This window comes from Miscanthus floridulus, chromosome 9 (assembly GCF_019320115.1).
Source record: "Miscanthus floridulus cultivar M001 chromosome 9, ASM1932011v1, whole genome shotgun sequence".
NCBI lineage: Eukaryota > Viridiplantae > Streptophyta > Magnoliopsida > Poales > Poaceae > Miscanthus > Miscanthus floridulus.
Window position 1 is genome coordinate 141,204,195 of NC_089588.1, and position 72,089 is coordinate 141,276,283.

General features: G+C 46.0%; 1 long non-coding RNA gene and 1 pseudogene across 1 annotated transcript; one reads left to right on the forward strand and one right to left on the reverse strand.

Moving 5' to 3' along the window:
* Positions 1-5,482: 5,482 nt before the first annotated feature.
* LOC136481128 (disease resistance protein Pik-1-like) lies at positions 5,483-48,581 on the reverse strand (annotated as a pseudogene).
* Positions 48,582-55,394: 6,813 nt separating this feature from the next.
* Positions 55,395-57,186, forward strand: LOC136483132 (uncharacterized). Its single transcript, XR_010765319.1, has 3 exons — positions 55,395-55,566; positions 56,144-56,241; positions 57,146-57,186. It is a non-coding gene; the product is annotated as an uncharacterized lncRNA (long non-coding RNA).
* Positions 57,187-72,089: the final 14,903 nt, after the last annotated feature.

Consider the following 72,089-nt stretch of genomic DNA (forward strand, 5'->3'; position numbering starts at 1 on the left):
CAAAACATAGTATTTCATGTATTAGAAATAATCTTCATGATTGGGATTAGCTAGATCATAGGTCTCTTCATCACTATCAACATTGTCATTGCCCAAATAATCAACACTATCCGAAGGAGGAATGTTGTCTTCATTGTCTTTGCCTAAACGTAATCGCTCAAGCATTTCGAAGTCCTTCACATTTTGCACCTCATCTCCAGCGTCCTCGTCATCAACCCTTTCATTGTCTAGTTCCATTCTGATGGCCTCGGTTAAGTCTATCTCAAACCTCCCTTCTAGCCCCTCTTCTTGAAAGAACTCTCCGTCATATGTGTGTGGGTTGAAGTTGTAATCTTCATCGTTTGGGACAGGTAGTTTACCGTGTGGCGAGACCTTGTGCACGATATCCCAACCCTTGAGATGCCCTTTGGTTTGGCACGCATATGACGTATAATAAACCTGCATGGCCTGTTGAGCCACAATATAGACATCGTATCCTGGATAGATGGAATCCTGTCGAATTTTGACTAGCCCAAGATTAGGGGTCCGTCTCGTTACTCGAGTATCAAACCAATGGCATTTGAATATGACAGGATTAAAAGGTTTGGCACCATAGAATGAAAGTTTGTATATTTCTTCAATTCTTCGATAATAGTCGAGGCCATCAGTGTCGGGCGTAAAAACTCCACTATTTGTGGATTTTTTATTAGGCCGACTCTGCTCGTAGCTTGCTGTGCGAAAGCGATATCCATTCACGTCATAACTGGTAAATGACCTGACCCTTAAGGCACAGCCGTTTGCAACCTGTTTCAACTCATCACTTATGGACGCATCGGTTTGGGCTTGCAAGCTCAAGCAGGATAGATCGTTATATTATTCCAACATACGAGCAACTTGGAATGTCGAACTAAGTACGAGCTAAATTGGACGGTACCATATTTTTGAACCAAGAAATGAAACCAGGCCTCCCTGGTCCCACACCCTGTGAAAGAAGGGTGTCATTTTCTTGCGGGGTAGGATCCCTTGATTGATGCCAGGATTCACGAAGAAATTCCCTGTACCAACGAGAAACAAGGGAGTTGGATGCAGAATAGTGACGGCATATTAAAACAAGTTCGTTGAGAACTTACCTCACATATGGCTGCACCTCAACAAGGTTGGTCAACACATATAGCATGATACTGCGCCACTCTTCAATACTCAAGTGCTTAGTGGTCGATGCACTTGCGCTTCTGAGTTGCCCTTGGAAAAGGCTGAGGTTCGATTCATTTTTGCCAGCATTATAACGACGGGGTAGATTATGCATGCTAGGAAGGTTCTCAGTGTAGTATTTTTCTGTGAAGTTTGACAGCTCCTCCAGAATGTATGCCTTTGCAATTGAAGCCTCAATTTTGGCTTTATTTCTAAATTTTTTGCGAAGAGTCTTTAGACATCTCTTGATTGGATAGCACCAGCGGGCCTGCATGGGCCCCCCATTCGTGCCTCATACAGGAGGTGCACAATCAAATGCTGCATTGACAAGAAGAAGCCAGGTGGAAAGATCTTCTGCAACTTACAGAGCAACATAGGTGCCCCTTTTTCCAAGTCATCAATGACGGTCTGAGATAGCTCATTGGCACAAAGCTGGCGCAAGAAATAGCTCATCTCTGCCAGCACTAGCCAGACATGCTCAGGGACATAGCCTCAAACCATCGACGGCACAAGCCGCTCAATCCATATGTGGTAGTCATGACTCTTCATCCCGTTGACTCGCAGAGTAGATAAGTTCACTCCACTCTTTAGATTCGTTGCATACCTATCAGGGAACATTAGCGTCTAGATCCATTCAAGTACTTCCCTCCTTTGTTTGCTGGTCAAGACGAAATCAGCCTGAGGCCTTCTCCAATTCTTGCCGTCTCTAGGAGGCTGCATCTCTTGATTTGGTCTATCGCATAACGTTGCCAGGTCCACTCTAGCCTTAGGGTTGTCCTTAGACTTTTCAGTGTCCATGAGTGTTGCCCAAAGTGCCTCGACGACATTCTTTTCAGTGTGCATTACATCAATGTTATGTGGCAGAAGAAGGTCGTCAAAACAGGGGAGCCTCGTCAAGCCTGACTTATGAGTGCACATATGTTGCTCACCATATCCCAAAAACCACCTTCTTGATTGGCCACGAGAGCATCTATCTGAGCATGAACCTCGGCACCAGTCATCATCCACGGTGCAGGGTCTGACACTACGACACCTTTCATAAAGTTCTTGATGTCTTGTCTGAATGGATGGTCAAGAGGTAGGAATTGACGATGTCTGTCAAACGACGAATACTTGCCATCCTTCTGCAACCAAACGAACCTAACACCTTCCTTGCATATTGGGCATGGGAACTTTCCGTGAACACACCAGGCGCAGAATATCCGTTCAAGTTGCGTTAGGTTCATAGCGACGTAATCTATGTACGAGTAGCATTGTTTAGCATGTTTTGTACTTTCAAATTAAATATTAATCTGATCAATTTTTATGCAATTAGTTTTCAATTAAAAGCAACCTAATAGGCTTCCACTTTTATAAATAAAATATAATTGATTTTTTTACTTTGGTTTTCTAAACTCAAATATAATTTGACTCAACACAATTAAGATATTTCTCTAAAATATCTTATATATGTTTTATATAATTATTAAAATAGATGAAGCTTATTTTCTTTTTAAAGAAAATCCTTCGGTAGCCGTTTCTTTCCAAACGTAGCTCCGATTAGTGTGCTTTTCATGCCTGTATGTTCATAGCAACATACAGAACCTCTTTAGAACCTTTTCACTTGCTAATTCATATGTTTGGTGTATTGTTCTAATTTGGCTCTATTGCTTGCTTCATGTATGATTGCATGGATGCTTGTTTGGTGTTCTATGATCATGTCCAGTCAGTGAGCTTTACGTGTTGATCAAGGAGTTTCTTGGAAGCTTTGGACTAGAAGAAGGATCAGAGTTTAAGGCAAGTATAGCATGGGATCATCCTTGTTGTCCTATTCACCTTAATATCATTTTAATCATATGCATGTGTCTACCTTGACAACCGTAGTAATTTTCCTAGCTATTTGATATCCTGAATTCCTTGTCACCTATGGGTTATTGCATTGGGTAGTATTATGCTAGTGCTCATACTAAAGCCATGATCTTGTAACTTGACTAATGGATTATGCAATAAACATTACAAGATGCTTTTTAGCAACATGGAACAAGGGGGCTAGAGCATTGGGCTATTTTATGGTGCTCTAGATTCCTCTCCCTAAGGACTTATCTGTAAGTGATCATCCAGGACTTCCAGTACAGCTGTGAGGACTACATGGCTCTGGCTTTAGTCAAGTATGAGGACATTTTCTAGCTTGTTAGTGGTTACCTTTATGGTGCAAGAGGGGCTCTGATAGGTATGATCTCGGCCTACCAAGAGGTGCACTTTGATTTTTTGGTATTTTGTTAGTCACTCCTTGGAGGGGGGGTTCATGCTTATTGATGGGGAAACATTAGCGGCCCTAACTTGTTAGACGAACCTTTGAAAGTCTTCATAGTAAACCATGCCGACCTTCCTTGGTAGTGGGTTAAGAGGCTCGCGACCATGGGCGAAAGGGTAAATCACGACTCACAGTGAAAGTATACAACCTCTGCAGAGTGTAAAACTATTATAACAGCCATGCTCATGGTCACGAGCGGCCTTGGAACCCTTACGGAATAGATGATGAACACTGATGATACTGATGATAAAGATGCTCACTAATGATTACTGTTTATGCTATTCATTATTCATGTTTACCTGATCATATGTTTACATGGGCTTGTGAATAAACTTGTTGCCACCCAATTGCTAAAATTGTGACTCATTACAAGCTAATCGCAGTTAACTAGTGTCAGCCTTTTGAGCCTCATGAACCCCATGTTATATTTGTTGAGTACGACATGTATTTACGCTTGCTTTATTTTTTTCCAATTATTTGGATAAAAATCCTGGATGGGTACCAGATTGTTAGTCTGGAGGAGTTAGGCTTGTGATCAACCAGTCAGTTGTCCCTGTGAAATTGGAGTCTTCACCCGAAGATCGGAGTTGTCTTTCCGCTGTTTGATATCTAAGGTTGTATTCTATATACTAAGTACGTTGTATATTGAGGATTGTCTATTGATATTACCCTTATTTGTAGCTATATATGAGATTTGACATCCTGGGCTCACATATGGTGCGTATCTGGTTTTGTTCCTAAAACCGGGCGCTACATTATCATTAAGTCCTATGGGGCTACTGTTGGATATATGGGCCCAAGGTACTTCACTGCCAATATACTCGATCCATGCTTGTCTGCAGAGCCAAGACGACGAGGAATGAGGCCCGCATATACCAGGCACATCTGCAAGCTTGGAGATCAAGTCATTCCAAGGATATCCGGTGCCATCGTATCTAGGCGATAGGATAGAATCATCATGTTAGGCTTTTCATGTAACAAACTACGAAACCCATCAGTTAGCCGATCGGATCTACTGTAACCCTATCCCCCAAGACTACATAAGGACGGGTAGGGGCCTCCCAATCGGGATCCGACCTTCTACATTCTAGTGCATAGCTACAAACAGCTGCCCCTGTAACCGAGCATACGAATATAGAGAGAAGCTACTTCAAACTGTACGTAGGGCACCATGTGCCTGAACCAGTATAATCCATGTGTCTTGTGTGCTACCCATTTGATTCCCTGTACGCAAATACGCTGCTAGGTATTGCTGGAGCTAATTATTCTGACGGTCTTGATCTTGCGTGTTTTTTTACTAATGAGTGGTTTCCATTTTAGCTATCTGAATTTTTAGAAAAAAACGAGTGACTGAACCGATCGATTTGATCTAACCGGATGCCAAACCCTACATTTGAGGTGAGGAAGAGATGTACAAGGCATCATTGTAAATGTAAGAGATCACAAGATATGTCAAAGTGAAACGGGAAAAAAAAAACTGAGAACCAAGTGTGTACAGATATTGACCAAAGTTTGAATGATGTTTTTGTATGCCACATGTATAACATACCAACGCTTAAAACAAACAACCACATACATCAGTTATTTATTACATATTATCGTGTTCTTTTCTCCAATGCAGGAGGTATGTAAATTTCTCAGTAACAAACTGGCACGCGGCATGGAGAAGAAGCACCGACACACATAACAAGCATCACATCTTGGCAAGGGGGCCAAGTGTCATTTAGCAAGTCCACTTCTTTGTAGTAGTGAAACACTACATCTTTATTGACTGAAGAACGCAAACCAGAGATATATATAATAATCCACGAGCAACAGCGATCAGTGAAAGGTGCATAATTGTCAAAGACCTGAAACAGTAAACAAAAATGGACGAAGAAACAAATGCATCAGGCATCAGAAATTTCTGGTTTTTTCTTGAAATGGAGAGTTGAACTAAGCTACCGCTATTGCTTCTGTTCTAAGATATATCACCCACATATACCTGTGATTTCATTCGGCAAGGCAGAATGAGCGCAGTTATTCCTGGGCTTCTCTGATCTCCTCAATCTCCAGATTCTCCTCAATACCTGGGATTCGCATAAGTGCTGCCCTCAATACTTGTCCTATTCTTTCAATGATGGTCTTAACCACGAGGCTTGCGCCACTGCTGCCACCTGCGCCGCCACTGGTAACAATGTTTCCTTCAGAAATCTTGTCTGATGCAGATGTCGTTGTCGTCGTCGTCGTGACCTCCCCCTTCTCCTGGATTACCTCTTCATCCTTGCCATTGATGGAAATAGTGATCTTGGTGGGGTGCTCCTTGGCTTCTTCTCTTACTTTATTAATCACCACGCTGATACCCGGAGCGTCGCTTTTATACCTCGGGGAACTTTGGAAGACAACCCTTTTGAGGCTCAGGAGGTGCCTGATCCCCACAGGGTCTTCACTTGTTAATGCTCGGCTGGTGTAGAACTTGAACTCAAGATGCTCCAGCTTGGGCATTGCACCTTGTTGGAAAGTCACCATGGGCAAGCGGCAATCTAGGCAGAAGCTCATCAGCCTTGAGAACCCAGCGCCTGTGATGACTATAGCCTTCCGTGGGGACTTCAAGTCTCAGTGTAAGGTCGTGCAGGTTTGGCATTTTCTTACACAGGAATTCAAGGTCGTCGTCCTCCAGTTTGCAGAGCCTGATATCCAAGGTGGAAACACTGGCCATGTGTTGTTTGAACCACCCTGGGACTCTCATATGACCACGGTGGACGTTCAAGCAGAAGCTCTGCAGCCTTGAGAACCCTGCGCCTGTGCTGACTGTAGCCTTCCTTTGGAGGACTTCAAGTCTCAGTGTAAGGTGCTGCAGGTTTGGCATTCTATTACACAGGTATAAAAGGTCGTCGTCCTCCAGTTTGCAGAGACTGATATCCAATGTGGAAACACTGGCCATGTGTTGTTTGACCCACTCCGGGACTCTCATGTGTCTGCGGACTATCTTGAGTCCTACGACAAGGAGAAGCTGATACGAATAATCATATAACATGATGGTTAGGTCCTCTCCAGGTTTTACTAGTGAAGACAAAATAGTTTCCTCATCCAGATGTCGCAAGACAGCCAAGTCATTGTTAGAAAGCTTCCCCGCCTTAGCAGGATACTTGTTACCAGCAAGCACACTGAACGAGTTTGTGAGCAACCAAGGCAGCTCCCTGACACTGGTGTGGCTCACATTCAGAGTCTTCATGTGCTGCAGTTTCCCAATTTCTCTCGGAAGCTCCCTGACCCTGGAGTGACTTACATCCAGAGTTTCTAAGCGCTGCAGCTTTCCAATTTCTCTCGGCAGCTCCCTAACCCTGGTGTAGCTCACATTCAGAGTCTTCAACTGTTGCAGTTTTCCAATCTCTCTCGGTAGCTCCTTCGCGCTTGTGTTGCTCAAGTCCAGCGTCTCCAAACCACACAATTCCTGGATTTCCTTGGGTATCTCACTTACGTGGGTGCTGCTTACGTCCAGGGTCTCCAGACTCCGCAGTCTCCCTATTTGCGGCGGAAGTCCACTGATGGGCGTGGCCCTGAGACCCAGGTACCTCAACCGGAGCAGCCTACTGCAAATATCTGCCAGATCAATATCAGATAGAGGAAACCCGGTGCTTTCAATGCTCAGCACTCGCACATCTTCCAACTTTTCCCAGCGGACTAGACAACCACCAGCGTGCGGCCAGGGGTAAGAAAAAACCACAAGGGAGCGTGTACGCAGTGCTCCATCCATTACTGAAACAACGCCATCCGGCCTTCCCAGGAAACCGACAGACAACCGACGGATCCGACGAGCATCCAAGATCGACGGACGACTGTCCTCCTCATGATATGCAGCAAAAGTAGCCTGTTTTGATTTGCATACTAGGAAGGCTCGCATCATGGGGTGCACACTGTAGTATTGCTTATTCTCTTCTGATGATTCTGGCTGCAAGAGACCCCTGGAGACAAGCTCGTCAAGGCAACCTTCTGCTGCTGCTGCTGCTGCTTCCTCCTCCCCTGCTTGGTGGTAAAGAAATCCTTTGTAACACTCCAAAAATTTCAGTCTTTTGAAATAAGAAAAAATTATTTAAGCAATTATGTGTGCATTCAAATATATGAAAAATAATAATTTTAGGTGAAATTAAAAACCATCATAAGGATAGATAATGTTGATAATGTTGATGCACTCATGCTGGAGCATTTTTTTTAAATATTTGAGTGGTTTTGATTTAAACTTAAAACGAATAAAAAATCATTTAGAAATGGAATTGGAAATTTCATTGGAAAAAGGAAAAAGGCTTTTCTTCTTTTCTCCCCCTCCTTTCTTCATTTCGGCCTGCTGGCCATTCTTGCCCGCCGGCCCGGCCCGGCCTGCTGGCCAATTCCCGCACCTCCCGCAACCGCCCGCGCCCTGTCTCGCGCGGCCCAACATGAAGCCGGCCAAGCACTGCAGCAACTACCGCCGCGCCTCCCTTCCCTCTCAGCCGCTGACGACCCGGCCTCACCCGTCACTGCCGTCCCCCTCCTCGCCCGCTCGCCCCGCGCTTGGTCCAACGGGTCAAGCCGCAACCGCCGCTCCACTTCGCGTCCTCCCGAGCGCCCGGCCTCTACAAAAGGGAGCCGAGACCCCCCGTCACCGCTCCCTCTGTTGCCCCTGCTCCTTTTCTTCGCGCTCGCCGTGCACGGAAGCCGCAACAGCGCCGGATCCGCCGAGCTCAGAACCTCCGTGCGGACCACCGTCCCCGAGCCGCCTCCGCCTTCGTCTTTCCCCGCGGTGAGAATCCCCTTGCTCCCCTCTCTCTCCCCAACCCGGCCCCACCCGTCAGTGCCGTCCCCCTCCTCCCGGTCGGCCATGGCAGCGGCGCCGCCGGAGCTACTGTTCCTGGCCGGCACCCCTTTCTCTCTCCCTTCCATCTGTTCTGAGCCCTCCATCGTTTGATCAACGGCTTACGGAGGCCGATACCCCTTCGCAGGTCAAATTTCTAAAGAGACCCTCGGCTCTCAGCAAATTGCGCCCGCCGTCCTCCATCAGACTCAAATCTAAATTTCTTTTTAAATTTATTAAATCGAAAACGAGTTCTAACTATTTATATAATTGCCACCGCACTGTTTTGTTCATAAAATCGTCGTTTTAGCTCCGAATCGACCCGTTCAAATCACGTTAGCTTTGTAATTTCATAATCTACGTGTTAGTACCACTGTTAATCAAGTTTGCAACTTTTAAATTTCATGGTTAGGTTTAATTAAATAAGGCGCTATAGGAAACCCCGTTTAATTCATAACTTTCGCGTTTTAGCTCCGATTTTCGTGAACTTCGCGTTGACGTGATCGTAGCGAGACGTAGGTTCCTTTCATAAACATCTTATCTTATTTCTATACTATTGGTGTACTGTTCTAACTGTAGGATTGTTTGCTTTGCATGAATGTTCCTGGAATGTTGTATGTTGTCGTGTTGGTCGTGTTCAGACGGTGAGGAGAACGTTGGAGATCAAGAGTTCTTCGACGACCAGCAGGACCAGCAGGAGTTTGCTAACCAAGGCAAGTATAGCATGGGATCTACCTTGATGCCTATTCACCATTTATTAATTACTCATTTGCATGTGTCTAATTTTGATACCCGTAAGGACATCCTAGTGCCTCCTAAGAAATCGGGCCCACGTGCACCTATCGTTGTCTCAACAGACCTTTGATAGCGTACACAAGTTCCCAACAACTTAACAGGTCTGTCGAGTGTCCTCGGGAAACCCGAATCATCCACGAATCTTTTCCGAACAGGATCCCAATCACAGACATTGCAGATTACAATAGTTTTTCAATATACATTCCAGAGATTGTAAAGCGAAAGACTTAAGTTTTAATATTACAAACCAGTTGTTTAAAACTTACAATACCATAAGTGTCATACAACCATAGTAGCGGGATAATATTACATTAACATTATTTATTTCACACAAACTAGTGCCTTGTCCAAAGGCCATTCATCATTCCTCATTGTCATTGACTTCAAACACTATCATGCAGCAGGGACCAAAACAAGCCTGCGCATGCGACTCACCTGCAACAAGGGTTAACAAACCCTGAGTACAAAAGTACTCAACAAGACTGACCCGACGTAAAAAGGGGTGAAGGACTTTAGAGATGCAGGTGCTGGGGCAAAGTAAGGATGTAGCAAGATTCAAAAGTTCTTTGCCAAAAGCTTACTATTATTGATCTTATTTTCAAGTTTTACCCCTAAGTCCTTTTAGTTCAATATCTCAAACTAAGTGTTCATATCCCATATTCCAATCCTTCTCATTCCATTCTTTTTCTCATGTTTTAGTAATTCACCAATCCTGCATTGCTTCTGTAACGAATCGAGTCTCCATATCCGCGGAGCACCGGCAATTCGAATTGATTCAAGTCCCAGCTGGGGATTCCCTATCACACGACATATGTAGAACTTAATCTTGCATATATCAACCTCGCTACCAGATCCTCCTATACTAAGCCAACTCCACGCCACCCGAGAGCACAGCACACCTCAAATCCGGCCACATTCCAGCTACGAGGGTACACGCTACTCCCTCCATCTCTCCACTCCCAGTGCGTGGGCATTCGTCTTAATATCGGATTAGCCGAAGTAGGCTTATCGGAGTATGTGACCAGTACTACAAAGTGTCTCGTTCAGAAGATCCACAATGAGTGGCCTTTAAGCGACATAGTCGGCAACATTACCCAACATTCAAGATAAGTCACCCGACTAGTCTCTAGTTCATTCTATCTTCTTTCTTTCTTTGGCCAGTATGCCATCTTTGATCGTATCGAAACTTTTACTTTGAAAACCTACCATAAAGCATACTAAGCATTCTACGCCTTTGTAAATGAAATCATCTTCAAGGATGGTACACAATTAACAAGGTAGGCAATGCATCAAGTAGGTAACATTTGAATTAATCAACTTAATGCAATAAGTAACATAGGTGATAAACTTTTCAAAGTAAACAAGGTAATGGTTTAATGCATAAACCGGGGCTTGCCTTCGTTGACGATCTCAAGTTCCGGATCAGTACCACAATTATCGAATCCCGTGACAACCGGGGATTCTTCCACAACTTGCTCAACTAAAATCGGTTCACTCTCGGATTCTACATGAAATAATAGCATATGCTTCAACATAATGATAATGTAAACATGATGCTTTCATGGTGCATGAAATATAACAACACCTTGAATACAACTTTCCTTCACGGTACAGTTGCAAGCCAACAAAACCAACTTGCTATTCTACCATTGAGAACCACACAAGTGACTTGACCAAACTGATCTTGAAACCCTACTGGTCTCAAAACATGACCAAAACAAGATCAAACCCTAAACTAACACTTAGGGTTTGCTTTCATCCATTTTTGAATTAATTTGGAAATAAGCCCAAAAATGAACTTGTTCCAAATGACCTCAAAATTTTATGTAAGCTTCCTCATGACAAATTAGTGTACCAAAACAAATTTTACAATTTTTGGAGTTATACAGTGGCCTACAAAAATCATGGAAATTACATTTATCAATTAATTGACTGAATTATTAAACATTAAAAATTTATTCAAATTTCAAGTTTCATATTTTTAAACCATAATAGAACATGTGCTGAAGCTACACATAAATTATTAGAATTTCTAGAGCTGTAATTATTTTCCTATAAATTCCCAAAGTTGCTGCACTATTCATTATTTAGAAAATATCAAAACCTCACTGTTCTCTCTCTCTCACTGACGACCCGGCCCCGCTGTCAGTGACACAGACAAGGCACACGGCGGCGCTACCATCACCGGTCGGCCAAAACGTGCCGGCGGTGATGCTCCGGCGAGACGGACTGCACCAGCACGACCTATGCCACCCCGCGAATCCATCCCAGCCCTCAGAACGGCAGCAGGCGCACCGGAGGGAGCTCCACGTCGGCCATGGCGGCGCGGGCACGTCGGCGCACGGCGTATCCACGGCTACGATGCAGTAGAGGCTAAAGCGAAGCGAACATCACGCTCAGGAGCTCACCATGATCACGCCGGTGTACTTGGTGAAGGCGGAGACGGGCTGGAACGACGTGGCCACGGTGAAGTCGATGGTGGCGGAGCTCCGACCGGTCACGGGGAAGAACGTGTTGCGCCGGGCGATTCCGGCCAACCCAAGCGACGCGAGCAAGCCGAAGAGGAGTGCAAGGTCGAGGCGATCACACTGGTGTAGCTAGGCCCGACGGACGCGGTTCGACAGCGGCTACGGCGAGCGGCGGAGCTGATCGGTGGCGGAGCAGAGCAGAGAGGAAAACAGAGGACGACGGCGGTGCTCCTATTTATAGACGGGAAGGATGCGTCCGGTGTCTACAGCTCACGCACGAGCTCGCCACGGAGCCTGCTGCGTGTCACCGCATGAGAAAGCGGCAAAAATCGATCGGCGGCGGCTGCTGCGTGGCGCCGGCAGCAAGCAGGGAGGTGGCGCTCGGCTTGATTTTGATTTTTTGAAGTATTTATAGAATTGCCACTGCGTTTATTTTGCAAATTACTCACAAATTTTCTAAAGAAGTTGAAAATCTCCAAAAATGAAAGTTGCTCAACTTTTCAAACTCTACAACTTTGCTTCAAGGAATATTTTCAAATTCTGCCTCCATTTTGAAATTTGAATTTGGGGTGCATTTGAGCATTTGAATCATTTCAAAATTACTCCAAATTTTATATGTAAACCTTAGAAACTTTGAATACCAAAGTTGATCCTTATTAAATAAGCTTCAACTTTGCTTTTTGTCACAACCCCAAATTCCAAATGGATTTTGAATTAGGCAAAATGGGCAAAAAGGACTTTTATGGTTTGAATTTGAATTCAAATTTGATTTGTATACCTTTTAACTTAACTTTGATTTTTGACCAGTAACTTGGCCCATTAGGGTTATTTGAGTCAATTGACACATGGTCTCACATGATCACATGAAATTTGACCCTTGTGGTCATGATCTTTATTTAGAGTTTTGAATCACATCACATAAAATAACAATCATTATGAAATAAAGCCTATTTAGTGAATGCATTCAAAATTTTCTACTTTATGAATGCTTTGCAATGCACATGATGACATGTCAAGTTTTAAATGCTAGGTCAAAACACCGGAGGTGTTACAACCCTTCCCCCTTAAAGAAATCTTGTCCCGAGATTTAAAACCTAAGGCTAAGTAATGGAAAAGGAAATGTGTCAAGCTAACACATCATAACTTTATTCAAAAAGGCTAGTGAGGGGGCTTTCCATTCTGTTGACAAACGAAACAAGTTACAATATAGACAAGGTATTGCAACTAGATAGAAGCGAAGAAGTCAGGAAAGTTTTCTTCTAAGTAATCCTCGGACTCCCAAGTAGCTTCATCTTCAGTGTGTTGATTCCATTGTACTTTGTAGAACTTGATTATACGTCTTCGAGTGACTCGATCTTTCTGATCTAAGACTCTAATGGGGTACTCGGCATAAGTCAAATTATGTTCTTGTTCTACATCACCAAAGTCAATCACTTGGTCAGGTACTTGAAGACACTTCTTTAACTGGGATACATGAAAGATATCATGCACCGCTGACATGTGATCTGGTAGCTTGATGCGATAGGCGACCGGTCCACGTCGTTGTTGGATTTGAAAAGGACTGACATAACGGGGTGCCAACTTTCCCCGAATCTCAAAATGATGAACTCCTTTCATCCACGATACCTTGAGGTAGACATGATCTACCACTTCAAATTCTAGCGGTCGTCTCCTCTTATCAGCATAGCTTTTCTGTCAGGATTGAGCTACCTTCATATTAGCTTTTATGAGTTTAACTTTCTCTTCAGCTTCCTTGACCACATCCGGTCCAAAGAACCAACGTTCTCCTTCTGGAATAGATTCCACCTGAGTATAGAAGACCCTTCTAGTTTTCTTCTCAGCTGACCCTTCTGACTGTTCTGAGCATTGCCCTTGTACTGATTCTGAGCTTGAGGAACAGGGGCTTTAGGTGCATCAGGATTATTCTTCCTGGGATACGGACATTCTTGGGAAAAGTGTCCAGGTTTACCACAATTATAACATGGATAATTGTGATTCTGGGGAGTAGCATTGCGGTTTGCGTTATTTGTATTATTTTGCTGCTGCGGTGCTTGATGAGCATTAGGCGTATTAGTTGCAGGGCGAATAAAGAACTGCTGCCTGCTTTGGCTTTGTTGTGGGTGGAATGGCGCACGGCCATGATTCTGAGGATGGCAGACTATCTTTTGATGCTTTCCACTCGACAATCCGGAAGCAGATACTCTCTTTTTCTTCGCCTCCTTGTGTCGGCGGTAATTCTCTTCCGAAGCTATAGCAATGTTGACCGTCTCATGATAAGTTGCGTTGCCACAAGTTGCCATCATGGTCTGAAGTTTGGTGTTCAGGCCTCTCATGAAATGATTCTTCTTCTTCCTATTAGTATTCACATACTCTATAGCATACTGTGATAGGTGATTGAAGCACCCAACATAGTGCATCACCGGGTGCTCCCCTTGCTTAAGAGCCAAAAACTCTTCTAACTTCATGGTCATCACACCATCTGGAATATAGTGTGCCCTGAAGGCATCCTTAAACTCCATCCAGGTGATTTGGTGACCAGCGGGCTGTATTGCTACCAAATTTGCCCACCAGGCACCAGCAGCTCCTCGGAGTTGCTGTGCCGCAAACCTCGGTTTCTGAATTTCGGTACAGTGAATCAGCTCAAACTTTTGCTCTATTGTCCTAAGCCAATCGTCAGCTTCTAAAGGCTCTTCTGCCTTAGAGAACACAGGCGGACGTGTGTCAGTAAAATCAATATAGGTTGACTCGTCATTTCCATTATTACGGCGGCCACGATTAGGTTGTGGTGCCTGTCGGTTCTGAGCCAATTCCCTTAACAACCTAGCATTCTCTGCTGTTGCATAGACGAGTGCAGTTATGGCATCTGCCATAGTCGGAGGCATTGGTGGAGGATTTGGGATATCATCATTGTCTTGCGAGGTACCTGCACCAGTTTGGGTGTTAGGACGAGGCATCTGTTATAGAGACACGTTGATTTACATTATTCTTTATTGAAAGCAGTTAAAAGGTTTCATGCTACAAAGGGTTGCTTATTTATATTGCATGTCTTGTATCCCACAAGACAACCCTGGTTTACTAGAAAAGCAGTAAAGGAACTATTACTACTCCGAGCTCTCAGTCATCGGCATCCGTGTCCATATCGGACGAAACCTCATCTTCATCTGAGAAGTACACTAACTCCTCAGGATCCTCCTCCTCTTCTTCATTCTCGACTTCTCCTGGATCTACAATCATTTCTTCATCTGTAACTTCACCATCCCCATGAGGAGGATGAAGTTGAGCGTACAGCATGTGGACATTCTCATGAAGAATGGCATTGTCCATCTCTAGGTCTTCTACGTAGAACTCCAACTCATGGATGTGTTCATTGGCTGCATCCTCTCGTGTCCAGGCTTCATTCCGCAGCTCCATGGTCATGGTGATGCGCCTTTGCATTTCCGCCAACTCCTCTTGATCTTTGGCATGAGCTCGACGAAGGGTGTTGAGCTCCTTGGTAAGGTTCTTGATGTTGGCGGGATTGCTTGAAGATCCTTCATCTCCTAGGGTCTTGGGACTTCCTTCACCAAGCTCATGGTTTCGTGGTGCCAACTGGTGACGAGGAACTCCATGAGGTCTAGTGGACTTGCGTACGGTTATCTTGGTCTTTGCCATAGCCTGTAGAAGTTAGGGTAGGACTATAAGAATGGCTCGAGGATAATGGAGGTTAGCAAGAATGGGATTGACATTACTTACCCAACCACTTTTAAGGGGAATTATTATGCAAGGTGTTCAAACATGATGCATGAATCGATCTTACGAATCTAAGTACAAAAGATTTATATAATCAAAAGTACTAGATTTTTAATACATAGGACAAACCTAATCATATTATCCGCTATGAACGTTCAAATAAGATAGGATTGAGGCTAGATCTGAGGTAAGAAGAAAGAAATTGAACTCTAAAATATCAACTTTACTTTCTTTGATCCAAATCAATTTGAAGGTTTTCCAAAGTAACCTACAATGATCTTAGATAGGAACTCGACCTTGCGCTCCTCTTCGGCTTGCTCACGTCGCTTGGGTTGGCCAGAATCGCCCGGCGCAACACATTCTTCCCCGTGACCGGCCGGAGCTCCGCCACCATCGACCTCACCATGGCCACGTCGTTCTAGCCTGTCTCTGCCTTCACCAAGCACACCGGCGTGATCGTGGTGAGCTCCTGAGCGTGATGCTCGCTTCGCTTTAGCCTCTACTGCATCGTAGCCGTGGATACACCGTGCGTCGACGTGCCCGCGCCGCCATGGCTGGCGTGGAGCTCCCTCCGGTGTGCCTGCTGCCGTTCTGAGGGCTGGGATGGATTCGCGGGGTGGCATAGATCGTGCTGGTGCAGTCCGTCTCGCCGGAGCATCACCGCCGGCGCGTTTAGGCCGACCGGTGATGGCAGCGCCGCCGTGTGCCTTGTCTGTGTCACTGATAGCAGGGCCGGGTCGTCAGTGAGAGAGAGAGAGAACGGTGAGGTTTTGATATTTTCTGAATTATAAATAGTGCAGCAAATTTGAGAATTTATAGGAAAATAATTACAGCTCTAGAAATTCTAAAATTGTATGTGTAGCTTCTGTACATGTTCTATTATGGTTTAAAAATATGAAACTTGAAATTTGACTAATTTTTTAATGTTTAATAAATCAGTCAATTAATTGATAAATGTAATTTCCATGATTTTTGTAGGCCACTGTGTAACTCCAAAAATTGTGAAATTTCTTTTGCTACACTAATTTGTCATGAGGAAGCTTACATAAAATTTTTAGGCCATTTGGAACAAGTTCATTTTTGGGCTTATTTCCAAATTAATTCAAAAATGGATGAAAGCAAACCCTAAGTGTTAGTTTAGGGTTTGATCTTGTTTTGGTCATGTTTTGTGACCATTAGGGTTTCAAGATCAGTTTGGTCAAGTCACTTGTGTGGTTCTCAATGGTAGAATAGCAAGTTGGTTTTGTTGGCTTGCAACTGTACCGTGAAGGAAAGTTGTATTCAAGGTGTTGTTATATTTCATGCACCATGAAAGCATCATGTTTACATTATCATCATGTTGAAGCATATGCTATTATTTCGTGTAGAATCTAAGAGTGAACCGATTTTAGTTGAGCAGTCATGGGATTCGATAATTGTGGTACTGATCCGGAACCTGAGATCATCAACGAAGGCAAGCCCTTGTTTATGCATTAAACCATTACCTTGTTTACTTTGAAAAGTTTATCACCTATGTTACTTATTGCATTAAGTTGATTAATTCAAATGTTACCTACTTGATGCATTGCCTACCTTGTTAATTGTTTACCATCCTTGAAGATGATTTTATTTACAAAGGCGTAGAATGCTTAGTATGCTTTATGGTAGGTTTTCAAAGTAAAAGTTTCGATACAATCAAAGATGGCATACTGGCCAAAGAAAGAAAGAAAGAAAGAAGATAGAATGAACTAGAGACTAGTCGGGTGACTTATCTTGAATGTTGGGTAATGTTGCCGACTATGTCGCTTAAAGGCCACTCATTATGGATCTTCTGAACGAGACACTTTGTAGTTCTGGTCACATACTCCGGTAAGCCTACTTCGGCTAATCCAATATTAAGACGAATGCCCACGCACTGGGAGTGGAGAGATGGTGGGAGTAGCGTGTACCCTCATGGCTGGAATGTGGCCGGATTTGAGGTGTGCTGTGCTCTCGGGTGGCGTGGAGACGGCTTAGTATAGGAGGATCCAGTAGCGAGGTTGATATATGCAAGATTAAGTTCTACATATGTCGTGTGATAAGGAATCCCTAGCTAGGACTTGAATCAATTCAAATTGCTGGTGCTCCGCGGATATGGAGACTCAATTCATTACAAAAGCAATGCATGACTGGTGAATTACTAAAACATGAGAAAAAGAATGGAATGAGAAAGATTGGAATATGGGATATGAACACTTAGTTTGAGATATTGAACTAAAAGGACTTAGGGGTAAAACTTGAAAATAGGATCAATAATAGTAAGCTTTTGGCAAAGAACTTCTGAATCTTGCTACATCCTTACCTTGCCCCAACACCTGCATCTCTAAAGTCCTTCACCCCTTTTTATGTCGGGTCAGTCTTGTTGAGTACTTTTGTACTCAGGGTTTGTTAACCCTTGTTGCAGGTGAGTCGCATGCGCAGGTTTGTTTTGGTCCATGCTGCATGATAGTGTTTGAAGTCGATGACAATGAGGAATGATGAATGGCCTTTGGACAAGGCACTAGTTTGTGTGAAATAAAATATGTTAATGTAATATTATCCCGCTACTATGGTTGTATGACACTTATGGTATTGTAAGTTTGAAACAACTGGTTGGTAATATTAAAACTTAAGTCTTCCGCTTTACAATCTCTGGTATGTATATTGATAAACTATTGTAATCTGCAATGTCTGGGATTGGGATCCTGTTCGGAGAGACCACCAATTATATGCCAAATTCAGTAAATGTGCATTTTGGTTAGAAGAAGTACAATTTTTGGGTCATGTGTTATCTGCTGAAGGTATAGCTGTTGATCCGAGCAAGGTAGAAAAAGTCCTTAACTGGAAAGCATCTACCACTGTTCATCAAGTTCGTAGTTTTCTGGGGTTGGCAGGGTATTATCGTCGGTTCATCCCTGACTTCTCTAGAATTGCAAAGCCAATTACAGGACTGCTGAAAAATCAAACTAAGTTTGTATGGTCAACAGAATGTGAGAAGGCCTTTCAGACATTGAAGAAGTTACTGACAACTGCACCAGTATTAGCACAACCTGATATCGAGAGGTCGTTTGATATCTATTGTGATGCATATGGAATTGGTATTGGCTGTGTTCTTATGCAAGAAGGCAGAGTCATAGCGTATGCTTCCAGACAACTCAAGAAGCGTGAAGAACATTATCCCACCCATGATCTTGAATTAGCCGCCGTTATTCATGCACTCAAGGTTTGGCGACATTATTTACTAGGCAATATCTGTCATATCTATACGGATCACAAAAGTTTGAAATACATCTTCACTCAGTCAGAGTTGAATATGAGGCAAAGAAGATGCTTAGAACTGATCAAAGATTATGACTTAGAAGTGCATTATCATCCGGGCAAGGCTAATGTGGTTGCCGATGCCCTGAGTCGCAAAAGTCATTGCCATTGTCTGATTGTGAAACCTATGCAACGAACATTGTGTCAAGAGATGGAGCATCTGAATTTACAAATCATAGAACAAGGTTCCTTGTCCAATATTGCAGTTGAGTCCACTATCAAAGATCAAATCATTGCTGCTCAACGGAAAAGTAAGGGTATAGCCCATATCAAAGATAAAGTCAGATCTGGAAAACCAACCTGTTTCAATATTGATGAATCCGATGTCATATGGTTCGAAGATAGATTGGTAGTACCCAAAAGTCCAGAGTTGCGAAAGAAGATTCTTGATGAAGCTCATTCTACAAGATACTCCATTCATCCGGGTAGCAACAAAATGTATCATGATCTAAGAAAGAGATATTGGTGGACCAAAATGAAAATAGAAATAGCTCAATATGTGGCCAAATGTGATACTTGTTAGAGAGTCAAAGCGGTTCATATGAAGACTGCAGGTCCATTACATTCATTGCCAGTTCCATCTTGGAAGTGGGAAGATATCTGTATGGATTTCATCGTGGGATTGCCTAGGACATCTGCAGGCTACAACTCAATATGGGTTATTGTTGATCGCCTAACCAAGATAGCTCATTTCTTACCAGTCAGAGATAAATATCGAGTGGAACAGTATGTAAAGCTTTATCTTGGTAGAATCTTCAGTCTGCATGGGGCAGCCAAGACCATTGTCTCTGACAGAGGGTCATTGTTCGTATCCAAGTTTTGGAAGAGTCTACATGAGTCTTTGGGAACCAAACTTATCCGTAGTTCTGCTTATCATTCGCAAACAGATGGACAGACTGAGAGGGTAAATCAAATTCTTGAAGATATGTTAAGAGCATGTCTCCTTTCCTATGGTGCTAAATGGGATGAATGCCTTCCCTTAGCTGAATTCTCATATAACAATAGTCATCAAGAGAGCATTAAAATGGCACCCTTCGAAGCATTGTATGGCCGTAGATGCCTGACACCTTTAAATTGGTCAGAAGCTGGAGAACGTTGGTTCTTTGGACCGAATGTGGTCAAGGAAGCTGAAGAGAAAGTTAAACTCATACAAGCTAATATGAAGGTAGCTCAATCCCGACAGAAAAGCTATGCTGATAAGAGGAGATGACCACTAGAATTTGAAGTGTGAGATCATGTCTACCTCAAGGTATCGCCGATGAAAGGAGTTCATCGTTTTGGGATTCGGGGAAAGTTGGCACCCCATTATGTCGGTCCTTTTCAAATCCAACAACGATGTGGACCGGTCGCCTATCGCATCAAGCTACCAGATCACATGTCAGCGGTGCATGATATCTTTCATGTATCCCAGTTAAAGAAGTGTCTTCAAGTACTTGACCAAGTGATTGACTTTGGTGATGTAGAACTAGAACCTGATTTGACTTATGCCGAGTACCCCATTAGAGTCTTAGATCAGAAAGATCGAGTCACTCGAAGACGTACAATCAAGTTCTACAAAGTACAATGGAATCAACACACTGAAGACGAAGCTACTTGGGAGTCCGAGGATTACTTAGAAGAAAACTTTCCTGACTTCTTCGCTTCTATCTAGTTGCAATACCTTGTCTATATTGTAACTTGTTTCGTTTGTCAACAGAATGGAAAGCCCCCTCACTAGCCTTTTTGAATAAAGTTATGATGTGTTAGCTTGACACATTTCCTTTTCCATTACTTAGCCTTAGGTTTTAAAACTCGGGACGAGATTTCTTTAAGGGGGAAGGGTTGTAACACCTCTGGTGTTTTGACCTAGCATTTAAAACTTGACATGTCATCATGTGCATTGCAAAGCATTCATAAAGTAGAAAATTTTGAATGCATTCACTAAATAAGCTTTATTTCATAATGATTGTTATTTTATGTGATGTGATTCAAAACTCTAAATAAAGATCATGACCACAAGGGTCAAATTTCATGTGATCATGTGAGACCATGTGTCAATTGACTCAAATAACCCTAATGGGCCATGTTACTGGTCAAAAATCAAAGTTAAGTTAAAAGGTATACAAATCAAATTTGAATTCAAATTCAAACCGTAAAAGAATTCAAATTCAAACCATAAAAGTCCTTTTTGCCCCTTTTGTCTAATTCAAAATCAATTTGGAATTTGGGGTTGTGACAAAAAGCAAAGTTGAAGCTTATTTAATAAGGATCAACTTTGGTATTCAAAGTTTTTAAAGTTTACATATAAAATTTGGAGTAATTTTGAAATGATTCAAATGCTCAAATGCACCCCAAATTCAAATTTCAAAATGGAAGCAGAATTTGAAAATATTCCTTGAAGCAAAGTTGTAGAGTTTGAAAAGTTGAGCAACTTTCATTTTTGGAGATTTTCAACTTCTTTAGAAAATTTGTGAGTAATTTGCAAAATAAACGCAATGGCAATTCTGTAAATACTTCAAAAATCAAAATCAAGCCGAGCGCCACCTCCCTGCTTGCTGCCGGCGCCACGTAGCTGCCGCCGCCGATCGATTTTTGCCGCTTTCTCGTGCCGTGACACGCAGCAGGCTCCGTGGCGAGCTCGTGCGTGAGCTGTAGACACCGGACGCATCCTTCCCGTCTATAAATAGGAGCACCGCCGCCGTCGTCCTCCGTTTTCCTCTCTGCTCTGCTCCGCCACCGATCAGCTCCGCTGCTCGCCGTAGCCACCGTCGAACCACGTCCGTTGGGCCTAGCTACACCAGCGTGATCGCCTCGACCTTGCGCTCCTCTTTGGCTTGCTCGCGTCGCTTGGGTTGGCCGGAATCACCCAGCGCAACACGTTCTTCCCCGTGACCGGCCGGAGCTCTGCCACCATCGACCTCACCGTGGCCACGTCGTTCCAGCCCGTCTCCGCCTTCGCCAAGCACACCGGCGTGATCGTGGTGAGCTCATGAGCGTGATGCTCGCTTCGCTTTAGCCTCTACTGCATCGTAGTCGTGGATACGCCGTGCGCCGTCGTGCCCGCGCCACCATAGCCGGCGTGGAGCTCCCTCCGGTGCGCCTGCTGCCATTCTGAGGGCTGGGATGGATTCGCGGGGTGGCATAGGTCGTGCTGGTGCAGTCCGTCTCGCCGGAGCATCACCGCCATCGTGTTTTGGCCGACCGGTGATGGCAGCGCCGCCGTGTGCCTTGTCTGTGTCACTGACAGCGGGGCAGGGTCATCAGTGAGAGAGAGAACAGTGAGGTTTTGATATTTTCTGAATTATGAATAGTGTAGCAACTTTGGGAATTTATAGGAAAATAATTACAGCTCTAGAAATTCTGAAAATTTATGTGCAGCTTCTGTACATGTTCTATTATGGTTTAAAAATATGAAATTTGAATAAATTTTTAATGTTTAATAATTCACTCAATTAATTGATAAATGTAATTTCCATGATTTTTGTAGGCCACTGTATAACTCCAAAAATTGTGAAATTTGTTTTGGTACACTAATTTTTCATGAGGAAGCTTACATAAAATTTTGAGGTCATTTGGAACAAGTTCATTTTTGGGCTTATTTCCAAATTAATTCAAAAATGGATGAAAGCAAACCCTAAGTGTTAGTTTTGGGTTTGATCTTGTTTTGGTCATGTTTTGTGACCAGTAGGGTTTCAAGATCAGTTTGGTCAAGTCACTTGTGTGGTTCTCAATGGTAGAATAGCAAGTTGGTTTTGTTGGCTTGCAACTGTACCGTGAAGGAAAGTTGTATTCAAGGTGTTGTTATATTTCATGCACCATGAAAGCATCATGTTTACATTATCATCATGTTGAAGCATATGCTATTATTTCGTGTAGAATCCGAGAGTGAACCGATTTTAGTTGAGCAAGTTGTGGAAGAATCCCCGGTTGTCACGGGATTCGATAATTGTGGTACTGATCTGGAACTTGAGATCGTCAACGAAGGCAAGCCCCGGTTTATGCAGTAAACCATTTCCTTGTTGACTTTAAAAAGTTTATCACCTATGTTACCTATTGCATTAAGTTGTTTATTTCAATGTTACCTACTTGATGCGTTGCCTACCTTGTTAATTGTTTACCATCCTTGAAGATGATTTCATTTACGAAGGCGTAGAATGCTTAGTATGCTTTATGGTAGGCTTTCAAAGTAAAAGTGTCGATACAATCAAAGATGGCATACTGGCCAAACAAAGAAAGAAGATAGAATGAACTAGAGACTAGTCGGGTGACTTATCTTGAATCTTGGGTAATGTTGCCGACTATGTCGCTTAAAGGCCACTCATTGTGGATCTTCTGAACGACTAGTACTAGTCACATACTCTGGTAAGCCTACTTCGGCTAATCCGATATTAAGACGAATGCCCACGCACTTTGAGTGGAGAGATGGCGGGAGTAGCGTGTACCCTCGTGGCTGGAATGTGGTCGGATTTGAGGTGTGCTGTGCTCTCGGGTGGCATGGAGACGGCTTAGTATTGGAGGATCCGGTAGCGAGGTTGATATATGCAAGATTAAGTTCTACATATGTCGTGTGATAAGGAATCCCCAGCTGGGACTTGAATCAATTCGAATTGCCGGTGCTCCACGGATATGGAGACTCGATTCATTACAGAAGCAATGCAGGACTGTGAATTACTAAAACATGAGAAAAAGAATGGAATGAGAAGGATTGGAATATGGGATATGAACACTTAGTTTGAGATATTGAACTAAAAGGACTTAGGGGTAAAACTTGAAAATAGGATCAATAATATTAAGCTTTTGGCAAAGAACTTTTGAATCTTGCTACATCCTTACCTTGCCCCAACACCTGCATCTCTAAAGTCCTTCACCCCTTTTTACATCGGGTCAGTCTTGTTGAGTACTTTTGTACTCAGGGTTTGTTAACCCTTGTTGCAGGTGAGTCGCATGCGCAGACTTGTTTTGGTCCCTACTGCATGATAGTGTTTGAAGTCGATGATAATAAGGAATGATGAATGGCCTTTGGACAAGGCACTAGTTTGTGTGAAATAAATAATGTTAATGTAATATTATCCCGCTACTATGGTTGTATGACACTTATGGTATTGTAAGTTTGAAACAACTGGTTTGTAATATTAAAACTTAAGTCTTCCGCTTTACAATCTCTGGTATGTATATTGAAAAACTGTTGTAATCTGCAATGTCTGTGATTGGGATCCTGTTCGGAAAAGATTCGTGGATGATTCGGGTTTCCCGAGGACACCCGACAGACCTGTTAAATTGTTGGGAACTTGTGTACGCTATCAAAGGTCTGTTGAGACAATGATAGGTGCACGTGGGCCCGATTTCTTAGGAGATTCTGCCACAGTTTAGGGTTTGATCTTGTTTTGGCCTTGTTTTGTGACCAGTAGGGTTTCAAGATCAGTTTGGTCAAGTCACTTGTGTGGTTCTCAATGGTAGAATAGCAAGTTGGTTTTGTTGGCTTGCAACTGTACCATGAAGGAAAGTTGTATTCAAGGTGTTGTTATATTTCATGCACCATGAAAGCATCATGTTTACATTATCATCATGTTGAAGCATATGCTATTATTTCGTGTAGAATCCGAGAGTGAACCGATTTTAGTTGAGCAAGTTGTGGAAGAATCCCCGGTTGTCACGGGATTCGATAATTGTGGTACTGATCCGGAACCTGAGATCATCAACGAAGGCAAGCCCCGGTTTATGCATTAAACCATTACCTTGTTTACTTTGAAAAGTTTATCACCTATGTTACTTATTGCATTAAGTTGATTAATTCAAATGTTACCTACTTGATGCATTGCCTACCTTGTTAATTGTTTACCATCCTTGAAGATGATTTCATTTACAAAGTTGTAGAATGCTTAGTATGCTTTATGTAGGTTTTCAAAGTAAAAGTTTCGATATGATCAACGATGGCATACTGGCCAAAGAAAGAAAGAAAGAAAGAAGATAGAATGAACTAGAGACCAGTCGGGTGACTTATCTTGAATGTTGGGTAATGTTGCCGACTATGTCGCTTAAAGGCCACTCATTATGGATCTTCTGAACGAGACACTTTGTAGTACTGGTCACATACTCTGGTAAGCCTACTTCTGCTAATCTGATATTAAGACGAATGCCCACGCACTGGGAGTGGAGAGATGGCGGGAGTAGCGTGTACCCTCGTGGCTGGAATGTGGCCGGATTTGAGGTGTGCTATGCTCTCTGGTGGCGTGGAGATGGCTTAGTATAGGAGGATCCGGTAGCGAGGTTGATATATGCAAGATTAAGTTCTACATATGTCGTGTGATAAGGAATCCCCAGCTGGGACTTGAATCAATTCGAATTGCCAGTGCTCCGCGGATATGGAGGCTCGATTCATTACAGAAGCAATGCAGGACTGGTGAATTACTAAAACATGAGAAAAAGAATGGAATGAGAAGGATTGGAATATGGGATATGAACACTTAGTTTGAGATATTGAACTAAAAGGACTTAGGGGTAAAACTTGAAAATAGGATCAACAATAGTAAGCTTTTGGCAAAGAACTTTTGAATCTTGCTACATCCTTACCTTGCCCCAACACCTGCATCTCTAAAGTCCTTCACCCCTTTTTACGTCGGGTCAGTCTTGTTGAGTACTTTTGTACTCAGGGTTTGTTAACCCTGTTGCAGGTGAGTCGCATGCGCAGGCTTGTTTTGGTCCCTGCTGCATGATAGTGTTTGAAGTCGATGACAATGAGGAATTATGAATGGCCTTTGGACAAGGCACTAGTTTGTGTGAAATAAATAATGTTAATGTAATATTATCCCGCTACTATGGTTGTATGACACTTATGGTATTATAAGTTTGAAACAACTAGTTTGTAATATTAAAACTTAAGTCTTCCACTTTACAATCTCTAGAATGTATATTGAAAAACTGTTGTAATCTGCAATGTCTGTGATTGGGATCCTATTCGGAAAAGATTTGTGGATGATTCAGGTTTCCCGAGGACACCCGACAGACCTGTTAAGTTGTTGGGAGCTTGTGTACGCTATCAAAGGTCTATTGAGACAACGATAGGTGCACGTGGTCCCGATTTCTTAGGAGGTTCTACCACAGCTGCTATGTGATACTTGTCAGAGAGTCAAAGCGGTTCATATGAAGATTGTAGGTCCATTACATTCATTGCCAGTTCCATCTTGGAAGTGGGAAGATATCTGTATGGATTTCATTGTGGGATTGCCTAGGACATCTGTAGGCTACAACTCAATATGGGTTATTGTTGATCGCCTAACCAAGATAGCTCATTTCTTACCAGTCAGAGATAAATATCGAGTGGAACAGTATGCAAAGCTTTATCTTGATAGAATCTTCAGTCTGCATGGGGCACCCAAGACCATTGTCTCTAACAGAGGGTCATTGTTCGTATCCAAGTTTTGGAAAAGTCTACATGAGTCTTTGGGAACCAAACTTATCCATAGTTCTGCTTATCATCCGCAAACAGATGGACAAACTGAGAGGGTAAATCAAATTCTTGAAGATATGTTAAGAGCATGTGTCCTTTCCTATGGTGCTAAATGGGATGAATGCATTCCCTTAGTTGAATTCTCATATAACAATAGCCATCAAGAGAGCATTAAAATGGCACCCTTCGAAGCATTGTATGGCCGTAGATGCCTGACACCTTTAAATTGGTCAGAAGCTAGAGAACATTGGTTCTTTGGACCGGATGTGGTCAAGGAAGCTGAAGAGAAAGTTAGACTCATACAAGCTAATATGAAGGTATCTCAATCCCGACAGAAAAGCTATGCTGATAAGAGGAGACAGCCGCTAGAATTCGAAGTGGGAGATCATGTCTACCACAAGGTATTGCCGATGAAAGGAGTTCATCATTTTGGGATTCGGGGAAAGTTGGCACCCCGTTATGTCGGTCCTTTTCAAATCCAACAACGATGTGGACCGGTCGCCTATCGCATCAAGCTACCAGATCACTTGTCAGCGGTGCATGATATCTTTCATGTATCCCAGTTAAAGAAGTGTCTTCAAGTACCTGACCAAGTGATTGACTTTGGTGATGTAGAACTAGAACCTGATTTGACTTATGCCGAGTACCCCATTAGAGTCTTAGATCAGAAAGATCGAGTCACTCGAAGACGTACAATCAAGTTCTACAAAGTACAATGGAATCAACACACTGAAGATGAAGCTACTTGGGAGTCCGAGGATTACTTAGAAGAAAACTTTCCTGACTTCTTCGCTTCTATCTAGTTGCAATACCTTGTCTATATTGTAACTTGTTTCGTTTGTCAACAGAATGGAAAGCCCCCTCACTAGCCTTTTTGAATAAAGTTATGATGTGTTAGCTTGACACATTTCCTTTTCCATTACTTAGCCTTAGGTTTTAAATCTCGGGACAAGATTTCTTTAAGGGGGAAGGGTTGTAACACCTCTGGTGTTTTGACCTAGCATTTAAAACTTGACATGTCATCATGTGCATTGCAAAGCATTCATAAAGTAGAAAATTTTGAATGCATTCACTAAATAAGCTTTATTTCATAATGATTGTTATTTTATGTGATTCAAAACTCTAAATAAAGATCATGACCACAAGGGTCAAATTTCATGTGATCATGTGAGACCATGTGTCAATTGACTCAAATAACCCTAATGGGCCATGTTACTGGTCAAAAATCAAAGTTAAGTTAAAAGGTATACAAATCAAATTTGAATTCAAATTCAAACCATAAAAGTCCTTTTTGCCCCTTTTGTCTAATTCAAAATCCATTTGGAATTTGGGGTTGTGACAAAAAGCAAAGTTGAAGCTTATTTAATAAGGATCAACTTTGGTATTCAAAGTTTTTAAAGTTTACATATAAAATTTGGAGTAATTTTGAAATGATTCAAATGCTCAAATGCACCCCAAATTCAAATTTCAAAATGGAGGCAGAATTTGAAAATATTCCTTGAAGCAAAGTTGTAGAGTTTGAAAAGTTGAGCAACTTTCATCTTTGGAGATTTTCAACTTCTTTAGAAAATTTGTGAGTAATTTGCAAAATAAACGCAGTGGCAATTCTGTAAATACTTCAAAAATCAAAATCAAGCCGAGAGCCACCTCCCTGCTTGCCGCCGGCGCCACGCAGCTGCCGCTGCCGATCGATTTTTGCCGCTTTCTCGCGCGGCGACACGCAGCAGGCTCCGTGGCGAGCTCGTGCGTGAGCTGTAGACACCGGATGCATCCTTCCCGTCTATAAATAGGAGCACCGCCACCGTCGTCCTCCGTTTTCCTCTTAGCTCTGCTCCGCCACCGATCAGCTCCGCCGCTCGCCGTAGCCGTCGTCGAACCGTGTCCATCGGGCCTAGCTACACCAGCGTGATCGCCTTGACCTTGCGCTCCTCTTCGGCTTGCTCGCATCGCTTGGGTTGGCCAGAATCGCCCAGCACAACACGTTCTTCCCCGTGACCGGCCGGAGCTCCGCCACCATCGACCTCACCGTGGCCACGTCGTTCCATCCCGTCTCCGCCTTCACCAAGCACACCGGCGTGATCGTGGTGAGCTCCTAAGCGTGATGCTCGCTTCGCTTTAGCCTCTACTGCATCATAGCCGTGGATACGCCGTGCGCCGACGTGCCCGCGCCGCCATGGCCGGCGTGGAGCTCCCTCCGGTGCACCTGCTATCGTTCTGAGGGCTGGGATGGATTCGCGGGGTGGCATAGGTCGTGCTGGTGCAGTCCGTCTCGCCGGAGCATCACCGTCGGCGCATTTTGGCCTACCGGTGATCGCAGCGCCGCCGTGTGCCTTGTCTGTGTCACTGACAGCAGGGCCCGGTCGTCAGTGAGAGAGAGAGAACAGTGAGGTTTTGATATTTTCTGAATTATGAATAGCTCAGCAACTTTGGGAATTTATAGGAAAATAATTACAGCTCTAGAAATTCTAAAAATTTTTGTGTAGCTTCTGTACGTGTTCTATTATGGTTTAAAAATATAAAACTTGAAATTTGAATAAATTTTTAATGTTTAATAATTCAGTCAATTAATTGATAAATGTAATTTCCATGATTTTTGTAGGCCACTGTATGACTCCAAAAATTGTGAAATTTGTTTTCGTACACTAATTTGTCATGAGGAAGCTTACATAAAATTTTGAGGTCATTTGGAACAAGTTCATTTTTGGGCTTATTTCCAAATTAATTCAAAAATGGATGAAAGCAAACCCTAAGTGTTAGTTTAGGGTTTGATCTTGTTTTGGTCATGTTTTGTGACCAGTAGGGTTTCAAGATCAGTTTGGTCAAGTCACTTGTGTGGTTCTCAATGGTAGAATAGCAAGTTGGTTTTGTTAGCTTGCAACTGTACCGTGAAGGAAAGTTGTATTCAAGGTGTTGTTATATTTCATGCACCATGAAAGCATCATGTTTACAGTATCATCATGTTGAAGCATATGCTATTATTTCATGTAGAATCCAAGAGTGAACCAATTTTAGTTGAGCAAGTTATGGAAGAATCCTCGGTTGTCATGGGATTCGATAATTGTGGTACTGATCCGGAACCTGAGATCATCAACGAAGGCAAGCCCCGGTTTATGCATTAAACCATTACCTTGTTTACTTTGAAAAGTTTATCACCTATGTTACTTATTGCATTAAGTTGATTAATTCAAATGTTACCTACTTGATGCATTGCCTACCTTGTTAATTGTTTACCATCCTTGAAGATGATTTCATTTACAAAGGCGTAGAATGCTTAGTATGCTTTATGGTAGGTTTTCAAAGTAAAAGTTTCGATACGATCAAAGATGGCATACTGGCCAAAGAAAGAAAGAAAGAAAGAAGATAGAATGAACTAGAGACTAGTCGGGTGACTTATCTTGAATGTTGGGTAACGTTGCCGACTATGTCGCTTAAAGGCAACTCATTGTTGATCTTCTGAACGAGACACTTTGTAGTACTGGTCACATACTCCGGTAAGCCTACTTCGGCTAATCCGATATTAAGACGAATGCCCACGCACTGGGAGTGGAGAGATGGAGGGAGTAGCGTGTACCCTCGTGGCTGGAATGTGGCCGGATTTGAGGTGTGCTGTGCTCTCGGGTGGCGTGGAGTTGGCTTAGTATAGGAGGATCCGGTAGCGAGGTTGATATATGCAAGATTAAGTTCTACATATGTCGTGTGATAAGGAATCCCCAGCTGGGACTTGAATCAATTCGAATTGCCGGTGCTCCGCGGATATGGAGACTCGATTCGTTACAGAAGCAATGCAGGACTGGTGAATTACTAAAACATGAGAAAAAGAATGGAATGAGAAGGATTGGAATATGGGATATGAACACTTAGTTTGAGATATTGAACTAAAAGGACTTAGGGGTAAAACTTGAAAATAGGATCAATAATAGTAAGCTTTTGGCAAAGAACTTTTGAATCTTGCTACATCCTTACCTTGCCCCAACACCTGCATCTCTAAAGTCCTTCACCCCTTTTTACGTCGGGTTAGTCTTATTGAGTACTTTTGTACTCAGGGTTTGTTAACCCTTGTTGCAGGTGAGTCGCATGCGCAGGCTTGTTTTGGTCCCTGCTGCATGACAGTGTTTGAAGTCGATGACAATGAGGAATGATGAATGGCCTTTGGACAAGGCAGTAGTTTGTGTGAAATAAATAATGTTAATGTAATATTATCCCGCTACTATGGTTGTATGACACTTATGGTATTGTAAGTTTGAAACAACTGGTTTGTAATATTAAAACTTAAGTCTTCCGCTTTACAATCTCTGGTATGTATATTGAAAAACTGTTGTAATCTGCAATGTCTGTGATTGGGATCCTGTTCGAAAAAGATTCGTGGATGATTATGGGTAGTTTGCTAGCGCTCAATGTAACTATATATGATCTACATAATGAATGATGGTTCTATGGAACAAAAAGGTAAAACTGGCTTTTAAACAACAGAATTATAGGGCGAAGGAGCTAATGATTTTCGATCATTGTGCTCTCGGCCCTCCATAAGGACTTATCTGTCGGCAAAAGCTGGGACTGATTGTGCAACCGTGAGAGTCACATGGCTCTGACTTTAGCTCAGTAATAGGACCTTTTCTACCTTGTTAGAGGTTACCTTGATGGCGCAAAAGGGGCTTGCCACATTGGGTATAGGGCTGCCTCTGTTCCTATGTGTATGGCCACGATGGATATATGCCATAGGAAAGTGAAGGTTCCTACATCTGCCTGCCAAGGAAACCTAGCGACCCTAACTTGTTAGAGAAACCTATGAAATGGCTTCATAGTGTACCCTGCCCGCTCACCTTGGCAGTGATATGGGAGTAATTAACCCGAGCATATGGGAATCACGACTCACGGTGAATGTGTACAACCTCTGCAGAGGGTTACAAACTGTTATAACAGCAGTGCTCATGAACACGAGCGGCCCAGAAAACTCACAGAATAATTGGTAACTCAATGTTGTTCATTTATGATGGTATACGATGATAATATGATGCAAAAGATTCTGATATCTGATTATGTGGGTTTAAATGGGAGCTTAAGCATAACTTGATAATACTTGATAATAAAATCTTGACTTATTAAAAGTGCTAACTGTAGTAAACTAGTGTCAACCTTTTTGAGCTTCATAACCCCATGTTAACTTGTTAAGTACGGGATGTACTTACGCTTGTTTACTTTCTATATTTGGATAAAAATCCTGGATGGGTAACAGATGACAATGTGTATGAGGAGTTTCGTGAGGATTATTAGGCTTGTGGTCAATCAGTTGACCGTCCCTGTGTTGGAGCTTCCACGAGAGAGTTATCCTTTTATTTTCCGCTGTGATGTATAAGACTATGTGATATTATTAATCGTGTTGTAAGATACACTGTGATGATACTTTTATATAATTTGTCAACTTGTGTGTGTGACTGATCCCTGGGCACATATGAGTATAGTGCATTCAATTTTATCCTTAAAATTGGGTGTGACAAATTGGTATCAGAGCCGTGTTGACTGTAGGACGCAAGCCTAGTTAGAAATGGTCGTTTTAGCATCTTTGCTTCACTGGATTTCTTGCTTACTGTCTCATTCTTGTTATTTTATTAAAATATTTATGCTTTTCATACCTTAATCTATTATATAAAAATTTTTTATTCTAATTCTATCTTACTCTAAATCTATAGATGTCTCGTAACCCGAAGACCGCTCGCCTCAGCACTGCAGGCTACCGCGCTATGTTCACCCCCCGTGCTCCTCAGGTGGAGAAGGAGATTGTGATCATCTCCGATGATGAGGTGGAACCCTTGGTCGAGGATGATGAGGAGTGGATGGGTACCCCGACTCCTACACCTACACCTGCACCTGCTCCTACTCCAGCTGCTGCACCTGTATATCCTGCTGTAGCTACCCTAGAGGAGTCGTCAGCTACTTCACCTACACCTGTGCCATCCCCAGCTGTCCCTGTGGTGGATGAGGAGATAGGCTGGAAGTGCAAGTACTACTTCAAGCTAGCCCCGGAGACGGCCTACTACCACACCCTCCTTACCCATGTGCTGGATGACTACTACCCCGACCTACACGCCTCCATCAACTACCACTGTGCAGAGTACCAGCATCCTTTGGAGGCAACCTTTTGGAAGGTGGAGCTGGTGGTCACCGCTTGGAACAACATCAAGAATGGACATGAGGTGGAGACTGTCCACCGTGCCACTTCCAGAAGGGCCCATGCATTGGATGGCATGGAAGATGCAGCGCAGGACGCCTACATCTACTACCATGGTCGTCGTTTTGAGGCCATGAAGGAGGATCATTTCAGGTTCCTTCCTCGCAATGACCATGAGGGTAACTGGCAGGTCCTGGCACCACCAGAAAGTGATCCAACTCTAGAGGCAACAGTGCATCATGTCCATGCCATGCAGGGGGTGGATGAAGAAGTCAAAGGAGAGTTGCGTGCATCACAGAGAGCCGAGAGACGTCTCCAGAAGCAAGTGGATGAGCTTCTTGCTCAACTTGGGATGCCACTGATCTACAAGAAGAAGCACCGGTCGTTCACCATGATTGACACCGCCCCATAGGTGTTAGGTTCCTTGTTAAAAGTTACTACGTTGTTAGTTCGAGTATCATGTCTAGTCTTGTTGTGTCTTTGTGAACTTTAGTGATCAGATGTCTTTAATTGTGAACTTGGTTGATTTGGAGTTTGGTTGTTTGGTGGAAGTTTGTGGGCATGTCCACAAATTCCATAGATTGGAACCTTAAGTTTAGATGAAATCTTAATGCAGATGGTTGCTTTATCTTATCAATGCATGGTATATCAGCCTGATGTTTTTTCTTGCACGCCAGGAGTGGTGCCGGGAGGTTCTACAGTGGTGGCGACCACTCCAGGACGGGTGCCGAGCACTCCCGTAGTGGAGCCAAGATGTCTTGCAGTGGTGCCAACCACTCCAAGACTGAGGCTGAGCACTCCTACAGTAGTGCCGAGCACTACAGGAGTTGTGACAAGCTATCCAGAAGTAGTGCCAAGCACTACATCCGAGGTGCCGAGCACTCCAGGTGCTCTGCCGAGCACTCCGGCGGAACAGGGAATTCCATCAACGCCGATCGAGTTTGCCTCACCTGCAAGTGACATCACTGAGTTCGTGGATGCCTTCCACGAAGGTGAGGAGGTGTGGTCCGTAGGCTGGACGACCTCATCGGTGGTACAGGGCCCTCAGGCCTGGCGGGTAGGCTGCTCAATGATCCAGAGCTGCTGCTCACCAGTGCTGAGGAACCACCCATGTTCACGCTAGCCGAGCGCGATGGAGATTGGCGACAGGTGATGCTGGAGGAGATGAAGGCGATCGAGGAAAACGAGACTTGGCAACTCGTTGATCCATCTTCAGGATGCCGTCTGATCAGCCTGAAGTGGGTGTACAAGGTCAAGTAGGACGAGCACGGCGCCATTGTCAAGCACAAGGCGTGCCTCGTGGCCCGAGGCTTTGTACAGCGTGAGGGCATCGACTTCGAGGAAGTCTTTGCGCTGGTAGCGTGCATGGAGTCTGTTTGTTTGCTACTAGCTTCTGCATCAGTAAAGGACTGGTGCGTCCATCACTTGGATGTTAAATCAGCCTTCCTCAATGGCGAGCTAGTGGAGACGGTCTTCGTCAGGCAACCTCTAGGTTTCGCCGTCAAGGGAGCGGAGCACAGGGTGCTCCGACTATGCAAGGTGCTCTACGGGCTGCGGCAGGCCCCGCGAGCGTGGAACGCCAAGCTTGATGCCACGCTGGCCGAGCTTGGGTTCACAAGGTGCGTAACCGAGCACGCGCTCTACACGCGGCGACGGGGGGAGGAGGAGCTCGTCATCGGCATGTATGTGGACGACTTGATCATCACTAGCGCGCGCACGGAGGACATCAATAGCTTCAAGCGCGAGATGGCGGCTCATTTTTGAATGAGCGATCTTGGGGCGCTCACCTACTACCTCGGCATTGAGGTGAGATAGGGGAGGGAGGCACTCACGCTCGGTCAGAGTGCGTACGCCTCGAAGCTGTTGGAGCAGAGCGGCATGGCTGAGTGCAAGCCATGCGTGACTCCGATGGAGGAGCGGCTGAAGCTGACAAAGGCTAGCATCGCGGTGAAGGTGGATGCAACACTCTACCGGAGCATTGTCGGCGGTCTGCGCTACCTAGTCCACATGAGGCCGGACATTGCGTTCGCCGTGGGCTACGTCGGTCACTTCATGGAGGATCCCAGAGAGGATCACTGGGCTGCAATGAAGCGGCTACTGCGCTACATCAAGGGGACGATGGATCAGGGGATCGTCTTTCCCAAGACTGGCGGAAGTAGGCTGCAGCTCACTGTCTTCAGCGATGTAGACATGGCGGGGGACATCGACGGACGACGGAGCACCTCTGTCGTGCTCGTCTTCCTCGGGTCGGCTCCAATCTCATGGATGTCGCTGAAACAAAAGCTGGTGGTGCTATCTACGTGTGAGGCAGAGTACGTAGCGGCGGCCACAATGGCGTGCCAAGTTGTGTGGCTGCGCCGGCTGCTGGGAGAGCTGACCAGCATGGAAGCTCACCCACCAGCACTGATGGTTGACAATCCGCCCACCATCGCCCTCACGAGGAATCTGGTTCTGCACTACCAGAGCAAACACATCGACGTGAAGTTCCACTTCCTCAGGGACTGTGTCAATGGAGGGTAGATCGTCATCGATTTCGTTGAAACTGGTCGGCAACTCGTGGACGTCCTCACCAAGCCGCTCGGACGTCTTCGACTCACGGAGCTGAAGGAGATAATCGGCATGGAGGGGGTACAAGGGTTAGCAGTAGGATTAGGGAAAGAATTGATAGATAATCTACTGCTTCCTTGTATGAATGCACGGTAGGGGAAGGCGGCGCCGCAATGGCTCCCTGCTGTGGTACTGTAGCCGCTGTAGAGGCAGACGCCGAACGTCTCACCTGCCGCACTGTAGCCGCTGTAGAGGCATCATTGTAAATGTAAGAGATCACAAGATATGTCAAAGTGAAACGGGAAAAAAAACTGAGAACCAAGTGTGTACAGATATTGACCAAAGTTTGAATGATGTTTTTGTATGCCACATGTATAACATACCAACGCTTAAAACAAACAACCACATACATCAGTTATTTATTACATATTATCGTGTTCTTTTGTCCAATGCAGGAGGTATGTAAATTTCTCAGTAACAAACTGGCACGCGGCATGGAGAAGAAGCACCGACACACATAACAAGCATCACATCTTGGCAAGGGGGCCAAGTGTCATTTATCAAGTCCACTTCTTTGTAGTAGTGAAACACTACGTCTTTATTGACTGAAGAACGCAAACCAGAGATATATATAATAATCCACGAGCAACAGCGATCAGTGAAAGGTGCATAATTGTCAAAGACCTGAAACAGTAAACAAAAATGGACGAAGAAACAAATGCATCAGGCATCAGAAATTTCTGGTTTTTTCTTGAAACGGAGAGTTGAACTAAGCTACCGCTATTGCTTCTGTTCTAAGATATATCACCCACATATACCTGTGATTTCATTCGGCAAGGCAGAATGAGCGCAGTTATTCCTGGGCTTCTCTGATCTCCTCAATCTCCAGATTCTCCTCAATACCTGGGATTCGCATAAGTGCTGACTGTAGCCTTCCTTGGGAGGACTTAAAGTCTCAGTGTAAGGTGCTGCAGGTTTGGCATTCTATTACACAGGTATTCAAGGTCGTCGTCCTCCAGTTTGCAGAGACTGATATCCAATGTGGAAACACTGGCCATGTGTTGTGTGACCCACTCCGGGACTCTCATGTGTCTGCGGACTATCTTGAGTCCTACGACAAGGAGAAGCTGATACGAATAATCATATAACATGATGGTTAGGTCCTCTCCAGGTTTTACTAGTGAAGACAAAATAGTTTCCTCATCCAGATGTCGCAAGACAGCCAAGTCATTGTTAGAAAGCTTCCCCGCCTTAGCAGGATACTTGTTACCAGCAAGCACACTGAACGAGTTTGTGAGCAACCAAGGCAGCTCCCTGACACTGGTGTGGCTCACATTCAGAGTCTTCATGTGCTGCAGTTTCCCAATTTCTCTCGGAAGCTCCCTGACCCTGGAGTGACTTACATCCAGAGTTTCTAAGCGCTGCAGCTTTCCAATTTCTCTCGGCAGCTCCCTAACCCTGGTGTAGCTCACATTCAGAGTCTTCAACTGTTGCAGTTTTCCAATCTCTCTCGGTAGCTCCTTCACGCTTGTGTTGCTCAAGTCCAGCGTCTCCAAACCACACAATTCCTGGATTTCCTTGGGTATCTCACTTACGTGGGTGCTGCTTACGTCCAGGGTCTCCGGACTCCGCAGTCTCCCTATTTGCGGCGGAAGTCCACTGATGGGCGTGGCCCTGAGACCCAGGTACCTCAACCGGAGCAGCCTACTGCAAATATCTGCCAGATCAATATCAGATAGAGGAAACCCGGTGCTTTCAATGCTCAGCACTCGCACATCTTCCAACTTTTCCCAGCGGACTAGACAACCACCAGCGTGCGGCCAGGGATAAGAAAAAACCACAAGGGAGCGTGTACGCAGTGCTCCATCCATTACTGAAACAACGCCATCCGGCCTTCCCAGGAAACCGACAGACAACCGACGGATCCGACGAGCATCCAAGATCGACGGACGACTGTCCTCCTCATGATATGCAGCAAAAGTAGCCTGTTTTGATTTGCATACTAGGAAGGCTCGCATCATGGGGTGCACACGGTAGTATTGCTTATTCTCTTCTGATGATTCTGGCTGCAAGAGACCCCTGGAGACAAGCTCGTCAAGGCAACCTTCTGCTGCTGCTGCTGCTGCTTCCTCCTCCCCTGCTTGGTGGTAAAGAAATCCTTCGGCCATCCATATCCTCACCAGACCATGCCTTTCAATCTTCAAGTAGCCAGTTGGGTACATGCTACATTACAACAGGCAAGTCTTGAGATGAAGAGGAAGGTCGTCATAACCAAGGCGTAGACTCTCTGCCAGCGGCTTCAACGACACATGATTATTACCACTACTCAGAAGCCCATCCAGCAGCACGTGCCATAGCAGCCTTTCAAGTCGGACAGTTTTTTCCGTAGAATAATGGCCCATGATATCATAAATTGCCTCGGTTCGAAAAATATTGTACCACTTCACGTCCATGCTGCTTGCCACTGCCCACGACAAACACTCTACTGCAAGGGGCATGCCACAGCACATCTCGGCAATCTTCTTGGGCAGGATCTTCGTGCCAAATACAATACTAGCTGGGGACCTGATCAGGGCTTTCTTCTTGTGATGTATGCTCAGGACTTTCTTAGTAAATACTCTCCTAGATAGCGTGGCAGCATCCTGATCATTGATACCACCGTATCGGTAGATACATGCATCACCATTGTCAAATTTAGTGAGACGACATTTTTCAGCTATAACATTGGCACGAGTTGTAGCGAGTGTTCTACGCCTCGGCACACCCTCGGGAAGAGCCCTTCTGATGATTTCCCAATCTTGCCAATGCCAGATATCATCAACTATCACCAAGTACCTATATAATAAAAGAAGTGGACACTTGTTTAAAATACGAGTATACATATATACAGTGAAAGAAATTAGCACTATTATTTATTTATGTATGTATGTATTTATTCATCAATTACTCTCTACATACGGTGAATTAATCAAATGGACTCTTTATTTATAAATTACTCCCTCTGCTCATAATTATTGCTCACTTGGCTTTATCCTAAGTCATACTTCTTTAAATAAACTTGCCAACTTCACACAAAAATGTACCAATATCTACAACATCAAATCTGTTTCGTTAAATTCTCCATGAAATATATTTCCAGAAGTGCAATTCATTTCAATATCAAATGTAATTTATTTACTTTATTTGCTTTTCCATAGCCAATCGAAGTTTTTCTCCTTGCACCACACATCAATCCATGTGTGGTTTATATCACATACTATACTTTGCTGACACCTACTTGTAATGTAAATCAATATGATCATTGCTTCCTACATGCGTACGTACCGGTTCTATATGATGACACATATATATATACCTTGACTTATTAGCCTTTTCTATATTAGCTATTGTACAATTCGGTAATTTACTATAATAGTTATGCTTGATACACATGAGTTAGGTTTTGGTATAGAATCATTGCTTCCAAATCATAAGTCATTTTCGCTTAGTGCTACAAGCCAAACTTTTTAAATTTTGACAAGGATCACGGACAAATATATTAACATCTACAATATCAAAAAATAAACTATCAAAACATATTTCCTCGGGATGTAGCGTCTGCTATCACCACGCTAGCGCCCCTACTCCCACTCAGCAACCACCCATCAGTTCCTTTTCCCTTTCCCATTTTCTTCTCTTCTTCCCCTCGTCTGTGCTAGCAACAGCCGGCAAACTTCGCCAAGCCTTCCCATGTAAGGATCATGTGCCCTATGCATAGTCATGTTTGGTTATGGTAATTATAGATGGCAACACAAGCACTATGACTAACATGTGCGCTGAGAAATCTATGAGTTACAAATGTGTTTCATAGTTTGTTACAAGGAAATCTATCTGATCTTATCAGATCAACATGAATATCTTGGTTTCCAAGGCTACATTGCCAGTGGCTTGTTTCCCAAGACCTAGATATTACCCCATCCAGGTTGGGCTTCTCTTTTAGCAAGTTCAGCTCATCCCGTCCCATTGGACTCTTCTCTAGATGGTGAGGTACTCATGATCCATAACACCGATAGTAGGCCCCGAAGGATTTTTAGACGAGCTAGTCGATAGCTCTGTCCATCGGTTACTACACTAAAAATGGTCTTCAGTCCTCCAGATAAAGTGCATAAAGAAGTCTTACTAAAGATAAGAATGTGGTGGAGCGATGAATCCGAGCTGCCTCATTTTCATTTCCTTTACTATTCCGCTTGTGATGCCATGGAGTATGAATCTCATAGTCCGATCCACCTACAGCTGGTTCGTTAGTCGCCTATAAAACAGGATGTGGTGGAAGCTTTCGCAGAGCATACCACATCTTCTTCCCTGATATTCTTAATTAGATTTAGCAAATGCCTAGATCAACCACCATGCCACCATCCCCAATGCCTACAGACGCTGCAGCAATGTTGGGAGAAGGCTCTTCGGGTAAGTCATGCTCAGAAGAATGCTTGTAAAGCAAGATGACGGCCTACAATGGGAGTCCTCGGATGCCTACTGTGGATGAGGGGATCACTATCAAAGTCTCTCCGATTTCCCATTGCTGCCTCTTCGAAGGTGTTGGGTTTGGTTGAAAACTCACTACTACAGAAAAGGTTTGTAGCAACGGCTCAATTTTTTTGTAGGGCAGCTGGGATGGAGGCACCCCTACAGTGGGCGTGCTCGGGACCCACGAGACCAGCCGCCCCTACAAATGGCACAGTAGGAGCGGCTGGTGATATGAGCCGCCTCTACAAATGGGTTGATTTGTAGGGGCGGCTCACTCACCAGCAGCCCCCGGTGTTGCGATTTGTAGGGGCGGCTCAATCAATAGCCGCCCCTACAAATATTGCACGTACAAAAGGCTGCAGCCCCTACAAAAGTAGTCAGCGACGCATTTTAATAAAACACGTCTGTAGCCTGAGCCATCGGACCCAAAAAAATTATGAAGATGGGTTATGTTCGGACTCAAGTCCGAAACCGGTCGTCCCATCCCCTCGGTACTGCGTCCAACGTGCTCAGCGCTCCTCTCCTCTCTCCCCCTCTCTTCTCCCATTTCACCTCAGTCTCTCCGACCCCCTCTGCCGCCGGATCCTGCACCCACACATCACGCTCCCACCCTCCACCTTCACTGCCCGCCTGGTCACCACTGGTGCGCTCCGCCGATGCCGACGCGGCACATCCACCTTATCGTTTGCAGCTTTGTGTTGGCACCAAATTCGTTAGGGTTTGGGGTTCCCGGCTTGCCGTAGGCAGCACCAAGTCTCATCCGTCGCACCACCCCGCCTAGCCCCATCCATCGCCGTCCTTCACCCTCCGCCAAGTCATGGCGTTGAGCGGCCATTAGGGGTACCGGATCCGTCTCATCTTCGAGTACCTCTACCTCGCCGGCACCATTGTGCATGGAGAATCTAGGTGAGGTTGTCCTCCCTATCACCCCTAATCCCCATGCTGCTACCTAGCGTTGCTGCTACTGTGCATCTGGAGTTCGGCCGCTGGAAATCCTCTGCTGGTTGCTCTGTGCTGCTGCTACGTGCTTGCTGCTCTGTGCTGCCACTGCGTGTAATCTAGGTGTTTTATGAAATCTCAATGCAAGCTAACTGTTGTTTTGCAATTGACTGCTATGTGCTAGCCTCTGTTGGATGGTGTTGTGATTAAATGCATCGTCATACAAGAATATGTAATGCACTTCCCACCTGGCCTTTGTCTGTTTTTTGTACAGTTGTTTTTGTAAGAGTTAGGCAGTAGAGAGATGATGGAAGTGGCGAGAGAACAGAAGAAACATTTAACTGGTGTTGAGATTTTCTTAAGAAACATTTAACTGGTGTTGAGATTTTCTTAACTAAACCGTAGAGGACAAAATGGTTGGGAGTTGGGACATTTACTTGCATCGGATTCAAATTACTATCCTTTGCTGTAAGATCATATAACCTACAATCTGAACTTAGCGCTCCTACATGACAGAAATACTACATAATTAATCACTCTTTGGACGATGCATAGGTTCAGTCTACAAATTAGCACTAGCATGTGTGACTGTGTTACAGGAAAAAAGCCCCCCAAATTTCTATTTCAGCTTTAAAAAGTCTGATAATATTAGTTACCTAGTTCCAGCATCTATTACTTGCCTTAGACACTAGTGACGGTTGCCTGAAACTGGGTCATGCTTGAGTGAGTTTGATTCAGGGTATTTTTGGCCTGAGCTAGTTCACTTCTTTAGTAGTTGCTTTTGTTAGGACAATGGTCTGGACATCTTACAGAGTAGAAAAGTAGCTCAATTCTCTCACATGCCTTCTCACATACCTAAATTTTTAGCATGTTTATGATTCTGGAGCTCTCTGTACATCCTTGGACCAATAATGCTAGCCTGTTTCTTGGTGTTCCTTCTGATTTTTATTTCATCATGTTAAATTTTTTAAAGGCATTAAAACTGTACTTCAAATTCAGGCATTGATGCAGTTTTAAAACGTGGCTCCTCTTAAAGGGCTGTACTAAAAGCTTCAGATAATGTTGTACAATCGTGCTGGCATCTCAGTAATTGATTTATGTAATTCTAGCAAAATTAACTGTTGTGTCAGATTTTTTATTTTCAGAATCACCGATTCATCACGTTAAATTTTTGAAAGGCGTTAAAACTGTACTTCGAATTCAGGCATTGATGCAGTTTTAAAACGTGGCTCCTTTTAAAGGGCTGTACTGAAAGTTTCGGTCAATGTTGTAGAATCGTACTGGCATCTCAGTAATTGATTTATGTAATTCTAGCAAAATTAACTGTTCTGTCGGATTTTTTATTTTCAGAATCACCAATATATAATGTGAAATGTGTTAAGGTATGCTGCAAGTTATAAAGCTTTTTAGAGAATTGATTTCCTCTATGACTTCTAGTGTTATTTTTTCTGGAATGTGGAAACCTTCTATTTTCTGTTGCAGGGATACTACATCAAAGTTTATGCATTTATGGCATTCTTTCCGTGTGCCATTTATAGGATAGAACAATAATAGTACTTACTCCACTAGCACTACTGTATGTGCAACTGCAACTACATTGAAATAGAAAAGATTGTTGTTTGCCTGCTACTGCTGCTGATTTACTCTATCGTGTAAAATTGCATTCCCCATGTTAACTTAGTTTAACATGGAACTGTATACCATGCATTTATGTTACGGAGTATTTATATCAGCCTGATGTTTTTTCTTGCACCAAATCTTTTATTTTAGTGCTCAATTTAAACACCAATGTTGCATCTGAACCAACTCAAAATGAGGTCACTGAAATGCGCTGGATTGATTGTTTAGGTACGGTTGAAAGCTACAGCTTAGGTGTATATTGCATTCTATTTATATAGTACATCATAGCTAAGGTCGATTGTTGTACATTTGGATATTGTTCTAATTTTCTGTAAGAGATAACTGAACTTCTATTACTACATTAGTTGAATACACACCATTTTTTCATCTCTTCTCTTTGCAGGATATCATCTCGTCGAGGGGATTGGATTTTCTACTGATCTGAGGGCATGTGCCAATTGAATCATGTTAAGGTTATAAGGTTAGTTTCAGTCAGACTGTCACATACTTAATGGCCTAGTCTCTTTTGTTTTCATATGATTTAGTAGAGCTCTTGTTAATGCAGCAGTAGAAATCATATGAAAGCAGTCATATGAATTAGACTTGTGAATTCTGTCTAATTAATGATGGATTGTATATATTCTTGTGAATTAACTTTACTAACAAGTAAAGTTAATCAGTTAATTATATTTTTGCAGGTGTGCATGAGCTGTCCAGTGTGCATGAGCCCAGTTACTTCATATCGATTCTCAAGACGTATACATATCGACAATCCTCATTAGCTTATATGTTTGTATGCATACTTGTAACATTCACTTAGGTAGAAATCCTCAGTACCAACACCTTGTGCTCTTGTGCTTGTGGTTAGATTTGAATTATATATGTTCTGGTCAGATTTGAATTATATATGCATATAAATATATATATGTTCTAGTCGAATTTGAATTGTAAATTTGAATTTTTTTTTTGCGGAAAAATGTACTATATGGGCGGTTCTAGACTGAACCGTCCCTACAAACAGGTATTATAGGGGTAGTTGGTACTACGGCCGCCCCTACAAATCGATTTGTAGGGGCGGCTGATGACACCAGCCGTCTCTACAAATCAATTTGTAGGGGCGGGTATAAATGCATGATTTGTAGAGACGGTATGGTAGGGGCGGCTGGCCGAGCCGCCTCTACAAACCATCGCCAGCCGCCCCTACAAATGCTTATTGTAGTAGTGACTATAAAAGATCATCGCCTCCCTTCCCTGGAGGAGGGCCAAGGGCATGCGCTACTAGGCCTGACAATCAGCCTTGTTGATATCAGAAGAAGACTTGTTAGCGTGCCCCGGGATTCGTGGCCCGATGACCTGGTGGGGATCTAGGTCTATTTGCTTGTATATGTGAATTTTCCCCCAGTTTCTCTGGTCAAACGGCCTCTGTCAGCACCCACCTTGTATATGCAAATTTGTCTCTAGGTGCTTGTGACAAGGCGCAACATAGCTCGAACACAAATTCATCTTATATTTAGAGGGTTGTTCGTCCTTTGTTCTCTCACTACCACTCTATCCGCTACTACTTCTCTACCTCCATGCCGTTGTCCAGCAGGGCACATGGACCCCGGTGGATCAGTCGTTCTCACGGCCTCATGGCTGCTCAGCCTATTAGCCCAACCATCCCCGTCTCTTGCCATTTGCCGACAACCGTGTGCAAGTAATCAAGCTGGCATCCACGAATCCACCTGCCTACTATAATGGTCTAATCTTCATGTTTTTGTGTATTGATTTGTTTCATATATTTTACTTACTAATCTGTTTGTTTGTATACTCCTTTTATTTTTACCTGTTGCTTGCAGCGCTCTTCATGATTTTTATGTATCGAATTGTTTTCTTCTATATAAGCTGATTCCTTTTTCACCACTGCCATACGAGTCACTAAATCAGCCACTACAGGCTTACGTACTTTTGCAGTTGCTTAGATATTATGACTTACTTTTAGAGTTCCTAATGCTCAATTCTTTCCTTTGATTATCCTAGCCTTTGATTACCTTGATAACGTGATTAGTTGTTACCAGTAGTGCCCAATCGAAATTTTCAACAGCAAATATGGTGGTCATAGCTAATGCTTTGTCAATATTATTTTTATTTTATTCTTTCGTTATACCAAAGTTATGGAACACGTCTAACCCCGAGAGAGCCGCCGGCCTCGGAAGGCCCTTGCCCCGGCCATGTCATCCTTTTTAGTGTGTGCAGTCTGATCTTCATCGTGTGGATCATCTACTTTCCCGCCTTTTCCTCAGGACATTCGCGCGCTTCTCATGTCTGAGTGTCTGACACCTCTAGCGTTGTCTACAATTGGCGAGAGCACCTGTAGTCCTGTACAGCGCAACGAGCTTTCTCTCTCGGACCAAGGATAGGAGCTTGTTTACTTCTCCCTCCCTTTACCCTTCTCCCTCCCCCTCTCTCTCTCTCTTCCTCTCTCTCAAGCATTAGCGGAGGCAACGACGTGGGCGTCCTGGCGCGGCAGCCCCTGCTCTGGTGGCCCAAGGCGGGAGGCCCATGGCACGGCGGCCTCGGTCGCGGGCTCCCGGGTATGGGCGGATCCCGGCGTGGGAGTCCTATCGCGTGTCTGCCCCGACGCCCCTCGGCTCGGCAGCGCACTGGTGGGATCGACGGTCAAGCGTTTGCGGCCCGAGCAAGGGCACCCCTAGTGCGGTCAGCCCAGGCGTGGGCGCCCCTCGGCCACGGCACACCGGCCCTGGCGGGGCTCAGCGGTCTTGCGCAGGCAGCTCAGGGGATAGCGTCCCCCAGCGTGGCATTGCACCGGGGCGGGCAGGCCCCGGGTGTGACTATAGGCGCTGGGCGAGGGTGGCCCCTGGCCCAGCAGCGCACCAACGAGGGCGTGGGTGCAGCGCGTGGCAAGGGGCGCACCGGCGTGGGTGGCCTCTGGCACTCCGGCGGTGGGTGCCTGCGAGCATGCATGGAAGGGAGGGGCTGGTTCTGCCGACATAGACTCAGGTAGATACCCAAGCGCGCGTAGATCTAGGCGTGGTAGATGGCCATGGACAACCACGACGCCATCTGCATGGGTCCGGCGGTCCCTTGCGCTAGGCGCATGAACCACGTGAAGCGGGCATGGCCGTCCTTGGAGCCGCCAGCATCTCATCACCTAGGCTCTTCTCTCCAAGGTAATACGGACGGCGGCGCACCTCCGTCCATGTCCTATTTTTTTCTTGGACGGTCTTGCCTTTTGCCTGGTGCTTTTTGCAGGCCAGGTCTGGTCTCCTTCTTGCCAAAAGATTCACTTTCCCTCTACTCCTGGGGGCTGCTCGAAGCTTAGATGTTGCACTCTGTGCTTGTGGGTTTTTCGGTGCAGAGTTTGTCTACTCGTGTGGATCTGACTCTGCGTGCAATCTTCGTCTGTTCTTGCTTCTTTTGTTTCATTCTGTGTGTTGTGTGTGTTTTCAATTTTTCTCTTTGCTGGTAGTGGCCTTTGCAATTTTAGTGAATGTATCTGAGTTCTAAATAGGTTTCCCTTTTGTCATTTGCCTTTTTTGTATTTTCCCCAGTTTCTATTCCATGGTTCCTGATGTTTCTTTTCTCTGTGCTTTGTGATGCAAGGTACTCAACGAAGGGTACTAGTTGTTTCTAGGAAATCAACTTGAGTGGATCGGCTAGATTCAAAAGTGAACCGGTAAGTTCCTTTGCTTCCAGTTGCATTGTGTTTCTTTTTTGCTAAGGTGTTAACATCCCCTATGATAGCTATCAAAGCAGATGTCATTCTTATAACCAGTTTTTATTTCTTAAGAGCAACCACAATGTTGCAGAAAAGTAGACCATAGGCATTAGAATATTGTCTACCAGCTAGCTGAAACATTGTAGAGGTGGTCTATAGAGTAGTCCATAACTAAAGGTATCCATAGTCTTATGGGCTGCCCATAAGGAATAAACAAATAATTCTTCTCTCTGCTCACTCTCTCCCATGCCTCTCTCATATGGACTACCCAGGCCATATACATTGTGGTAGCAACAATAACTATAGCCCACTGACGCAAAAGCTGTCCATATACACTGTGGTTGCTAATAAGAACCCAAGGTTATTATGATAGCTATCTTCTGGTTCACCAGTTCAAAGCAGATGTCGTATATTTGAAGAAAAAAAAACACCACTTCCTGCATTGCTGTGAGGATTAGATTATTTTTTTGGTCTACAATGACTTTATGATCAATTTTAGTTCCATAATTTGTTATTGCCTTTGAGTAAGGTTGCAGCTAGAGCCTGTGTGCACTGATATTTTTTTGGTTCTATAGAAATTGGCCAATAAAACACATGAAGATACACCAATCTCAGGTCTGAAAGCAGGCTTGTTGATTGCCAATCCATGCAGGTATGGATGTTGCCATATTTAGGTTCTACATGTTTACATGCTTTAGTTCCAGATATTTTGTGGTTTCCAGGTTTTGATCTATCAATTCATCCCTAGCAATGTGCACATTGTGTGAAATCTAATCACCTATGTGGTTTATTCTGTGCTGCCTGAGCCCCATCAGTTAAGCAGCCAGTAGCATAAGAGTGGTCCAGCATGCAGGTCCATATCAGCAAGGCAGGCTGGCAATAGCAGCAAGGAGGTGCTGGGTAGTCATAGTGAAGCAATACGTCACCTGCATTGTTTCTTCAGATAAACAAGATTCAAACTTCTAAACGAGTGGGTTCAGTAACGCAATCACAATTCTAAGTTTAGAGCATTTTCTGTATTTCATATATGATGATTTACATACATGAAAATATTCAGATGGTTGTGGACAGAGTTGAAGGACTGCACAACGTTGCTTATTCTCCCAGAATAAGAAAATAAAGATTATTCCATGTTATTGGTTTCTAGTTTTGAATCGTTGTTACGTGTGCCTTCAACATGCATAAGAGGTTCAATATTTATGGGCATGGGCTAATGCTTTCTACTTACAGTTCATGTGTGCCTCAGTGCTGATAAAAAGCTTCCTATTGAGAATCTGATGCTGTTTAGATTAGTGGTAATTGGGTTAAGGAACCTGCTCAGTTATCTCACCTATACATGTTTGGATGATTCCACTTCGCTGTGAATGACCGCAATATATTCAGTTAATAACCGTGGTGGATTCCAAAATGTCTGGCTGAGAGTATCTTGATACTATGTGGTTTGGAAATACACTACTGGAAACAGGGACTTTGCCGAGTGCCAAAGGCCTAAAAACACTCGGCAAAGGCTTTGCCGAGCGCTGCACTCGGCATAGGCCACTCGGAGAAAAAAAAGTCGGCAAAGCCTTCTTTGCCGAGTGTCATTTGTCGGGCACTCGGCAAAGCCTTTGCCGAGTGTCGACCGGACACTCGGCAAAGAAAAGTAGCCGTTAACGGTGCGCTATCATGACGGTTGCTTTGCCAAGTGTCTCAAGGACGACACTCGGCAAAGAATTTATATAATTTTTTTCCCGAAATTGTTTGCCGAGTGTCGGCTCTCGGCAAAGAATTTTTTTATTTTTTTTAAAAAAGTCTCTTTGCCGAGTGTCTATGGTGACACTCGGCAAAGCCTTCCCCTTTGCCGAGTGCTGTGGCCTGACACTCGGCAAAGAGCCCAGCTTTGCCGAGTGTCCTTGCCATTACACTCGGCAAAGCTGGGAAATCTGGTGTTTTCCTCTAGTTTTTGCCAGCTCTACCGAGTGCAGTGGGCATTGCACTCAGCAAAGAGGCCTTTGCCTAGTGTGACACTCAGCAAAGCGTCTATAATTGCCTATTTTTTTCTTGTTTTTACATTCCAACACTTCCATCACACATTCAAACAGAAAATTTCACAGATATTCATCACATTCTTCAAATCCATGACATTCATCACACATCCATCCCATTATCACACATTCATCACTTACATATCACAAACACCATTTAGAAGTCACAAACATAAGTGTCTGAATATATCACATCGAAATTCACAAGTTCAAAAGTTGTTCATCATCTAACATCCAGTTTATTACCACAATTCCATGAACATGGACAAGTTCAAACTCATTACCAAATACGCCTTTGATCGGGCGGTAACTGATACGGATCCTGAGGATTAGGCGGATTATTGGAACCCGCCGACTGAGGCTGCACAAAGGAGTATATATTCTATGTGTTAGACATGTACTTGGCTAGCTAATTAGAAATTACTTGCATGTAAGAGACTGCAATTAACTTTCATACTCACAGGTGTAGGTCCATCCCAGGGTGAGGCTGCAGGTGGAGGTGGTGGAGCGAGCAGCTCAGGTGGCACAGCAAGACCCGTATGTTGCCCAAGGCTTTGAAGAAAGCCCATGATGCTCGACAACCGAGTCTCATAGGTCTCCGTGATGCCCGTCAACCTACTCTCATAGGTCTGACGCTGGGACATAAGCTGCGCCTATAGCTCTTGACGCTGCCGAGCTTCTTCTTCGAGCCCAGCCTGCAACATTTCACTCCAATGTTTCAGTAATGCATAGCTAATTACGGTGTGTAAAAGTCAATATACGACGAGTCAAACTGAAATTACCTCGAGGACATCGACCCATTGCTGTGCAATGGTCGGCCGTGTGCGTATGGCCGGGCTCTCGCTCGTGCTCCGGGCTCGGATCGTGGAGAGGTCAGGGACAGCGGTCGAGTCGATTGTGCCATCGGCAATCCACATGCGGCCGTGCTTCTTCCCTCCTCCCAACCTCATGACGAGGTCCGTATCAATCTCCTACGTGCACGGGTCGAAGTCTGGCCCATGGACTGACCTTGCCGCCGACGTGTACTCACTGATGCGGGTGTGGACGCTCGGGTTCATGTACTCCTAGGGCCCGTCCTCCAGGCTGAAGGAGACGTCGGACGTCGCCTTTCCCTTGTGGGACATGCACCATGCCTGGAACTCCAAGCACTCCTGGCCTTGATGTGCCGCCCTCTACGAGAAAGACATCAAGAAGATTACAAATCAGTCATAATTGAGCATCAGAATAGATAAATGAATTCGTGTACCCATGCGTCTCTGTATCCGGCGAGGTTGCGGCTGCCTTGATGGTGTGCTGGTCCTTGCATCTCCAAACGCCGTTCCCTTGCAGCGTTGTGCATCGAGGCATACCCCTCCGTAAACCAGTTGTCCATGATCTTCTCCCACGCCTCAGGATACGATCCGCACCACCAGGGAATCATCTGCATGTCATCCGGTAATTGACATATAAGATGATCGAATTAAACCTACTTATTCTCAAAACGAATCAATCTAGATGTTCTCATGTACCTCAATGTACTGCTCCCGGGTCAGGTCCATGGTTCTGGCGTCGGCCTTTTTGACCCTCTGTCCAAGCTTCGACCCGTAGTAAGTGACAACGGCCTGGATCTTCGCCTCGTGAATCATGTCGACGACGAGCTTTTTGCAGGCTTTGGTCGCCACCTGATCCTTCCTGCCCTCAAATCCCTCCTCGCATTTGAAATAAGCCTGCAGACAAACACGATATTTGAATGGATATTTTTTAAAGAAAAAGTTCAATGAAAGAAGCAATGCTATGCGAGGAGACTTACCCAGAACTCCCCAATGACCCGTGCTGCCTTGTTGGGGTATGGCTCCGTATGAGCGACGATGGCGTAGTGGTCAAACGAACAGGCCGCCAACGTGTTGTTCTTGTACGTGACGACGCCGGGGTAGTGTTGCCTGCACAGAAGACCCAGGATGCCATTGGGGGTGCATGCACCAGCACCGGACACAACCACCCAGTTCCTGCACATGTGATTAAGAAAAATTAGTAGTTCATCTTTGTTTGAACTTATCATATGAAGTAGGGGCAAATAAAATGTCAAGTTTACTTACTTTTGCCCTTTAGGGCGAATCACTGGGCGGCGGTGAGGAAGCGGAAAAGCAGGGAGGCTCGCGGGACCTCGCAGGTACACCCTCGGAGCAGAGGAAGAGGAACCCATGCCTCCCGCCAATGCCTCCTGCTCGTCGAAGGGCGCCTCCTCCTCGTCGCCCTCGGGGGGCGTCTGTGAAACCTCCTCCTCCTCCTCCTCCTCATGCGCCCTCTCCATGGGTGTCACCGGCTCCGCCTCCTCCGACACCTGGAGACGTGCCGGGGGCCTCCTGCTCCTCGGGTTCCTCCTCCTCCTCGTGTCCGACCCCTCGGCCTCCTCCCCCGCTTGGTAAAGCGACCTGACGGGCCTGTGACGCCCACCCGCCATCTTTGTTGATTCACCTGAAAAAAAAGAAAAGTATTACATGTATTAGCAATAATATTCATGCTTACAAAACACTTAATTAGAAATAGATGCAAAATGATAATCAACTTTAGTATTACATTTATTAGAAATAATCATCATTATTTGGATTAGCTGGATCATAGGCCTCATCATCGCTATCAACATTGTCCAAATCATCAACACTAATTGAAGGAGGAATGTTGTCTTCATTGTCATTGCCTAAACGTAATCGCTCAAGCATTTGTAGGTCATCCACATTTTGGACCTCATCTCCAGCATCCTCATCATCAACCCTTTCATTGTCTACTTCCATTTCTATCGCTTCGGTTAAGTCTATCACAAAGCTTCCTTGTAGCCCCTCCTCTTGAAAGAACTCTCCCTCATATGTGCTTGGATTGAAGTTGTAATCTTCATCATTTGGGGCAGGTAGTTTACCATGTGGTGATACCTTGTGCACAATAGCCCAACACTTAAGCTCTTCGTCTTGGCACGTGTATGGCATATAATACACCTGGTAGGCCTGTTGAGCCACAATATAGACATCTTTTCCTGGGTAGACGGAATCTGGTTGAATCTCCACTAGCCCAAGATTAGGGGTCCGTCTAGTTGCTCCAGGATCAAACCAGTGGCATTTGAATATGACAGGATTAAGAGCTTTGGAACCATGAAATGAAAGTTCATAGATTTCCTCAATTCTTCCATAATATTGGACCTCATCAGTGCCTGGTGTTAAAACTCCGCTATTTGTGGTCTTTCGATTGGGCCGACTCTGCTCATAGCATGTTGTTTGAAAGCGATATCCATTCACGTCGTAGCCGTTAAATGACTTGATCCTAATGGCACAGCCGTTTGCAACCTGTCTTAACTCGTCACTTATAGTAACATCAGTTTGGGCCTTCCGTTTGAACCAAGAAATGAAATCGGGCCTCCCTGGTCGCGCACCCTTTGAAAGAAGGGTATCAGTTTCCTGCAGGGTTGGATCCCTTCGTCCTTGCCAGGTTTGACAAGTGAATTCCCTGTACCAAAGAGAAATAAGGGGTTTGGATGCGAAATAGTGTGACGGCGTATCGAAACAAGGGGGTTGAGAACTTACCTAATGAACGGCTGCACCTCGACAAGGTTGGTCAACACATACAGCATGATACTGCGCCACTCTTCATTTTTCAATTGCTTAGAGGTCGATGCACTTGCGCTTCCGAGCTGCCCTTAGAAAAGGCTGAGCTTCGATTCATTTTCGCCAGCATTGTAACGAGGGGGTGGATTATGCACACTAGGAAGGAGGTTCGGTTTGTAGTATTTCTGTGTGAAGGTTCCCACCTCCTCCCTAACGGTTTCCTCTGCAATGGAAGCCTCGATTTTGGCCTTATTTCTACATTTTGTTCGAACAGTCTTCAGACATCTCTCGATTGGATAGCACCACCGGACCTGCACGGGCCCCCCCATATGTGCCTCATAGGGGAGGTGCACAATCAAATGCTGCATCGGCAAGAAGAAGCCGGGTGGAAAGATCTTCTCCAACTTACAGACCAACACAGGTGCCGCTTTTTCCAAGTCACGAACGACGGACCGGTCAAGCTGCTTTGCACAAAGCTGGTGAAAGAAATAGCTCAACTCTGCAAGCACTTGCCATATATGATCAGGGACATAGCCTCGAACCATCGCTGGAAGAAGCCGCTCAATCCAGATGTGGAAGTCATGACTCTTCATCCCGTTAACTCGCAGAGTGCCTAAGTTGACTCCCCTCCTCAGATTCGCTGCATACCCATCAGGGAACATTAGCGTTTGGATCCATTGAAGTACTTCCCTCCTCTGATCCCTGGTCAAGACGAAATCGACCTTAGGCCGCCTCCATGTCTTGTTGCCTCTAGGAGGCTGCATCTCTTGCTTTGGTCTATCACATAACGTTGCCAGGTCCACTCTAGCCTTAGTGTTGTCCTTAGACTTTTCAGTGTCCATGAGTGTTCCCCAAAGTGCCTCGGCGACATTCTTCTCGGTGTGCATTACATCGATGTTATGTGGTAGAAGAAGGTCATCGAAATAGGGGAGCCTCGTCAATCCTGACTTATGTGTCCACATATGTTGCTCACCATATCCCACAAACCCACCATCTGGAGTGGACATGAGAGCATCTATCTGCGCATGAACCTCGGCACCAGTCATCATCCGCAGTGGAGGGTCTGTCACTATGACACCTTTCGTAAAGTTCTTGATGTCTTGTCTGAATGGATGCTCAGAAGGGAGGAATTGCCGATGTGCGTCGAACAACGAATACCTGCCACCCTTCCGTAACCAGATGAACCTCAAAGCTTCCTTGCATACTGGGCATGGGAACTTCCCGTGAACACACCAACCGCTGAATAACCATACACGAGGAAGTCATGCATGGAGTACTGGTACCAAACGTGCATTTTGAAGCTTGTCTTTGTAGCTCTGTCGTATGTCCATACCCCTACCTCCCAAGCATGGATCAATTCATCAATCACCGGCTCCATGAACACACCCATATTACTCCTCGGGTGTCCAGGAATTATCAACGACAAGAATATGTTATGTCATTCAAAGGAGACACCGGGGGGGGGGGAGATTGAGGGGGATAACGAACACGGGCCAACATGTGTATGGGGCAGCCATCATTCCATAAGGATTGAACCTGTCTGTTGCCAACGCAACACGTACATTACGAGCCTCTCCAGCTTTTTCACGATATATGTCATCGAAGTGTTTCCATGCTTCACCATCGGCTGGATGCACCATCTTCTCCGGACTGTACTGTTTTCTATTTTTGTGCCATGTCATCTGTTTCGCGGATTCCTCGTTCATGAATAGCCGTTGGATCCTCGATAGGAACGAAAGGCGTCGTATGATCTTCACTGGGATTGTCGTCTGACTCTTCTAACCATCACCAGAGTCTGTCTCTAGGTACCTAGACGATTCACACTTTGGACAGTACTTTGCGTCCATATGTTCTTTCCAGAATAGGATGCACCCCTTTGGACAAGCATGTATCTGCTCATACGGCATCTTAAGTGCCCGAAGGAGCTTCTGTGAATCGTACATGCTCTTTTGGCAGAATGTGGCCCTCCGGAAGCAGGGTGCCAATCACGATCAACATCTTATCGAAGCCGTCTCGACTGATGTTTAACTCGGACTTCAACGCCATCAAGCGTCCGATGGCGTCAAGTTCAGACATCGAGGACCCATCGTAAAGGGGCTTCTGAGCAGAGTTCATCATCTCGTAGAAAGCCTTTGTGGCTGCCTCCATCTCCTCCTTCTCGCGTTCGTCAACGCCGAGTGCTTGGTGAACATCATCTAACAAGTCTGGTACACCGGCATCATCATCAAAAGCTTCGACGCGTGGTCTCACCACCTCCTCTCTCGTACGATGGGCTTCACCATGGTAGATCCACCGGGTGTAGCCCGGCATATATCCATTCTTCACAAGATGTTTACCCATGTCGACCCTATTTATCCTTCTCCTGTTTGCACATTTGGAGCAGGGACACGGCTCTAGCAGATGTGATGACAAAGCCTTGACAAATGCCTTGTTCAAAAAAGCCTCGGTCTTGCGAAACCATTCATCTGTGTACTCCATGTGACTTTTCCAGCCCGTGTACATCCATTGACGGTCATCCATCCTCTAAAATGCCAGTGAGTAATGCAACCATCAACTACATCTACACGACTTTCATACTGTCTAATAGGTGAGGATAGGTCCTCATCCCACCCGCGGATGCGTAGATGAGGTTAGTTACCATGGTCTGCTCCTATCCCAGACATAATTTCGGCAGCACCTCCCCGTTGTTCTCCCGATACACGTCTTGGCAGGGAGAGTGTGTATCCGGAGAACAACGGGGATGTAATACCGAAACCTTGTCTCGGATCGGAGCGGACCATGGAAACTAAACTCATCTACGCATCTGCGGGCTGTCCAAATAACATGGACAATCTGAAAAAGATACGGCCGTAGATATGCAAAGATATGCATACCACCAACCTTATCTCTTTCAGACGGGAGACGCCTAACTTGGTTACGCGATCTATGACCAAGGTACGCAAAAGAGGGGTTATACCTAGGGTGTCGGTGGAGTTAGGCTAGCGGGGTGGTGGCGAGTCGGTGCAGTGGCGAGGCGAGGCGGTGCAGGCAGACCCGCAACACCGAGGAAGATGATCGGTGTAGCCAAGGTGCTCCGGCTCTGCTCAGACAGTTCCTTCACCTGCATGAAAACAAATAGATTTGGGTCAATTCTAAATTTTGGCAGCACCTCCCCTACACGGGGAGGTTTCCAAAATCTGCAAAAAACAACGGCACGAAGGCTGACAATCACAACGGCTCCAAGGCCGACAATCACAACGGCTCGAAGGCCGATAATCACAACGGCTCGAAGGTCGACAATCACAACGGCTCAAAGGCCGACAATCACAATGGCACATCATTATACCTTGGCGGCAGAGGCGTCGACGAGACGGGAACACGGGGAAGATGGCGCTGGGAACGGAACGGGAAGGCAACCTCCTCTTCCCTCTCCTCCCGGCCTCCTCCTTCTTCTCCTCCCTTTCTCCTCCTCTTTCCTCTCCTCCCAGGCTCCTCCTCCTTCTACTCTTCTTCCTCTCCTTCTTCTTCCTCTCCTTCCTCTTCTTCCTCCTTCCTCCTTCCTCTCCTTCCTCCTTCCTCTCCCCCTTCTTCCTCCTTCTACACCAGTTGTTCGGTGGGGCGTGGCGGGGCGGGGAGCGGCGGGGCAGCAGCAGGCAGGGCCGGGTGCGGCGCTCTTCGCCGGTCGCGGCGGCGGGAAGCGGGGCCGGACGCGGCGCGGCGCAAATCGGCGGCGGGGAGGGTCGGGGCGGGGCTTGATGCCGGCGTCGGGGCAGCGCGCGTGTGCAGCGGCGGCGCGGGGTGGGGCGCTGGGGCAAGCGCGCGCGGGCGGCGGGGTAGCGCGGGGTGGGGCGCCGGGGCAGCGCACGCGGGCAGCGCGTGCGGGCGGCGCGGGCGCGGGCGGCGGCGCAGGTGCGGCGGCGGCGGTGGCGCGTAGGCGGCGGGGAGCGGTTGTGCGGGGCCCATTTTGATGTTAGGTCCTTTGTCGAGTGCCACGGGCCGGCACTCGGCAAAGGTTTTTTATTTATTTTTTATTTTTTTTCTTTGCCAAGTGCCCTGTCTCTGGCACTCAGCAAAGACCCCCTTTGCCGAGTGCCAGGTCTGGCACTCGGCAAAGAATTTTTTTTATTTTTGCTCCCAGATTTTTTCTTTAGGGTTGCTACAGTGCTTTAAAGTACATGTTAAAATTTGGTTGAATTTTGTGACTTTTTACTATATTTTTAGAATTATTTTTGTTTTGTTGATTTATTTCGCAAAAAGCAAGTTTGAACTGCAGGTGCATCGAATAATGAAATCTAATCACCTATGTTGTTTATTCTGTGCTGCCTGAGCCCCATCAGTTAAGCAGCCAGTAGCATAAGAGTGGTCCAGCATGCAGGTCCATATCAGCAAGGCAGGCTGGCAATAGCAGCAAGGAGGTGCTGGGTAGTCATAGTGAAGCAATACGTCACCTGCATTGTTTCTTCAGATAAACAAGATTCAAACTTCTAAACGAGTGGGTTCAGTAACGCAATCACAATTCTAAGTTTAGAGCATTTTCTGTATTTCATATATGATGATTTACATACATGAAAATATTCAGATGGTTGTGGATAGAGTTGAAGGACTGCACAACGTTGCTTATTCTCCCAAAATAAGAAAATAAAGATTATTTCATGTTATTGGTTTCTAGTTTTGAATCGTTGTTAGGTGTGCCTTCAACATGCATAAGAGGTTCAATATTTATGGGCATGGGCTAAATGCTTTCTACTTACAGTTCATGTGTGCCTCCGTGCTGATAAAAAGCTTCCTATTGAGAATCTGATGCTGTTTAGATTAGTGGTAATTGGGTTAAGGAACCCGCTCAGTTATTTCACCTATACATGTTTGGATGATTCCACTTCGCTGTGAATGACCGCAATATATTCAGTTAATAAACGTGGTGGATTCCAAAATGTCTGGCTGAGAGTATCTTGATACTATGTGGTTTGGAAATAGAATCCAATGTGTGCTTGATACATGGTGTGTACAGACTGCAGTTGCATTTTCTGAATATATGTGTGTGCTTAGGAGCCATTGTTGCTGATTTTCAGGCCACTGTGAGGAAGGGGTCATTAGTTGCTGCTTGCTGGGTTTTGAAGCTATTGCTGCTCTCTCTTCTATGCATATGCAGCAGTAGCACCTTGCCAGTGTAAGTTGTCTTCATCTTGCATACGACCATTTACTTTCGGCATGGTTGTTTACTTTAGAAGTAGTAAACTTAAAGAACCAAGGAATGACATAAAGATAAAACAGTTATTTGTAGGACATACATTTCCCACTCAGATAACCTAAAGAATGCGAAGAATTACAATCTATCTCCAGGTCCATGTGATTTGAAACATGATTTTTATTGTTGCTTGAGGCAGTGCGTTAAACAGCTTGGAAGTGCATAGTGGAGTGAAAATGATGGCCTGTCTATTCTAGAATTTCTTTTGTGTGCTTTGTAGGTCTCATGATTGATTTTTTCCATGGGCACAATGGCCATGGCTAGACTATCAATTTAGACTTACCATTATGCAGGTTGTCACACACTACAATTTTTCCACGTTGGACAGATCCTGATAGAGATTTTTTTCCCCTTACTAGATCACCCCTGTGCAACTCCTGCAAGAGCAGTTAGTTCCTTTTGTTGCACTTGATGTTAGAAGGTAAGGTGCATCTTGCAATAACCTGAATTTCATAGAAACTTTGGCCAGCTATTCAGGAACTAAGCGTTTGTTCTGAATTAATGTTTAGCCATGAAGTGTGGCTGCATGAACCTATGCAAATTTAAGTCTGCAAGTTACTGTGTACAGTTTACGTCATGTACAAATGGTTGATACCGTATTCTAGGCCAATGTGGGACTGCAGTTGGAATGTATTAAATCCGCAAAATAAAACAAACTTTCAGGCAGGCTCTTCCAGGAATTCAGGAAAATGCTGGCAAGACCAGCAGTGTGATGGTTGCATGTCTTAACCTTCCTTTGCAACCAAATCGTCCGTGTTCAATTTATCCACCTTAGTGGTTAGGTCATCCAAATTCTCCTTTTCCTTATGCACTTATTCTTTTTCAGCGATCGGGTTGCAGTTGGGCATGTGATTGATGAGCTTCCAGTGTATTTTGATGATGCTAGAAGCAGAGAGGTAGGAGATAGTTGGGTTATATTTTAATATCACATTTAGCTTGTTGAGAGTACTGTTCTGAATTGAATTTTAATAGGTACTGCACAAAGTTGGAGTTGAAAGAGCTTGTGCTGCTGCAATTACCTACAGAGCTGTCTGGGCATTGAATAATTATTTCCCAAATGTGAAGACATTTGTTAGAGCACATGATGTTGATCATGGTGTTAATTTGGAGAAAGCTGATGCAAGGGCGGTACGTGGATGTTACAGAGTATTCTTGGCGACAATGGGTTCCTGATGCAACTTTTATTGACCATATGCACTTACAATTTTTATTTACAAAGAGACTTCTATTGCTTTTATCATAATGGGACCAAGTATGCATCTAATGTACCGTGTAACTTTTGTTACTATGCTATTGTGCACTATCAGTAGATACTTTGTTTCACATGTAGTACTTATAGTAACATATTTTCTGATGGAATTGTGTGAACAATTTGAAGGTTGTCTGTTAGCACCGGAGTTACTGCACAGGTAATACAAGTGGAAGACAGGAGGCCGACGTTTGGGATCCCGGCAGTGGCGAGGTTGTGATGCCGTCCTGTTGGCCGGCGTCAGTGGACAGTGCGTGGGAGAGAGAGCCAGAGCACAAGTGAGCGGGAGAGATTGTAATCAATCTCCAGCTGATCTTCTTATTTCCCAACTAATGAGTACATATAGCTCAAACGATTAACACTCAGCCACTAACACTGAACTGACACAAGCTAAACATAGAAAGGCAAGTCCTGCGGGTGATCCATGGTGACCATGCATGGTGACCAGTCGTGACCGCGCCTGCTGGCGTGGTCTCAGCTGATCGCGAGAGTTGGCAGGCGCACGGGCTGCATGCCGCGTTCCTAGCCACGAGTGCGCTTCCTCCTATGGTAGGTCTGTCCGAGCATTACATGTTAGACAATCTACTGCTTGCTTGTATGAACGCATGGCAGGGGAAGGCGGCGCCGCAATGGCTCCCTGCTGCGGTACTGTAGCCATTGTAGAGGCAGGCGCTGAACAGCTCACCTACCGCACTGTAGCCACATGCAGAGGCAGGCGTCAGAGTCAGCCCTGCTGTGTTATCTAGTCACTGTTACAGCAGGGTAGCTGTACTAGGACTAGATAGGGTAGAGATGTATATATAGTTTGCCACTGCAACTCAACAAAGAGAGTTTAGATTTGCCATCTGCTATATAGGGCACCGGCCAACACTGGTGTCTCTGCTGTGTGTGTGCTCTGTTCTCCCCTCTTCTTCTACCTCTAGTCATAGTGTGTGGTCGGACAATGCTTGTTCATGGTCGGCATAGCTAGTGTGTGTGCTCGCAACACTAGCGGGTGTTCAGCAAGACTGGTGAGTGGTCGACTCACCTAAGCCGATGTTCCTGTGGGCTAACAAGTGGTATCGGAGCCCTGTACAAGTGCCATCGCCGGACTAACCGCGGGTGATGACGAACGGTTCGGAGATGGGCGACAGTAGTGGCACTGCTGTGGCTGCACAGCCATGACAGGAGGTCGTTGTTCGCACGGTGCGGGAGGTCAGCGGCACCAGTTGGCCGACGCTGACTCGCACCAACTATGGAGAGTGGTCGGTGACCATAAAGGTCAAGCTTAGAGCCCGATAGCTCTGGAATGTTGTTGACAAGGGCACCGACAATGAAGAAGATGACATGTCAGCGTTGGAAGCTATCCTCGTTGCTATACCGGCGGAGTACAGGGAGCCGTTGGGGGCGAAGAGCTCTGCTAAGGAGGCGTGGAAGGCCATTGCCGCGATGCGCGTCGGTTCCTACCGCGCAAAGAAGGCAACGGCCCAGCTTCTGAAGTAGGAGTACGCCAACCTCAAGTTCAAGGATGGTGAATCGGTGGAGGACTTCTCCCTCCGCCTGCAGACGCTCATCAGCAAGCTGAAGAGCCACGGTGTCACCATCGACGAAGAGGAGGCATTCTCCAAGTACCTCCACTTCGTGCCAGCAAAGTACATCCAGATCGTTCTCTCCATAGAGACGATGCTGGACTTGTCCACCCTCACCATTGAGGATGTGACAGGCCATCTGCGGGCGGTGGACAAGCGCCTGGAGCAGGCGACAACAACAAAGGATAGCGGCAAGCTGCTGCTGACAGAGGAGGAGTGGGATGCTCGGAGGAACTCTAGGGTAGCCTCCTCCAGCCGCGGTGGCGATGGCAAGCGCCGTGGCAAGGCTTCTTCAGAGAAGAAGAAGGTCGACCACAACGCCTACCGGCGCTACGGGAAGACCGGCCATTGGGCATGGGAGTGCCCGAATCAGAAGCAGGAGAAGGAGGCTGAGGCTCATCTAGCGTAAGCTGATGATCAGGATGAGGCCACTATTCTAATGGCGACGTTCTATGCACTGCGGACGAAGGACCTGGGAAGGCCCTGAAGGCTGTCAACCTCGACGAACCACGCGCCCAAGTCCACCTCAGATGTGTGGGCATCGACCAAGAGCAGCGGTGGTACCTGGACTCTGGTGCCAGCAACCACATGATGGGCTCCAAGGAAGCCTTCTCCGAGCTCGACGACGATGTTACCGGTACGGTGAAGTTTGGAGACGGCTCAAGGGTGGCTATCCGAGGGCGCGGCACCATCATCTTCAGATGCTAGAATGGGGAGCATCGCGCACTAACGGATGTATATTACATCGCGCAGCTGCATTCCAGCATCATCAGCATTGGCCAGCTAGATGAGCGTAGGAGCGAGGTACTGATCAAGGACGGTGTCCTTAGGATCAGGGACTGGGAGTAGAGACTTCTTGCCAAGGTAAAGAGGTCCTAGAACCAGTTGTACCTGCTCGACCTGAAGGTAGAGCAGTTGGTGTGCCTAGCGGCAAGTCACACCGAGGAGCCGTGGCTATGGCATGCCCGGTTCGGACATCTCAGCTTCAACGCGCTTGGTCGGCTGGAGAACATGGTCCGAGGGCTACCCCACATCAAGCACGGAGGTGAGCTGTGTGATAGCTGGCTGGCCGAGAAGCAGAGGAGGCTACCATTCCCAAAGGTGGTTAAGTATCGCATGTCGGATGCTCTCGAGCTCATCCACGGCGACCTCTACGGGCCGATCACGCTAGCCACAAACTGTGGTCGGCGGTACTTCCTCCTGCTTGTGGATGATTGCAGTCGCTACATGTGGCTGCAACTCCTGACAAGCAAGGAAGAAGCGGCGGTGGCGATCAAGAAGTTCAAGATGCGCGTGGAGGCCAAGAGTGGCAAGAAGCTCCGCACGCTGAGGACTGATCGCGGTGGCGAATTCACTTCGGTGGAGTTCGCTGCGTACTGCGCGGATCAGGGTGTGGTACGACACCACACCGCGCCGTACTCGCCACAACAGAATGGCTTAGTGGAGCGGCGGGACAAGACGGTGGTCGACATGGCTTGTGGCAGAACCGCCTAATATAATGTCTCACAGGAGTGCTTGTCTTCCATCAGACACTAAGCACTCGAGGGAGAACACTAGATTACTCGGTTCCGTCGGACACACCCCAGGGGAGAACCCGAAAATCCACATTTTTCCATCAGGATCACAAATGAGAGAATAAAGCTTACATCATTCGTAACCATTTCTTACCTCACTGTTAATACAACATCAGAGTATAATATTTATTAATATAATAGCGAAATAAAATCATGTTATCAGAGTTATAAATAATTTAATTGAACAGCGGAATAGAAACATGTGAACAGAGTTACAGCGGAAATAAACATCTATTAATGACATGATGAAGTATTGATATATAGACTACGGCAATAGATTATGAAACTTTCATTTATAAAAGCATTTGGTGAGAGTTATAAATAGCAACTACGATCGCAGCGTAAAGGAAATCCTCTCTGAGCCCACCAGGAGGAATCCACACACAAAGGTCAGCTCAAGCGTCCACCTGTTACCTGCAACAGGGGGAATAAAACCCTGAGTACTCAATTGTACTCAGCAAGACTAACCCGATAGGAGAAAAGAAAAGACTCCAAGAATATGCAAGGCTATCTGGTTTGTGGGTTGCATTTGCAGAAGCATTACTAAGCGTGCGTCCTTATATTTGATTTTTATTAATAGCCGCATTGGTTCATTAACTAACCCTTCTAAGTAAGCACCTGTGCTACTTTCAAGCAAGTGGTAAGCAATCAGATTTCCTTTGTCCATCTTCCATCTTTCATCTTTCAGTTCTTACTACGATGCTAAACCGTAGACAAGCCGTACCGGATAGTCCGGCGATTCGCGAATCAATGCCCCCAGCTGGGTACCCCGAAAACACACGCCCCGCTTGTACCCCGGGCACAAGCAGGACCAACCCATCACTCTCCTGTCCCGGGTGTCCAGGTCCCCGTCCAAACTGGGACTCCAAGCCCCCGCCTCTGAGTCCCGGACTCAGTGCGGTGCAAGGACCTCCTCCACCAAAAACAAACACTGACAGTCGGTCCGGAAAGAGCCGGATCCGCGACAAGAGAGCAACAAGTCTTCCAAGCGCCCATACACAAGTATGTGCTCGAGATAATAAGTCTGTGACCTGCCTAGAGTCATATGCACGATCGGTCCTTAACTGACCAGACAGGGAGAAACGGTGTAACCAAGCTGTGACCCGCCTCCGCGGCGACACAACTTCTTACACCCACCAATACCCAAACCATATCCCTGCCCGGTCATCATTTTCCTTTCCAACATTTATTATTTTCCAAGTGATAGTAAGCCAATAATATATTTCCTATCTCTCGCGAGTGACAGGCAATCACTCGACTTCTACCGGAGTCCTGTAGCATAGCATTCTACACGATACTGTCATACTAGTAAGACTCATAGGAATAAAGATATATATGCAAGTGGGTTTCATTCAACTCCTTAAACTTAATGCACAAATATTAATTAAACTGCAGAAAGTAGGGGTTGTGCATCGTGGCTTGCCTGGGTAAGATATATTAAAAAGTTAGTAGCTGCATCTTCAGATCATCCACATCATCCTTCAATCGATCCTTTGATCCATCATCGTACCTATATGATATGCATGCGATGCAATGCAAAGATATAATTAATCAACTGAAATTGTGACTCGTAAAATACGACTTACGCCCCTCGAGTTAACGGGCTAGTTCTAACGACGACCGTACTTAGGCTACATCTACCCGTTGTCGGATAAGGCGTTATTTCCCAACAACTATTTTAGTTATATAAACCAACGGTGTTTCTTTATTCGCAATAGGACATTATTATTTATCTAGCAACTAATTATTCTAGAGCTACAAAAATTACAGTGAGCAGCTAATATTGCTAGAAACCTACGATAAAGATTTCATATTCAACAATATCGCCGATTTATCCCAACAATTCATATAAGTTATATTTTTACAATATTAAGTATCCCAATTTAATTATATAGCTCCTAAAAATATCATCAAACTATGTGAACGAATTACACTAATAGGTATATCCTGATTTTAGGAACTCAACAAAACTGGTTTCACTATTTTTAGACACCTACACAATTGTATGTTGATTTTACAAATCTGATTCATCATTCAATTAGAAAATAACATAAAAATAGCAGAGGGCTGGTGGCACAACTGGCCCAGCAGCTGCGCGCGCGGCCTGTCAGCCAGGCGCGGCCCAGCGGGGCGCGCAGCCAGTGGCCCAATCAAATCGGCCCGGCGCGACGACAGCGAAATAGCCCAGCGCGGCCAGCCCAGGCACGGCGTGGGGCAGCGGCCCAGCCAAGCCAAACGAGGGCGCGCGGCCCAGAAGGCACCAGGCCAGCCCAGTAGGCTGATGCCGCTGCAAAATTGCAAAATGACCCCTGCACTTTCTCTAAATCGGATCGCGGTACAACGCACTATTTACGTGAGTGACGTAGTTTGCAATAAGAACCATGTATAACACTGCTTCTTGGACCCATACCCTTCCTCGTCTCCAAAACAGAGCCCCAGTCGGGGCAGCATTCCACCGGCCACAAGAGGACTCGCCGGCGGCGAGGTGGTGGCAGAGCTTGGCGCGGACGGACCGGCGAGGCACGACGGAGCCGTGCACGGCTCGGCGAGCGGGAGGAGCACGGCAGCGCTCCAGGGCGTGGTAGTCGCGGCTGGTGAGGCGGCTCGGGCATGGAAGGAGACGCGCCGGAGAAGCCACCGGTTCGGCACGAGACGCTGCACCGTGATGCAGCCAAGGCGCGATTGGAGACGGCGCTGCGGCTACGGAGGAACAGGAGCAGCCGCGGAGGGGAACGGCGCGGGATTCTCATGCGCACGCGTACCCGCGAGGGGGCCGGACGACGGCGGCATGAGGCGCGGCCTCACGACAGCGCTGGCATGGGCGACTACAGGCGCAGCCATGGAGGGACGCTGCGACTGCGGAGCTGCGGGGAAGGCGCGAGGAGGTGCGCGGACCGGCGGAGCTCCGGGTATGGGCGGCTGCGGGCACCCGGGAGGAGCAGCGCCCAGGCTCTGGTCCAGCGCGGCAAGGGGCGCGGGTGTGCTCGCGCGGAGGAGAACCGGCACCAACGGCGCAGCCATGGCAGGAGCGCTTGGAGCAGCGGAGCAGCGCTTCAGCACACGGGCGCATGGAAGGGAGAGCAGGGGAGGCGGCGAAGCCGAGTGCGATGGGAGGCGCGGCGACTGCGGACGCCGCCCAGGCGGATGCTCGGCTCAGAAAAGCAACGGAGACAGAGGCAGAGCACTCACTTGAATGCGAAGCCAGGGCAGCGCAGAGATAAAGCCGATACAGACAAAGTAGGCAAGGACGAGCAGAGTAAATGAGAACTGGTGCGAGCACGCCAGCACGACGAGGAGACAAGGTATGACGATGCAGCGTGACCGACAGAGGCAGACGTGCTAGCGCAGGCACGTCGGTTGCTGGCTCGAACGAGCAAATCAGAGACAGACAAGACCGAGGCAAGACTGGTGCAGACAGAGGCCAAGCCAAGGAGACATGGAATACAAACGCGTGAGAGAGAGCGAGGAAGCAACGTCGGTCAACTTCTACAGAGAGGATAGATTTTTACCGCCAAAAGGGAAACTCTCGTCATCGTCGGTTGACATCCCAATTTATTTCTATGCACTGCGTAATTTAACTCAAGTGTTAATTTGAGTCCACGAAACTAAGCCACGCAGGATTCCCTTATCGCCTCTAGTATGTTAAATTAATAAAAGTCGATTTTTATGCTTAGTCTAACAGAACAGACCCTCCGTCATTTACTTGCTAAAAATCACTATCGGCCACTCCTAAAATATTTATATTCACTGCGTAAATTAACTTCAACGTTTACATGGGATTCGCTTATCGCATCAAGTACCTTTTAAAAAAAATTCTGAGAAACTCGTTGCGAAAATTTTTGGCTTAGGTCTAAATCGCGGTGCTAAAAAGGATCGTAACACCGGGGTGTTACAACCAACCCCCCTTAAAAAGAATCTCGTCCCGAGATTCGAAACTGGAAGCAGAAAAGGGGAAACACGGTTACATTCCATAGATCAGGGACTACACGAAAGATTACACGACTTCGAATACTAAGCCACACGGAGATCTAGGGATACATGGTTAAGAGCAACTTGATACAACCAAGACCTACTCCCAAAGTCGGGATAGACGAGGACAATGGAGAAACAACAAGATAATGATTATCCAAAACATGGCGTAGCACCAACAAATCCAGAAACAGTCGACTGAGAAGTAAAACATCGTGAACCCTAAGATTGACTACCCAAAAGGGAACTCGAACTTCTTCGACGAACCGGATCCTTCCTTCTTCTTTGATCACACCATCACCTCAGACAGACGAACATAGCTTCACAACATCGACTGGATTTCGTAGTTCTGCTCCAAAGGTGAGGGGAAATGGGGATGAAGGAGAAAAGCAAGGACCAAGGGTATTTATAGAGGCAAACGAAGAGGGGAAAAGCAACACATCGACGGCGGATACGGCGGGGCTGGAATACACAGACGGTGTATGCTGCGGAGATAAGATCGAAAAAAAAACATGATGCGCTTCCTGTGCGAGCGGCGGAGGGGAAAATAAAGGAGTAGAGGGGGGTCCGCTCGACGAGGCAGGCGTGCGGGCGGTCGTGTCACCAAAAGAAGAAGAAAAGAAAGGGAAATGGGGGGGGGTCCGGTACAGGGACGAGGCGTGAGAGTCGGGAGCCGACCGGATGCTGAAAAAGGAGCAACGCACAGTGCACAAAGATGGTGTGCACTGCACGATGCCGCGGTCACGTGAAAACGGGATGATAATGGACCCGACATCGACGGCGTTCGCAGGGCACGCAGCGAAATAACCCGGCATGCGTAGCATGGTCAGCTAAGCACAGGGCTTGGGACAAAACGTCCACTCTGACTTTTGCAACTACTCCCGACTATCCACTGCTGACCTTCCTTGACCACATCCGTCTTTTCTGTAAACCCAGATCATGTCATACTTCCTTTCTCCAAACCATCTCCTTTTTACCTTGAAAGACACTTTTGCATCCCCATTATGGATTTCCCGTTTGAACACCCGAACATTTTCAAGGAGAAAACTTTAAAACAAAACAGTACGGCAGTGTAACTTGGTAAAGGTACTTGGTTAACAACCTCGATACCAGCGCGTGCCGAGCAGCGTCACATGTGGCAGCTGTTCCACATGGAGCCCTCGGTTTCGTCGCGGCACCATAAGCTTTTAACCAGGCAACTATTACCAACTTACACGCCCAGAAGGCAGTGGGGTCATAGACCATAGAGTAAGGGGTATCGCAAGGGAAAATTCAACAACAAAGGTTTCCCTCCACAACAAGGGACAAGGAATTCAAATCCAACGACGGATTTATTTTAACAAGATTCAAGTGTTCTGTTGGGACATCCACAATTAGTCGATACAGTGTCCAATAACACCCAATCACGGCTGATCTGCTGGTATCGGAATGACAACTTCTCTTGTAACCCGCTTAATATCGCCCTTGAAAACTTGGAGCACGCCGAACGAGGCTTTAAAGTAAATGAACGCAATAAATACAGCGAAATAATTAAAATGCACGTTCCAACGGTCTGATACAGGTACATCATATAGGCATTCATACTCCCATTCACGACATAGCATTCACCTACGATCGGACGATCCCAACAACTACGGACGACAACAACGGCAAGAGCAAAATACAGGGGGACAGCAACGAAAAACACTACTACTACGGGCACAATGTCCCAAGGCAACTAGTCTACATCTTCTTGTGGCAATGGCTGAGTGAGAGGAATCAAGGGCTCTGCTTCTAACACTTCCGACGGTGGAGGTGCTGGCGGTTCTGCATCACCGGTTCTTCTTCTCTCTGGCGGGTGGAGAGGGATCCCTTCCAAGATCGGGGCATCCTGCCTTCCATCAACCAGCGACCTCCGCCTGGCCCTAGTGAACAGATAGGCCTCACCCAGCTGATGGACATGCCGATCTTCAGCCTCCTTCAGAGATTCCTCCATGGTAGCCTCTCGGCTCTCAGCAGCTGCAGCGCTGGCATGCGCTTCGGCGAGCTGCACCTGGAGCATTCGGTTGAAGATCTCGGCTTCCTCGGCGCGCCGAAGGCACGCCCTCAGCTCCAAGGCTTGCCGGTCATACTGCTCATCTAGAGCGAGTAGGTATGTGGTCAAGTGCACCACGGTGGGACTGTCCTCTTGCGCATCCCGCCCTTGCAAAGCCTCCATACGAGCCCTCCATGCCCGTCGGTTCCTATCCAAAGGTGGAAAGAACCGCATGGGGGTACGGGCAATGGGCTCCTCATAGATCTGGCAGAGGTACGGTAAGGCTTTGCGGGCCACAACCTGGTAGGTGTCGGTGAAGCTAAACCCGGTTGCGGTCACACTCCAGGCTTCGGTGAGGTCGGGGAACTCCTCACTCTTCCCGATGTAGACGGTAACCTCACACCGCTCAGTGCCATGCTCCTCATACTCACGGCCCTCATACTCGGGGTGATCATTGACTCCGAGCTTTTGCAGGGTGGCATGCAGGATTTTGGGAAACCCCTCAACATTCAGGCAGTAGGTGCTAACCCAGGCTCCTGCCATCTCTGGCGGTGGTTGCAAGGAAGGCTGAGCGAAAAGCTAGCTCAAAGAAGAAGCTAAGCGAGCTAAAGTGCGCTGAGTGGTGGTACCAATGACTAAGCTAGGCTCTACTTATAAAGGCGGGGCATTCAGTGGTCCTGGCGCGGTTCACCAGGGTTCCCGCGCGATATCACTATGGCGGATCGACCAAATTCCACGAGTTCGAGGCGAGCGACGTGCGATGCCATTACTGACTAGTACGACTGCAGGGCAAGGGTCCGACAAGAGCGCAGAAAGGGGTATGGGGAGACGTGGGTCACGACCGGCGTGAACCACGGGCTAACGCGAAACACGAAGCCACAGTTCAGACCTAACTCTAGAACAGGACGAGTCAGTCGTGCACAATACGACACGCGTGACACCTATGGATAGCGTATCTACAAGTAATACGAGTACTACAATGCATAGGCAAGATATGCATGAATGCACGTCCTATACGTCCTTTCACTGTTGCCACATATAGGGCAACCGTTCTCAAAGTTTTGGCACATCGTTCTCTCCCTGTAACTAGCCGATACTATCGGACTATGCTCGAGTCAGTGTACCTACAGAAACTTGATTAACCCTATCTAAGTCAGCTGAGTGCCATCTATCCTGGATACATAACCATAGTAATAGGGCTACTTATATAACTTCGCATATAAACGTCCTAACTTTTTGCAACAATGGGTTGTCAAATTTTAGTTTACAAAAGGTTTTGGAAGCTTCATTTCCTCATTTATGCTCTGATACCACCTGTGGCAGAACCGCCTAATATAATGTCTCACAGGAGTGCTTGTCTTCCATCAGACACTAAGCACTCGAGGGAGAACACTAGATTACTCGGTTCCGTCGGACACACCCCAGGGGAGAACCCGAAAATCCACATTTTTCCATCAGGATCACAAATGAGAGAATAAAGCTTACATCATTCGTAACCATTTCTTACCTCACTGTTAATACAACATCAGAGTATAATATTTATTAATATAATAGCGAAATAAAATCATGTTATCAGAGTTATAAATAATTTAATTGAACAGCGGAATAGAAACATGTGAACAGAGTTACAGCGGAAATAAACATCTATTAATGACATGATGAAGTATTGATATATAGACTACGGCAATAGATTATGAAACTTTCATTTATAAAAGCATTTGGTGAGAGTTATAAATAGCAACTACGATCGCAGCATAAAGGAAATCCTCTCTGAGCCCACCAGGAGGAATCCACACACAAAGGTCAGCTCAAGCGTCCACCTGTTACCTGCAACAGGGGGAATAAAACCCTGAGTACTCAATTGTACTCAGCAAGACTAACCCGATAGGAGAAAAGAAAAGACTCCAAGAATATGCAAGGCTATCTGGTTTGTGGGTTGCATTTGCAGAAGCATTACTAAGCGTGCGTCCTTATATTTGATTTTTATTAATAGCCGCATTGGTTCATTAACTAACCCTTCTAAGTAAGCACCTGTGCTACTTTCAAGCAAGTGGTAAGCAATCAGATTTCCTTTGTCCATCTTCCATCTTTCATCTTTCAGTTCTTACTACGATGCTAAACCGTAGACAAGCCGTACCGGATAGTCCGGCGATTCGCGAATCAATGCCCCCAGCTGGGTACCCCGAAAACACACGCCCCGCTTGTACCCCGGGCACAAGCAGGACCAACCCATCACTCTCCTGTCCCGGGTGTCCAGGTCCCCGTCCAAACTGGGACTCCAAGCCCCCGCCTCTGAGTCCCGGACTCAGTGCGGTGCAAGGACCTCCTCCACCAAAAACAAACACTGACAGTCGGTCCGGAAAGAGCCGGATCCGCGACAAGAGAGCAACAAGTCTTCCAAGCGCCCATACACAAGTATGTGCTCGAGATAATAAGTCTGTGACCTGCCTAGAGTCATATGCACGATCGGTCCTTAACTGACCAGACAGGGAGAAACGGTGTAACCAAGCTGTGACCCGCCTCCGCGGCGACACAACTTCTTACACCCACCAATACCCAAACCATATCCCTGCCCGGTCATCATTTTCCTTTCCAACATTTATTATTTTCCAAGTGATAGTAAGCCAATAATATATTTCCTATCTCTCGCGAGTGACAGGCAATCACTCGACTTCTACCGGAGTCCTGTAGCATAGCATTCTACACGATACTGTCATACTAGTAAGACTCATAGGAATAAAGATATATATGCAAGTGGGTTTCATTCAACTCCTTAAACTTAATGCACAAATATTAATTAAACTGCAGAAAGTAGGGGTTGTGCATCGGGGCTTGCCTGGGTAAGATATATTAAAAAGTTAGTAGCTGCATCTTCAGATCATCCACATCATCCTTCAATCGATCCTTTGATCCATCATCGTACCTATATGATATGCATGCGATGCAATGCAAAGATATAATTAATCAACTGAAATTGTGACTCGTAAAATACGACTTACGCCCCTCGAGTTAACGGGCTAGTTCTAACGACGACCGTACTTAGGCTACATCTACCCGTTGTCGGATAAGGCGTTATTTCCCAACAACTATTTTAGTTATATAAACCAACGGTGTTTCTTTATTCGCAATAGGACATTATTATTTATCTAGCAACTAATTATTCTAGAGCTACAAAAATTACAGTGAGCAGCTAATATTGCTAGAAACCTACGATAAAGATTTCATATTCAACAATATCGCCGATTTATCCCAACAATTCATATAAGTTATATTTTTACAATATTAAGTATCCCAATTTAATTATATAGCTCCTAAAAATATCATCAAACTATGTGAACGAATTACACTAATAGGTATATCCTGATTTTAGGAACTCAACAAAACTGGTTTCACTATTTTTAGACACCTACACAATTGTATGTTGATTTTACAAATCTGATTCATCATTCAATTAGAAAATAACATAAAAATAGCAGAGGGCTGGTGGCACAACTGGCCCAGCAGCTGCGCGCGCGGCCTGTCAGCCAGGCGCGGCCCAGCGGGGCGCGCAGCCAGTGGCCCAATCAAATCGGCCCGGCGCGACGACAGCGAAATAGCCCAGCGCGGCCAGCCCAGGCACGGCGTGGGGCAGCAGCCCAGCCAAGCCAAACGAGGGCGCGCGGCCCAGAAGGCACCAGGCCAGCTCAGTAGGCTGATGCCGCTGCAAAATTGCAAAATGACCCCTGCACTTTCTCTAAATCGGATCGCGGTACAACGCACTATTTACGTGAGTGACGTAGTTTGCAATAAGAACCATGTATAACACTGCTTCTTGGACCCATACCCTTCCTCGTCTCCAAAACAGAGCCCCAGTCGGGGCAGCATTCCACCGGCCACAAGAGGACTCGCCGGCGGCGAGGTGGTGGCAGAGCTTGGCGCGGACGGACCGGCGAGGCACGACGGAGCCGTGCACGGCTCGGCGAGCGGGAGGAGCACGGCAGCGCTCCAGGGCGTGGTAGTCGCGGCTGGTGAGGCGGCTCGGGCATGGAAGGAGACGAGCCGGAGAAGCCACCGGTTCGGCACGAGACGCTGCACCGTGATGCAGCCAAGGCGCGATTGGAGACGGCGCTGCGGCTACGGAGGAACGGGAGCAGCCGCGGAGGGGAACGGCGCGGGATTCTCATGCGCACGCGTACCCGCGAGGGGGCCGGACAACGGCGGCATGAGGCGCGGCCTCACGACAGCGCTGGCATGGGCGACTGCAGGCGCAGCCATGGAGGGACGCTGCGACTGCGGAGCTGCGGGGAAGGCGCGAGGAGGTGCGCGGACCGGCGGAGCTCCGGGTATGGGCGGCTGCGGGCACCCGGGAGGAGCAGCGCCCAGGCTCTGGTCCAGCGCGGCAAGGGGCGCGGGTGTGCTCGCGCGGAGGAGAACCGGCACCAACGGCGCAGCCATGGCAGGAGCGCTTGGAGCAGCGGAGCAGCGCTTCAGCACACGGGCGCATGGAAGGGAGAGCAGGGGAGGCGGCGAAGCCGAGTGCGATGGGAGGCGCGGTGACTGCGGACGCCGCCCAGGCGGATGCTCGGCTCAGAAAAGCAACGGAGACAGAGGCAGAGCACTCACTTGAATGCGAAGCCAGGGCAGCGCAGAGATAAAGCCGATACAGACAAAGTAGGCAAGGACGAGCAGAGTAAATGAGAACTGGTGCGAGCACGCCAGCACGACGAGGAGACAAGGTATGACGATGCAGCGTGACCGACAGAGGCAGACGTGCTAGCGCAGGCACGTCGGTTGCTGGCTCGAACGAGCAAATCAGAGACAGACAAGACCGAGGCAAGACTGGTGCAGACAGAGGCCAAGCCAAGGAGACATGGAATACAAACGCGTGAGAGAGAGCGAGGAAGCAACGTCGGTCAACTTCTACAGAGAGGATAGATTTTTACCGCCAAAAGGGAAACTCTCGTCATCGTCGGTTGACATCCCAATTTATTTCTATGCACTGCGTAATTTAACTCAAGTGTTAATTTGAGTCCACGAAACTAAGCCACGCAGGATTCCCTTATCGCCTCTAGTATGTTAAATTAATAAAAGTCGATTTTTATGCTTAGTCTAACAGAACAGACCCTCCGTCATTTACTTGCTAAAAATCACTATCGGCCACTCCTAAAATATTTATATTCACTGCGTAAATTAACTTCAACGTTTACATGGGATTCGCTTATCGCATCAAGTACCTTTTAAAAAAAATTCTGAGAAACTCGTTGTGAAAATTTTTGGCTTAGGTCTAAATCGCGGTGCTAAAAAGGATCGTAACACCGGGGTGTTACATGGCTCGATCCCTGATGAAGGCCAAGGGAATGCCGACAAGGTTCTGAGTGAGGCGGTGACCACGGTGGTGTTCATCCCCACCCACGCTC